Raw genomic sequence first — 72,089 nt, 5'->3', positions numbered from 1 at the left:
TCACATTTTTCAGACCAAGAGTTTTGCAAAGTTGACTACATGGCATGCGGAAAATCGATCCACTAATGGTGTACAACGTACACCAGCTGACTCAAAAGCATGGCATCACATTGACGAGACTTTCCCTGACTTTGTAAAGGAGACAAGGAATCTACGATTCGGTCTTGCCATGGATGGGGTAAATCCTTTTGGTTTACGTTCCACCTCCTATAGTGTATGGCCCGTGGTCCTTGTTAACTACAATATACCGCCATGGCTTTCCACCAAGAAAGGACACCTTTTGCTCAACTTGCTTGTGCTTGGACAATACAAAGTCAAGAATATGGATCTCTACCTCTCTCCACTGATTGATGAGCTAAAGGAGTTGTGGGAGGGAATTGTAGTGGAGGACATGAGCAAGCATATTGGTAGGTGATCCGCAACTATAAGGGCAATTCTTATGTGGACCATGCATGACTTTCCAAGTTATGGAGAATGCTCTGGTAAAGCGTGTTTTCTTATTTTTCTAGTTTTCTTTGAGCGATGTTGGTGTTATGACATGCCTCATTGTACATGTGTTCCTATTGGAGGATGTTATTTGCAAGTATGGATGTATTGGAAAAGTTTGTGCAGATAGAGATGAGTTGGATGTTCATAGGGCTAGGGAGTTTTTCTCTTGCCTCTTGGCATTAAACTTTCTTTGAATTTAGCATATAATCCATAAGGCAGCAAAAAGAGTGAAAGAGGCCATCCATCGATTGTGAAAGCCTTGGCCAAAGCATGCGGTGGACGGGTTTGGGAGTGGTCTAGGTTGTTGCCTTATGCCTTATGGGCTGATCACACTACTCAAAGTGTGACTATAGGATATATGCAACTTGAGTTGATGTATGGGCAGAAGCCAATCATGCCTACAGAGACTTGCACACTTACTTGGAGTGCTTTACCATGGCAGCAAGAAGAGATGACAAGAGAAAATATTTTGGCTCTTCGTTTTCGTTAGTTGGAGAGAAGACCAGAAGATTTTGTGAGAGCAATTCAAAAGCTTAAAGAGGCTAGAAATCCCAACAAAGACCACTTTGATACTAGACATAGATTGAGGCCTAAAGAGATTAAGGAACGGGATTGGGTGTTGGTCTATGATAGCAGTTTAGACAACCAGTATGGTGCTATCCGCAAGGTTTCTAGGTAATGGTTTGGGCTCTATTAGTGCAACATGTCCATGACAATGCTACATATTCCTTAGTAGAGCTTCATGGTACGGCCTTGCGGATTTCGATTGCAGGGAAGAGAATCAAACTATTCACACTACAAGGATATGGAGGTATAGCGACGGCAGTTTCCGATGCAAAATAATGGCGTCACTATTTGCGTTGCTATTAGCATCGCATTTGCGATGCTAACTATGACGCAAATAGCGACGGTACGTAGACGGAAAAAACGCGGGCCAAAATCCGAGCGCGTTATTTTGCGTGCATACACAAAAGAGAGAGCAAAAGGGAGAGCAAATATCTTGCATTTGAGAGGGAGAGGAAGAGAAAGAGAGAAAGAGGGAGACGGAAAGCTTCTCACCACCGCCACCGCCGTTCGGGAAGAAGAGGAGGAAGTGTACGGAGGGCAAAGAGGAGTTGTCATTGCGAAGATGATCCGCCAAACCCTTCTTTGAGCCTTTATGGTGAGTGCATTGTTCCTTCTTGCTTTGTTTTTATGTTTTCTCTTTCTCTTTTACTTGTTTTTGTTAAAATTCATGTGTATTGAGAGAGGGAGAGGAAATGAGAGAGGGAGAGGGAGGGAGAGGAAATGAGAGAGGGAGGGAGAGGAAGAGGGAGAGGGAGATGGAGGGAGAGGAAGAGAGGGAAACATTAAACATAATATGGAAAGAGAGAAAGAGAGGGAGAGGGAGAGGGAGAGGGAGGGAGAGGGAGAGGGAGAGGGAAGAGAGGGAAACATTAAACATAATATGGAAAGAGAGAAAGAGAGGGAGAGGGTGAGGGAGGGAGAAGAAATGAGAGAGAGAGAGGAAGAGAGAAAAGGAAATGAGAGAGGGAGAGGAGAGAGAAAAATAGAGAAAAAACATTAAACATAATAAAAAAAGAGAGAAAGAGAGGGAGAGGGAAAGGGAGTGAGAGAGAGAAGGAGAGAGAGGTTGTTGTTTTCTTGTTTGTTGTTGTTGTAGTAGTACTAGTAGTTTTTTTTCTTTTCTTGTTTATTGTTGTTTAGTTTTCTTGTTTTTTGTTTGGTTTTCTTCTTTTCTTGTTTATTGTAGTAGTAGTAGTAGTAGTAGTAGTAGTAGTAGTAGTAGTAGTTGTTGTTGTTGTTGTTTTTTCTTCTTTTCTTGTTTATTGCAGTGGTAGCGGTAGTGGTAGTGGTAGTGGTAGTGGTAGTGGTAGTGGTAGTGGTAGTGGTAGTGGTAGTGGTAGTGGTAGTCGTGGTCGTGGTCGTGGTTATTGTAGTAGTAATAGTAGTAGTAGTAGTAGTTTTTGTTGTTGTTGTTATTTTTTCTTCTTTTCTTGTTTATTATAGTGGTAGTGGTAGTGGTGATGGTAGTGGTAGTGGTAGTGGTAGTGGTAATCATGGTCGTGGTCATGGTCGTGGTCGTGGTTGTAGTCGTATTCGTCGTCGTCGTCATCGTCATAGTCATGGTCGTGGTCATGGTCGTCGTGGTCATAGTCGTAGTCGTGGTCGTAGTCGTGGTCATGGTCATGGTTGTAGTTGTAGTCGTGGTCGTGGTCGTGATTGTAGTAGTACTAGTGGTTTTCTTGTTTGTTGTTGTTGTTGTTGTTGTAGTAGTAATGGTTTTTTTTATTTTCTTATTTATTGTTGTCTAATTTTCTTATTTTTTGTTATTATTGTAGTAGTGGTAGTAATAATAGCTTTTTTTCTTAGTAGTAGTAGTAGTAGTAGTAGTAGTAGTAGTAGTAGTAGTAGTAGTAGTAGAGAGAGAGAGAGGAGAGAGATGTTTTGTTAGAGAAAATGAGAGAGGGGGAGGAAGAGAAAAAGGAAGAAGAAACAAGAGAGATGGAATAAACATATAGCATAATAAAGAAAGAGAAAAAGAGAGAGAGATGGAATGAGAGGAGATAATGAATGGATGAAAAACAAAGAGAGAGTGGTGGCGAGGTCCAATGAGGTTCAGTGTAACACCACAAGATGGAAAACACTCCGACATACATTAATTTGTGGGTGGGTGGGTTGAGACTTTATAGACGTTAATTTTTACTGAGTTATAAGAGAAGAAATCCCTTCTCAAATAATTTAAGAAAGAAAAAAAGAATGATAACAAGAAAAATTTGTTTGTCATAACGTAGACAAAATGGAAAACGATGAAGATCTTTATGTTCAAGATCGCAAGGCGTATCTTAATCAGTGTGTCTCCTCATCATCATATCTGGCTCTAGACAGCATATCTGCCACTAGATTATCCTTCCCTGCTATGTGTTTAAATTCTAGATTTAATGACTTAATGTATGCGATCCATCTCAGCATAGCTATATCCGGAGTAGAGCAACTCATAATCATACCTATGAATGGCAAGCAATCTGCCTCTACCACAACTAGGGCTCCAATAAAGTACTCCTTGTCACATTTGAGAGTCGTAACAATTCCTAGTAATTCCCTCTTGATTTGCGGATACCTCCTCTATCTCTCGTTTAGGACTTTCTCCCCAAACCGAATAGCATACCTATTTCAATCTGCATCATCTTGACCCACAGCCCAACCTATGCCAATTGGACTAGTGTCAACTGTCAATACAATAGGCCTTCCGCAATTATAATTCGCTTTCCTGAGAGTAGGAGCAATCTGCAATAACTTCTTCAATTTCCGCATGGCTCATCCGAAAAAAAATTCTACCCCTTTTGAAGTAGCTGATATAAACAATCTGCTATGTGTGCGAAATGGGATATCCAAATCATGTAAAACACACACGCTCCAATAAATCTTCGTACCTCTGAAGTGGTAGAACAATACTCCGTAATCTTGCCTATAGCATCCACCTTCTCAGGTGAAGGTTTCCTGCCATAATACCCACACATATGTCCAACAATGACAACCTTATTTACTCCAAAAATAGATTTTTGCCATGTGATAGTGTCAAGTTCACTTCTTCTAACCTGGCCAAAATCTTATCACAAGCTGCAATATGATCAGCCACAAAGTATCTACATCCCTTCTCATTCAGACTCTCATTCTTCTCTTCTTCTGCACACCCCTTAATGGGCACATCATCCAAGAAAGGCATGGTAAGCTGAGGTATGTACTCACGAAGGACCTTATGCATGGCATTCATCATATGCGCAACAGAATTAGCGGCACCTTGAGGTAAGGTACACATCCTGACAAGCCTAATAGGAGTTCTCATACTGGTTATGTCCCTACTTTCCAAAGCTAGCTGAAACTAATCATATCCCGAATACAAGTCACCTAAAGAATAGATGGCATGTCCAGCAAATGCTTCTGCAAACTCATCCAGAACTGGACCTATACCAACATTCCTGATAGTAACTCTGTTTACTGGCTGCATGTCCTGTATAAATTGGATAGTACCATTCTTCTTTGGAACCGTAAACCACCTATTCGAGTATGGTGCAGATGATGGCTCTAGGATTCCCATCCTGATTTTCTCATTCAATAAGTCAACTAGCTTTGGCAAGTGTGCCCTAGGCACTGGAATGGGTCGGAGGTTCCATGGAATATGAGAAATAGTAAAGATCACCATAGGGGCAACAATATCCAGATTCACACATCCAATCTCATGCGAGAAAAAAACAAACCCCCTTCCATGTCGCTCAAGCATATCCTGAAAGCACTGCTTCTCTGAGGGTAGCAAGAAATCACCATTCCCTATTTTTAATTCAGCAAGAGTTCTTGCTGAAAATTTATGGCCTATATGCTCTAGATTTCTCAAAATTGGCTGGTTGGTAGCCCTCTCTATTTGCTGATCACTGTCAGGTGGAAGCGGTCCAGCTACTGGCTTCACCTTCTTATCCACAGTCTTGTATTTCGTATCAACCCTGGCTTCATTATGATCCTCTCCACTACTCAAATCTTGCTGTAAATCAGCAATTCTTCCCTCGGCTGAATATCCTCATCCCTTTGCCCTATGGACTGCATGGGAACAGCCCTAAACTCTGGATGCTAAAATATTTCAGCAGTAAACTCTGTTGGCTGAAAGTTTTCAGCCCTCTGTGTCTCTCTGGCTGATCATAACTAGTCGAAATCTCTGTTTGCTGAATTTCTTCAGCACTCAACACTTTTTGTTGAGTCACCTCAGCCTCTGGCTCTATCTGTGACACAAAATCTGAAATTTCATGAAGCATGTCCAGGGACTGTATTGATACATTACTTCAAAACTCTGCATATCAGTTTTCAGTATATTTTCCATCTCTGTCACATCATATCTTCACAAGCCATACTATCATATGTCCCATCCATATGCTCATCATCCTCTAAAATACCTAGATTTTTCAAATCTTTCTCCTTCCTGCATATGTACTGTCTGGCAGCTCTAGGCAACTTAAAAATCTTCTGATAACTCATCGAATTGTTTGCTGAAATTCCAAAAAAATTGGATGAGAAAACACTGCTGCTAGAAGCTGAGAACTCCAATCTCCTCTGCTCTGTACCACCGTCGTCTCACGAAATAGCGGTACCTAATGAATACCCGAATCCCTCACAGTGGGCAAAGGTGCATCTCGAAGAGTATCCCTGTTTCTAGCATGGTTTACACACATAGTCATAAACTAGACTGCTCTCATACCATCTTTACTGCGAATCCCTGCATAAGCAGATCCATCATCCATTACTTTTGTCTCCATGTGCATCTCTGTGATGAATGGTTGTCCAAGGATTATGGGGTAAGAGCATGAATCCTGCACAAAGAAATGGAAATCCTCCTCTACATCTCCAATAGAAATCCTGACACTGGGACAGGCAGCATACAAATCACCTGCAGTATTGTTGGTGGCTCTCATACGCCACCCATGCTCTGCTTCCATAGGCCATCTATTACTTTCATAAACTCCACGAACTATGAGATTAATCTCTGAACCATGATCCACCAAAGCAACATAAGGCACTTGTTTCTCTCCAATTTTTACCACTGTTTGTGTAGTTTCCCTAGCCCATTGACTCCACGAAAAGTGACTGCACAGTTCTATGGTTGCCCTAGCCCAACGACTCCGCAAAAAGTGACTGCGCGGTACCAAAATAGGTTCATCAGTTTCAGCATAATGCATAGCCTGAACTCTCTTCTCTGTCTACGGAAAAATAGAAGTATTCTCAACCATAACCTCATCCTCATCCTCATTCAACTCCCCAATCAAAACTCCCTGTGTATCAGTAGTAGGCAATGTATGTCTTTTCCTCTTTAGGACTTCTTGGAACTGATCTTAAAACTCTCTTTTCGAGATACCCAAAACCTCAGAAATAGTAAAAGTCACCTCACTGCCAAGTATCTTATCATTAAACATTTTCTTCATGTCCATAGATGTCTCAATATCGGACATCAATCTAAACCCTAGCTACTTTCTCTGTCTAGGTTCTTGCATCTTTTCTTTCTTTTGAGCATCCTCCATTTGTTGTTCTGGCCCTTGTCTCAAAGATAGCCCTGCAGTAGATGGAGTAACAAACTCACCCCCTCTAGTCTTTTTAGCTGCATTTGGATTCTCTTCATCCCTCTTACGCTTCTCCTCAACAAGTACATCTGCTTCCTGAGACTTAGCCAAGTAGGCATAAATAGTGTACCTATCAACAGGCGAATCCCAACCTGTCTCAGATCTGATGCTAGAACCTGCACTAGTCAAAACAGTCTGCTGAATTTTCCCCTTGTTTGCCGTCTCCAAAGCATATGTACGGTCCACAATACCTTGGACTTAGCTTCTTGCATTCACCTAGAGATAGAGAACTCTTTCTCGGCCGTACACGAATGAAGACCATGTCTCCTTCTCCGAAGACCCTCTCTTGGCGTTTCAAATCTGCATATGCCTTTTGTCTATCTTTGGCTGCTTGTATGTCTTGTCTTATTGACCTTATTTGGTCATCCATGTCCTCCAACATTTGTCTTGAAGCTTCCACCCTTAGGGTAGGATCAGAAAAATTTAGGGGACTTCGACAATCATGACCATACAATGCCTGGAAAGGCGTCATTTGAATGCTCTGCTGGTAAGAAGCATTGTAAGCAAATTCTACTAACGACAAGTATTGAATCCACCTCTTCGGCTCCCGACAGCAGTATGCCCTAAGCATATCCTCAATAATTTGATTCACTCGCTCTGTTTGTCCATCCGTTTGGGGATGGTAGGCAGTGCTAAAACAGAGTTGAGTTCCAATAGCTTCAAAGATAGCTCTCCAGAAGTGTGAAGTGAAGAGAGAATCTCGATCGCTAATGATCCTTCTAGGTAACCCATGTAGCTTGAATATTTCTTTGATAAACAATCTTGCAATGTCGGAGGCTTTATAGTTTGTCTTTACTGCAATCAGGTGTGCAACCTTAGTAAGCATGTCAACTACAACCATAATGGAGTTGTATCCTCCTTGGACTTGGGGTAAGCCCACCACGAAATCCATACTGATGAATTCCCATTTCATTTGGGGAATGTCAAGTGGTTGCAATTTTCCTGGCATCAAGACATGTTCAGCCTTGATACGTTGGCAAGACAAACATTCAGTGACATATTTGAGGACGTCACCTTTGAGCCTCTCCCAATGATAGCTCTTCCTAACTGCATTAAGAGTTTTTGCATAGCCAGGATGTCCTGCGAAAGGGGAATCATGAGCTTCCCATAATATCTTTTGCTTAAGTGACTGGCTTGTTGGTATACATAACCTTGTTCTGTAATAAACAAGTCCATTATCAGTGGAAAATTCCCGATACTTAGCTTGTGACTTCAGATTTTGCTCTTTGGTAGCTATTTCTTTTATCATGGTTTGGTAGGCCAAATCATGGCATGCCTCCTCTCTAGCTAGTTCGAGTATAGGGTTGCTTGGCATAGATACCTTTGTAGCCAGAGATCTGGCCGTTGATGGATTCTGCAAGATTAGGGAAGTTAGGAATGCCTTGCGACTGAGTGCATCGGCAACTACATTCTCTTTCCCTGGTCGATACTTGATTTCAAAATCATACTCCTCCAATACTTCGATCCATCGACGTTGCCTCATGTTGAGCTCGTTCTGGGTAAAAATCCATTTGAGACTCTTATGATCTGTTACTAGAGTAAACTTGTTACCCAACAGGTAGTGTCTCCAAAGCTTTAGAGCATGGATGACAGCTAATAACTCCAGATCATGAGTGGCATAATTCTTTTCATGACTTTTCAATTTCCTTGAAGAATATGCTACTGGATGACCTTCCTGCATAAGAACACACCCCAAGGCAAGAATGCTGGCATCAGTTACAACCTCGAACTCCTTATTGAGGTCGGGAAGTTTCAGAATAGATGCCGATACCAAACATTGCTTCAATTGGTCGAAGCTATTTTGCTCGGGAGTTGACCATGTAATGGAAGTCTGCTTCTTTAGTAAGTCAGTAAGAGGTGCTGCAATCAAAGCATAGTTTTTGATAAAGACCCTATACCATCCTGTCAAGCCAAGAAAACTGCGTATTTCTTTGACGGATACTGGTATTGGCCATTCAAGCACATCTCTGACTTTGGCTGGGTCTACTGATATTCCTTCTGATGATACTATGAATCCTAGATATTCAATCTGACGTTTGAAAAATGCACACTTCTTCATTTTTGCATACAGCTTATGAGACCTCATTGTCTCCAAAACAATCCGTAGTTGAGGTTTATGATCTTCTTCGAACGTCTTAGCAGTCCAACGGAAAGGATGTCTAGAAAACTCCGCCCGGCACTCCCATGGAATGTTACGGGTTTTGCAATCTAGGTCTTCCCGTGTCTGCCCCGTAGCGGAAGTCTTCTGGCCGTTCCCACTTAGGATCGACCTGAATTTGGGGTTTTCCTGTTTGGAATAGTCTAGAGTGTCATCAAAGAAGACGAGCACGAAATTTATCAAGATATGGTCTAAAAATATCCTTCATTAACCTATTGAATGTGGCAGGTGCATTTGTAAGCCCGAATGACATAACCAAGAATTCAAAGTGCCCATATCTTGTATTGAAGGCCGTTTTTGGAATATCTTCATCCTTGATCCTGATTTGATAGTAACCTGACCTGAGATCAATTTTTGGAGAAGATCTTTGCACCCTGAAGGCGATCAAGAAGCTCATCTATTCTAGGAATAGGATACTTGTTCTTGACTGTTGATTGATTCAACCCTCTGTAATCAATACATAGCCGAAGTGTTCCATCTTTCTTTTTCTGGAACAGTACTGGTGCTTCCCATGGTGAACTGCTAGGACGGATATAGCCCTAATCTAGTAGTTGCTTGAGTTGTTCCTTCAACTCAATTGCTTCCGGTATAGACATTCTATAGGGTCCCTTCGCAATTGGCGCAGCTCCTATTACTAGCTTGATCTCATGATCTACTTCTCTTTGAAGTGGACGTTTTGTTGACTGGCCAAAGACCAAGCCACTTTTACCCAGGTTAACAAGCCAACTCCTAAGAGTTGTTGCACCAAACAAGTGATTATTTCACTAATTGTTTTAATTTGACTCGACTTAGCCTTCCTTAATATCTACAACGTTGTTTGTAGTAGTCCAACTGCAAAGATTCTAAACTTCAGTAAATTATACTGGGCACTAAATTGCTAAACCTAAGATAACTATGGTTTCTCCTCATCTCTCAGAGGCAGCTCCTCATAATGTACTCCTGCCATGCTAGTGGCGGTTTATCCAGGGAATGTTTTTAATGTTTGACTTTGGAAAGGTTGTTTCAAGAATATAGATCTCTTAGATCTATTTATATATCTCCATTTAAAATTCCTTTTTATGTTTCTCCTCCTGATTAAAATTAATTCTTTTTATTTGTTTAATTTTAAACAAACATTCACATCAAATTTTCTGACATACCATAAACCCCTAAATTTTAATCTCCCTTGGTATACATTTCCCACTCCGTATATAAATTTCGTCGTTGCTTATTAGTTTTTAAATACTTAATTCATTTTGCGAATATAACGTTCTTTCCTTCTTTTCTATTATCAAACCTCAATCAGAATAAAACAAGTTCTTCCATACTCTTATGGTTCACATACAACGTTCATTTTAAATCCCGTATATCCCCTTAGCTTCCTTTAAATTATCCTAGTAGCCCTCCACTCCATATATTTAAGAAGTTGATTGTAAAATGAATAACATGTAAAAATTTAATATAGATGCTGAGGCTTTTCCTCATGCCATCCAATCATCAAATTGTTTGATTTTATTTTGGTTTTAATTTAAACTAAATTTTATAATTGCAACCTAACATTATAAATTATTATAAAGTGTTGTCAAACTTTTTATTTGTAATTTCCCATGTTTCATAAATGTTCACACCGCATATAATTTCTCCTTTCAAAACCAAAACACTATATCTTCATTACGAGCATTTCTTAAGTAAAATATTATTAAATCATTATTTCTTTTCTTTAACCCTTACAACAAAAAATGCACTAACCAATCAAATATTTTGTTTCCAATATTTCACTAAGAACCCATAGTTTATATCAATAAATAACACATTTTACATAAAGGAAAACTATGCTTTTTCCTTAAATATAACTCTTTTCTAATTTTTAAATATAACAAAACATCTTTAAAAATCTTGATAGAAATTCAGTAAATTCCCTGACTCATAAGCTTTATAGGAAAAATATCAGAACTTATAAATTTTCAATCATTACTTTTATAATATTTTATTTATGATCATTTTGAGTCATTTTTTAGTGTTTTCGACTGTTTTTGATTTTTAATAAATAAAAACCAATTCAGATAAATGCAAACAACCATGTACCATGAAAAAACAGGTTTAAAGACATATTTTAAAAATATTAAACTAAAGAAATTATCATGCCATATCATTTATTTTAGATAAACCAGTTAGACACTTACTTGGAAAACCCGTGAGTCGTGATTGCGTCTTAGGAGTCCGCGTCCTCTTGCAGTCGAGCCAAGGAGAGTCTTGTGTCCCGCCAGTCGTTGCAATCGTCAGCTCGTCAATTTTTCTCTCCCTCTCCGACTCTCGCACGACTTTTGCTCTTTGACAATAGGAATGTCCCTTTTTGTTTCTTAAGTTTTAAGTTAACTCTTAATTAAGAGTTAATTGAAACTTTAGCTATGGTTTTCAATTGAAGAAGGCGTCGACTTATGAGGGAGATGGAGACTAATTCAATATCTCCATGATCTGTCCACCAAATCCTATGCGAGGCCAAGCGATTTGACGAGCATCAACTCCTCTACCAGCCTATAATCTCAGTTTACCCAAGTACATTGAGGCTCTAGATTGATGATTAGAGAAATATCACGGCGATGGAGGAGAAGAGAAAGTGGTATCATTTTGGACATGGAATGAGTGGAATTGTCTTCTTTCTGCTATCGTGACTTCATTTCTACCCAATTATCAATCAAATGATCAAAAATTTGGTACCCTCCATCTCTTTCTCTCCTTTTTTTCTTTTTCTTCTCTCTATCTCTTTTATTTTATATTTTCTCTCAGCAATATGGATGGTTAAGATGTCATCTGCTTTGGTTCGGTGAGCTTTATGTTGGCAAAAACCAAACAATGAAAATCTCCAAATATTATATTGTGAGATTTAGCGGCGACTTGCTGCTAACGTCGGGCACGAGGAGGTCTGTACGGTGAGCCATTGCCCCACTGCAGATGGTCTTCAGCGGCTGTCGAGTCTCAACGACTACTTGGCGCCGGGGGCGGGACGGGGGTTTCCCAAGTTGTTCCAACGGCCTGCTTTGGCTTCTGCCTCCACTCCAATGCGCGCGCACCTTTTGCAGTGCGCCTGTCGTCAGTCTGTTGTGTGTGGGACTGCTTGCACGCACCATCTGGCACAGGCAGCGCAAAACCCGATCGCAGTGAGGACTGCATGATGACGCAGTGAACCCCGTTTCACATCTCACGTTACCCTAGCAATCTAGGATCTCCTCCCAAGCGAGGCCACGTCAAGCTCTGCATTCCCCGCTCCATCCTGCGTTGGTAGTCTTCTCCTCTTCCCTTAATCAACCGGTGCCTCCTTCAAGAATCCCATGCCCCCTCCTTTCTCCACGACATGAATTGCAACGGCTTCCCTCTTCCATCGTATTCATTTTGTTTTTTTTTTTCTTTTCTTCCTTCCTCTCAATCCTAATATCCTCTAACCTTAGAGTAGTCCCCACTATCAAGCATGTAAAGATTTAAGACACTTCTTCTTTCATGCTCTCACCCCAAATTATGCACTTCTCTCTTCAAAACGTGTATATTTTGCACAGATCCTTGAAGAATAGAGTGTTCTCTCTTCAGCTCAGTCAATTTTATTTTTTAATAGACGCAACTCATTGAGCCGACACCTATATTGAACTTGCCCTTTGCTAAGTGTCGACTGCTGAATCTTAATTTTTTTTTTCATACAGAAGTGATAGTTCTTCATTTCTTCTTATGAGTTGCTCTGTTTTTAAAATTAAGCGTTTCTGCAGAGTTTGAATCTTCAAAATCATCTCATAAGCTGTTGGATCAGTTCCTTCAAGCTGACGCCAACAATGAACATTCAAAGGGTTTTCTAGTTCCTCAGACAAGGCTTTCACCTTCGTTCGTTCTTGAAGTAGCTCTCGCCCCAATGGGCCTTGTACCTCTAAGTGATAGTTACCAAATCCATCTATGTAAGTGACTAGTTTGTTGCTTGAATTCTTCATCCCCCCTACCACCCTGTACATCATGATGTTTAATTTCTTTTGGATATACTTGTGACAAGGTGTAATCCATGGTAGTAATGTATATTTTTTTTTTTTGAAATAATAATAAGGATCGTTGAAATATGAAGAGACTACCACATGTGTTGTATAAGAATATTAGTTGATGGGGACCACAATACTTAGTAATCAATCGTAGATAGAGCATAATCATCAAGTCATTTCCAAGTAGAAATCTGCCCTACCCCTAACCACTGCATATCTTGGATTGATATTGCAAAATTTCCTTTGGCACCCTTTAAGATGTCACAAGGATAAATTCACCTATGACATAGTGTATCCTTATAACCTTTAACACCAAGAGTACATCCTAGGTGGTACATCCGATCTTCCTTTTGCGAGTAAGTCCCTTTGGATCACATCATCCTTGCCAAGAGTCATCCTCTTGAATCTAATATTCAACACCTCCCCAAAGAAATCTTTCATCAATGATTTAATGATCACCCCTTGATCATCACTACAGTATTACTGCAGACAATAATCACAATCATAATGCTATGTATTTTTTTATAAGTAATTTAATCCTTAGGAGGTAGGAGGTAGCATAACTAATGAAATCCTCCATATTGAGATTAATACTAAAAATATCCTATCAACTTGGCAAGACCTTGTCAAGTCTAAAATTCCCCCGAAGACCCCTAATTTATAACAAGGTCTTATCTCCTCTAAGTGATAATAATCCCTACGGTACAATTTTAAGTAGTCATAGCTAAGATTCACTAAGTAAACCTATCAAATTTTGTCTAAAACTCCACCTTCCCTCCCGTATAAGAACTTTCCCATAGATTCATCTCCTAGCTAGACTGCAAGGACACGGCCTCCAAAGACAGCAACAACGAACACCGCATCTGCATTGAATTCATGTAAAAATTTAGTAATAAGGTGTCAATTGTATACAGTTTTGCCAAAAAATTGTTGCAATAAATGGCATGTTTTTAGGTGTTGTCATTCCTCCCCCACTGAAATGCGAAGCGTCCTCGCGAGCACAGCTACATCACGAACATTCAGCATCACGAACATTGCTACGCAACTTTGAAAGAAAAATATACTCTCCTCCACTTAATTGCGAAGCGTCCTCGCGAGCACAGCTACAAGATCTGCAAAACCGCACACGGACAACTAGTAGACACTGAAAAAATAGAAAAAATACTTATTTGTGTCATATTAAAATGCAAACAATATAAATGTTTCAATGAAAAGATGTAAAAACTTGTGCAAACTAACATTCTCCCTTACTCGCTCTCCCCACTGAAATGCATAACAGAGCTTCATCCATTGCATAGAATATACCAACTAGGAAACTGTCTAGAGCCGCTAAACAACAATAATCCCTCTAGGCAATAAATTGCCACACTACTATCCTACTAAAAATATTGCTTCTGAAATAGCATCACTGATAAGGTCGTTACTTAACAAAGAACCCAAACAAGGTAAACTAATACTACAACACTAAATAGGACTCCTAAGGTTTAGCTGCTAACCATTCATGTTCTATTAGAACAACCAGCCAATGGTTCGTAACTTCTAATTGTCCAAGGCTCTTCTTTTAAGTTTATGTTTTAATGGTTTTTTTTTTTTTAGTGTGATGTCAAAAGAGTATATACATTGATTCTCTTTCCCAAAAGGTCCCACCCCAAAGAGATACAAGGCATCGGACGCAGGGCACCCGTCAAGGAAATCCCTACAGCCTACCAGGACCTCAGAGGCGATGGTTATCTTCTTTTGGTTGTTTTTTTTTCTTCTTTCAAACCCTGTAGTCTCAGGGTGTTTTTTTTTTTTTAAATTCTTTCTTTCTTTCTTTAAAAAGAATAAATATATAAACTCTTCCAAACTTTTAATACTTGGATTTTAAGGATTGTTTTGTTGTTGTTGTTTTTTTTTTAAAAGGATCAACTAAGAGCTAAGAATACATCACTTAATTGAACGATCAAACATTTCAGCTCAACAACTTTGCTCGAGGAATCTAATCTAGCGCATAATACTAGTCACTCTGTCTAAGCAAATGATAAGCAAAGAATACTCGCCAGCTCAGCATCTTTCTTCCACACTACTCCTAGTCAAAATTTCATGGAGAGAACCTTGTTATTCGGCTATCCCACATATCGCTAGAAAAGCGACCAAAAGATAAGGGAAAACTCTATAGGATTCCTAATCGGACACCCATACAATGAAATTCACTATGTTATGCACACATGTCACCCCTTTTTTAATCACTCCCTAATGCTAAGTCCCATCCCATGTGAGTGGACTTCATATAGACAGAATTGTGTATATATCATTCATATTTGTTTAAAATATTTATTTATAATTCCTCTGTAATTTACTTAAGTGTTTTTTCCTTTAACATCTCTAATTCCATTCCATCAATTTTTTATATTCATGTATCTTTCAAAATGAATATGAAATAAAAAGTTTAGGTATGAAACAACCTTGTATGTTCGTGGATATTGCAACTCCAAGAATCAATCAGAAACATACAACAGTGTAACGCAAAATCATAGTCAAATCTGCACATGAAACATACACTAGCCAGTACAATGTTAAAGGGTTAGATAAATAATAAAACTTTTCTCTGTACCAAAGAATTGTCAAATACTCATGTCACAATCGCGATCAACTAGACTGTCATAACGCTCCCACTGCTTAGTTGTTTAAGAAGCAATATATTTCTCCACTTAATAACCATTCTTACATATAGAACTGTCCTTCTTACTAACTTAAATATCCCAAACTCCAGCACTGAAAGGAATATCCTGACCGTGCGTGCAACTAACTACCTAACTACGTGGAAAATAAAACTAAAGTGCATGAAAACCTACAGGATATCAATAACTCAAAGCATTGTATGTTTTTTTTTTAAACGATATATATTTTTGTTTGTTTGGTTGTTTTCAAAATGTAGAATAAAAGAAAAACATAAAAGACTAAGAAAACAAAATATCTAGACTAAAATCTTCAAAGTCTCTGAGATCTTCTAGTGAAAACAATAATCCTAATCCAAAATCATCAACTCCATCTAAGTCAAATCTATTAACTAAACTATCATCTATAGGATGCTTAAGAATAGCCTCTAGCGTAGACACGTCAGAAGTCACAGATCCGCTATCAGATGCATCGCTAAGAACCTCCATCACCTCATGGAGCGAAGCCGAAGCTGCATCATCATAGTAGGGCATAGGGGCCACTGGTAAAGCATCTAAGGAATGCCCCTCAGTCGCATCCATGTACCAACAAATATAATCCCAACATGGGCAGGGAACACTAGTCTGCAAATCATGGTAAGATGGAGTAAGGCGGTAGACAGTGGAACGATATCTCGCAAATTCTGCTTGCTCTCTACCTACCCTAGACTGACCAGCGCCGCGCTCAGGAGAAAAAACACTATTATAATCATGACGCTGGTAGGTATAACCAATCATTTCCTGCATGGCAGTGGTACCATAGCGTCGAAAGTATGTGCGACACTGCCAACACAAGAACTGAGCACGCACAAATAAATGCCGCTGACAAGACCTACAACCAAAAGGTGGATGATACTGTAAACAAAAAATAATCACAAAGGAAGAACCACAACAGGCCTCCCCTCTCGGTGCATATAAAAACCTGTCATGCGTCTGAAAACGCGGAATATCGTAAGGTCCAGCATGAACAGGATCAGTACTATCGGCATCAATACGAGGGTAAAGCGCATCCATCCACAAAAAGGCCATACCTGCATCCCATTTTAAAAAAAACCCCCCCAAGAAAGAAAAAACATCCAAGGGTGGATTAGACAAAATATTATTGTAACTACTAACCTAACTAAACCTAGCTAGCCTAAGTCACAAAATGTTTAAGGCGCAGGCCATTAAACCTAAATATCTCATTTTCAGCATTAATATCCTGCACATCAAGAGAACCATTATCATAAACATTAATCACCTTAAAAGGTCCCAACCAACGAATTTTAAGCTTCCCAGGAAATTTATAATAACGACTGTCATAAAGTAAAACTAAATCGCCTTCTTTAAACTCCCGTACTTTAATATTCTGATCGTGCCATGCTTTACGACGTTTTTGCATTGCTTCTAGACTTTGTAGAGCTAATAATCTTTCCTCATCCAACTTTACCAATTGTAAAATCCGTTGTTTCAAAGATTCAACCTCACCTAGTCGTAATGATAGAGCTACTCGTAAAGTGGGCAACTCTTGCTCAATAGGGAATATAGCATTAGTGCCATAAACTAAATTGAAGGGTGTATTTTGCACTGTCACCTTATAAGTAGTTCTGTAGGCCCATAACGCTTCATATAAACGTTCATCCCAATCTCGCCTGTGGGAAGCAACCGTTTTAGTTAAAATCCCACATATAATGCGATTGGTTACTTCAACCTGACCGTTAGCTCTGGGATAATAAGGTGTTGATTTGCGATGTTTAATTTTATAGATTTCCATTAACTCGCTAATAAGACCATTCAAGAAATGGGAACCTCGGTCACTTACTAATTCCAGTGGGCAACCAAAACGCGTAATAATATTCTCATACATAAACTTAGCCACATCAATGGCTTTATCCGTTTTAAGCGCTTTCGCTTCCACCCACTTCGTAATATAGTCAGTACAGACTAAGATATAACGATTCAATCGATATTTAGTAGGCGGATCAATTGGGCCCACAAAATCAATTCCCCATTTCTCAAAAGGTGCTAATGCTAATATAGGTGTCAAAGGCGTAGCAAAACTCTTAGAAGGACGACCAGTCCTTTGACATACATCGCACTTGCGACAATAATAATAAGTATCTTTAAATAGAGTAGGCCACCAATAACCAGCTAATAGAACTTTTCTTGCAGTCAATTCACCGGCAAAATGGCCACCACACGGCTCATCATGCAATGCCTTAAGAACCACTGATACTTCATCTTCCCTTACACAACGTCGATAGATACCTTCGCGTGGAAAAAATTTATAAAGGTAACCCCCTAATAATCCATAGGAGCGTGATTGCATTAATATTTGACGTTTCCTGCGCTTATCGGCACCAGGTGGATATCGAGCAGTACTAAGAAAATTCGCAATATCAGCATACCATGGAACTTGTGTCTCCACAGTAAAAAGTGATGCATCCGGCAAATCATCTTCCACACCTTCCTCCTTGTCTGATGTTAATAATCGTGATAGATGATCTGCTAGCACATGAGCCCTACCAGGACGAGTAACTATTTGAAAATCAAACTCTTGGAATAACAACATCCAACGAATCACACGTCCTGAAAGTTCTGCTTTATTAAGCAAATACTTTAACGCCTCATGATCAACATATATAGTAAACTTGTTCCCTAATAAATAATGACGAAATTTCTCCACCGCAAATACCATTGATAGGCATTCTTTCTCAGTGGTGGTATAATTCCTTTCTGCATCACTTAAATTTCGACTCGCATAATAAATTGGATGATCCACCTTATTATCATCTGCTTGGCACAAAACAGCTCCTACAGCATACATAGATGCATCAGCATGAATATGGAATTCTTTTGTCCAATCTGGGGGTACGAGTACTGGTCCTTCAATTAACTTATGTTTAAGAAATTCAAATGCTTTCTGGCAAACACCATCCCAAATAAAAGGAGTATCCTTTCGTAGTAGATTTGTCAAAGGTGATGCCACCTTTGCAAAATCGGAAATAAATCTCCGATAATAATTTAGATGTCCTAAAAATCCACGCAATTGCTTAAGATTTGTTGGAGGTGGAAGGGCAGAAATCTTAATAATTTTAGCTGGATCCATTGCAATACCTTCTTTAGAAACGATATGCCCCAATAAGGTTCCTTTTGGTACTCCAAAAACACATTTATCAGGATTCAAGGATATACCTACTTCATCACTACGTTCAAATACTTGCGTTAGTAACTCAGGCATTTCTTTTGCCGTACCATAGACACAAAAGTCATCTAAGAAAACTTCCATCCATTGACGTAGAAAATCTTGATAAGCTGCAATCATAACTCTCTGAAATGTTGCGGGTGCATTGCACAAACCAAAAGGCATTACTCTATAAGCAAATGTACCCCATTCAGTAGTAAATGTAGTTTTAGATTGATCTTCAGGATGAATTAGTACTTGGTTATAACCACTAAATCCATCCATGAAAGAATACAGCTCATGACCAGCAACCTTATCAAGTACCTGATCAGTAAATGGCAAAGGAAAATGATCTTTACGTGTTTTGCTATTCAGCTTTCTATAATCGACACAAATGCGAATCTTCTTACTATTCTTCTTGGGTACTACAACAATAGGAGATACCCATTCACTGTATGCAACAGGATAAATAAATCCAGCATCTAAAAGCTTAGTAATTTCAGCTTTCACTAACTCTGCATACACAGGGTTTGTTCGTCGTTGACGTTGACATACAGGTTTTGTGCCTGGTTCTAGATCAATGAAATGCTGACATAATTCAGCTTTGATACCCTTAAGGTCCCTATATGACCAAGCAAAAGCGTCAACATGCACTCGTAAGACTTCTTCGAATCTTTCACGGTGTGGCGATTCCAATTGGTCTCCTAAATTTAAATATTTTCCTTCCGCCATTTTAAGCTTAACTACTTCAACTTCAGGCTCTTCAATAAATAGAGAGTCTATTCTTCGTGGCTTAATTGTGGGCACATCTTCGGATATCTGCATCAATACATTTCCAAGCAGATTATTCTTAGTACTTGATTCTGGTGCTTCTTCTCCCACATTCACAGAATTTACTAAGGGTAAAGCCCTATAAGGAATAATAGCCAGGTTATCTTGCGTAGCACCATCAACTTCTACTCCATAAACATTTACTAACTCAGGAAATGATTTTTCAGTATATCTCTTCCCGTATTTATCTAAATCGCCATTATTGACATTTACATTTTTACGAGATTTCATGGTAAATGAGGTTCTTACAGAGTCAATTACGCTAGGTATCTGCTCTGAAGTACATGGATATTGAGCATGTAACCTACGGCGATATCGACGTAAAATTTCGTTATTCTTTTCTAGACATTCCTGATCATCTAAACTCCAAAACCATTGATTATCTTTAAGCTTGAGAATTAATGAATGTAGATTCTCATCCTCCTCGCCCTGAATTCGACAGCCCAAATAATGTATAACTTGTTTCAGTTCCACAAAATTTCTAGGTACTGCAGGTTCAAACCATCTAAGTTGTGGCTCTTGCCCATCCCCATAAATAGTAAAATCCATTACTCTCTCTTTTGGATGAGGCAACACCACCGCTTGCATATTGTGCAATCTAACCTTAGTAGGTTCAGATTGGACTCGTTGATAATCAATTATGGGTCCCCTAGAACAACGATAAATCTTCTGCGCAATTCCGGTCGAACGCCTAAAAGAATGACACAACCAGGGAACATTTGTAGGGTTTTTCTCTTGAGTCTCTGGTTCAAAAATATTCTTAGATTTATTTTTTTCCAAAAACCTATCAATGTCTTCATGTTCTTCCCAATAATTTGTATCCATAGATAACACTTGGTCCATCTGTAACTCACCCCTACTGAATTTAGATTTCTCTTCTTCTAAATAAAATTCTAAAAGCGAGATTTCATCTAGATATCGCCTTTCTCTAAACTGAAACTCTGCCTTTTCCTTTTGCAACTCAGTAATCTTCTTCATTGCTTCATTTACAGCAGTCAACGTTGCCTCACGCTCCACTTCCAATGCCTCTTCCAATTCTCTAATAATCCTAGCGTAATTACCATGATGTTCACAAGAAGTCTGTGAGAACCTGTTAAAAGCCGAAGCTGAATCATCCTCATCCTCACGAGATAGTGGTCTTTGTAAGGGTTTGCACCTATGCCTACTTCTCCTTTCTCTTTCCTTCGCTTTTAGATGGTAGTAATAAATCCTTTTAGCTCTATCTGGCAATTGTCCAAATCCAAAGGGTAAAGCATTTTCCCCATAAGTAAGAGCTTCTAAAATCCTACTCTCAAGCATGCTATTATGATTATCAGTAACACCATCTTCTCCCATACCTTCTGAAGAGGTTATTGAAATGTCAGCCACATCAGATATCATTAACTCAGGCATTTCTTCCTCCTCTAATTCATCCATAGAAATCACTTTCGACCTGTTGTAAGCAAAAAATACATCTTCTTGATCATTTCCTTCTTGATCCGTAGATAATTGAAAACATGTTTCAAGCGAATCATCAGGATACTCTGCTTCCTCTGCTAAAAGCATTAAGCAGTCGAGGGTTGTATCTTCGGATGTAGATAACCACTGAGTAATATCGCTATCCGAATCATTGTCAGATGAAAACGCTACAGCATACTCACCAATACCCATCTGTTCTACCTTGTGAGGCTGATGTACTATATTGACCTCTACTTTCTCTGCTCCTGTTGGGTGTGGTGTCTTAAATAACCAGGCATAAGGCCCTTCATGATCAGTCCTCTCCATTTCTGAATCATAAAACTCACTGTTGGATTTCTCATCCATTTCACTAACTGCTTCATCTCCTGAATCTTTCAAAAATCCTTTTGAAATAACTTGTATCTTAACCCTATCATCTCTAGGACCAATCACAATTGAACCTTTATACCAGTCCTGAATGCATCTTGCTTGGTATAACCAAGGTCTTCCCAACAGAACAGAATATGATGAAATATTTGTTTGCGAACGAACGATCAAATAGTTCACATGAAATTCTAATCCGGCTACTACAGATTTCACATTCCGCAGTAACCCCAAAGGAGTTACTTTCCTTTGATCAGCCACACGTAAAACAATATGAGTAGGTTCTAGATCCTTCAACCCTAATTCTTGCATAGCTTGTTCTGTCATCAAATTAACTGCTGAGCCACCATCTAACTGCACTTCATGTAGCAAGTGGCCATTAATAGTAGTATCGATAACTGGAGCTCCTGGGTCCACAAATAAATCTACTATTTTTACATCCTTAGTTGTTTTTCCTTTGGAAGAATTTTCACGGATCTTAGAAGCGTTTATTTCAATCCTCTTCCTTCGACGCCGAACTAATTTATGGTAAAGTTGTTTCCGACAAACAGGCGCTATTTCTAGCAATTGCCGAAGGTTAATAGTCAATGATATTTCTTCTAATGCAGCCCAAAGATCATAGGTCTTATTTACGGATTCTACATAATCTTTACTCCCTTCCTTAAGAGGAACCAATCTTTCGGGAAAAGGAGCTACTCCCACTTGAATCTTAGGATTTACTAAAGGCACAGGTAATAATGGATGGTCAGAGGAATGCTGCGGAGAATCCGATTCGGGTAGTTCTATATTAGGATCTATGTCCCTAGACTTATCCTTCACTGCTTCGTTTAATTGTGAACTCTCTTCCTCTAAACCTTGCTCCTTCTGTTGTTGCTTTTGTGCCCGAGTAATAACACCAATCATAGGGTCAGCCCTAAAGGTCACCTTACGAGGTATAAATTTTGACTTAACTCCAATATCTTTCCTTATTGTGTCTACTTCAACTAAATTTGCAGCAGACGTTGAAGGTTCGTTAGAGGTTTGTTTCCCTTTGTCAGACATTTTATTATCCTCTCGCTTAGGACAATTCTCTTCATAGTGTCCTTCACCACTGCACCTCCTGCAAAGAGGAGTATAGTCTTGATTTTTACGCGCATTTGGACAATATGTGGCTATGTGACCTTCTTGTTGGCATCGATAACAAATTACTGGTCCCCTAAGTCTTTGTTGACCACCTTGTCCCATTGAATTACGAAAATTTCCATTATTTCTTCTAAAAGGAGAATTTCTCCCTCGATTGCCATCACTGTTGTAATTGTTTCGAGGCACTGGGGGTCTACCCTGGGTGGGCAATCCTCGTGGCCTAAAAGGTTGATTGGGTGGTCCAATCTCATAAGTCCTATTATTACGATCCATGTAATTGTAATTCGTTTGCATTGAACGAGCTTGTTGTTGCTCTTGACCTAATTTATGCCAACAATTTGTATCTAAATGACCAGTCTTGTGGCAAAAAGAGCAAAACGGTGGATGATCGGGCATTAACCTTGAAGGCGTCGGACACTCTGTAGCCACATGGCCGTAACCATGACACTTACCACACCAGATATTAGATCGAGGTGGGTTTGAAGTCGAATTTCCCGACGATTGTTGAGCGCTAGATCCTTGTGTCGTTATCGAATAAATTTCCTTCAAAGGCGCTTGTACGGCAGTCATAATTTCCTCCTTTAATTTTCCTAGAGATTTCGCAATAATATCTGCTACTTTTGCTTCATCCAGAGGAGATTGAGATTGCGGCATAGAAGGCATTCCTGTCTGCATCATATAGGCTGGAATTGAAGTGTACGGATTTAAAGGTACACTCGACATGTTTGAGCTTGCGGTTACCGAGGGATTTAAAGGAACGGTCACATAAGACACGTTCTTAGGTACCCCACCTGAAGTGCTTGGGTATTCTGTCCGAGATTCTTTGAATAGATCTCTCCGTCGTTGTTGACTAAGCTGCACTTCTTCCCACCATCTAGCATGTGTTTTAGCATCTGCCAACGTAGCTGGTCGTTGTAAACTAACATGCTGATGAACTTCAGGATTAAGTCCATCAATAAACTTACGTTTTTGCGTGGGATCGTCAGGAGCAGGATTCATCTTACGAATGATTGTCTCCATGCGCTCAATATAATGTTCAACACTTTCAGTTGCTCCTTGGGACAGATAATCCAATTGAAGAGCCAATCTATCTTGAAAACCTTGTCGTCTAAATTTTTCTAGAAAAGCTCTTGATAAGGCATCATAGGTCCCTTTATGTTGAGCATCTAAATTCCCATACCATTTTGCTGCTTCATCTTTTAATGTTGCAGGGAAGATATGAAGCTTTTGGTCGTCATCTATTATCTCATTGGCGACGCAAGTCACCTCAAATCTTTGCGAATGGGCATCGGGATCTTCGTCCCATAATCCCCCGAATTGCGTGAAATCAGCTAATCTAACTGGGTTGCGAGCCATTGTTTCTCTAAATAGTAGCCCTAACCCTAAATCGTTGATAGTATCAAACCACGGAGGTTCCTGAGGTTCCTTAAATAATTGACGCAATCCGAAGTTTGACTCTAAATCCCAGTCAAAGAACAGTTCAATACTACCGACTGTAGCATTAGCTTCACTCTCCCTAATTTCCCTATTTTTCCTACCTCTTTCCCCAGTGACACTGCTAGTACTGGAGGCAACTTGATCCCATTGATATGAAGCTGCTTCACTTTCTTTCAATGGTGTTCTACCAGTTGACAAGTTAGGCTGAAGAGGTTCTACCGTTGAGTTAGACACAGCGTCTACTCCCAAATTCAGCAATGCGTTGACCCTCTCTAGCCTTTCTAATAGCCAAGCCTCTTGTCGCACTGCTCGTTCTCTAACTCGCTGATCCCTAGCTTCGTTTTGCTGCTTCCGTCTCTCTTCTGAATTCATCCACGAGTACTAAACTAGCTTTTATTGTCATACTCCAAAATTACGCTCGTTCTATTTGAAGCTATAAAATTAAGTTATCGCTTGTATGCGCACTTAGAAGGTTCAAAATAGTCGGCAGCTCTGGGTCTATCTCCCCAAAAGGTAACTTTTCTTCTTGCTCGGGGATTAAACCTAGAATTTCAACAACCTCTCTCACGTCTTTCGTGTCGAAAGAAATTCTTAAACCTCTGGATACACGTATCCAAGGCAACACATCATCCCACACTACTCTTCTAAACGTCCGATAAGCTGTGCGGTGATACCAATCAAAGTGGTACGATACACTGATTGTATTTATCTCTACCGCGTCTATTAACCCAAAATGTGTCGCTAGTAGAACTATGGTTTGCGCACTGTCGTTATAACCCCAGCTCCAAGAGGATAATTGTTCAACGTCCACAGTTAATTGTGGCCCAAAATATGTGCCTCCCTCTACTAACTCTGTATCTCTCGCCCTATCTAGCACTTTTCTTTGACACTCCTGGGGCAAATTAGGAAAATAGTCCCTTAGAAAAGAGACTGCGTATTCACTCATAAATAACACTTAGGATCTAAAATACCCTCGGAAGATTTATCACTCGTTCAAGCGCACTTGGCTCCCGGCAGACGCACCAAAAAATGACTGGCCAAAGACCAAGCCACTTTTACCCAGGTTAACAAGCCAACTCCTAAGAGTTGTTGCACCAAACAAGTGATTATTTCACTAATTGTTTTAATTTGACTCGACTTAGCCTTCCTTAATATCTACAACGTTGTTTGTAGTAGTCCAACTGCAAAGATTCTAAACTTCAGTAAATTATACTGGGCACTAAATTGCTAAACCTAAGATAACTATGGTTTCTCCTCATCTCTCAGAGGCAGCTCCTCATAATGTACTCCTGCCATGCTAGTGGCGGTTTATCCAGGGAATGTTTTTAATGTTTGACTTTGGAAAGGTTGTTTCAAGAATATAGATCTCTTAGATCTATTTATATATCTCCATTTAAAATTCCTTTTTATGTTTCTCCTCCTGATTAAAATTAATTCTTTTTATTTGTTTAATTTTAAACAAACATTCACATCAAATTTTCTGACATACCATAAACCCCTAAATTTTAATCTCCCTTGGTATACATTTCCCACTCCGTATATAAATTTCGTCGTTGCTTATTAGTTTTTAAATACTTAATTCATTTTGCGAATATAACGTTCTTTCCTTCTTTTCTATTATCAAACCTCAATCAGAATAAAACAAGTTCTTCCATACTCTTATGGTTCACATACAACGTTCATTTTAAATCCCGTATATCCCCTTAGCTTCCTTTAAATTATCCTAGTAGCCCTCCACTCCATATATTTAAGAAGTTGATTGTAAAATGAATAACATGTAAAAATTTAATATAGATGCTGAGGCTTTTCCTCATGCCATCCAATCATCAAATTGTTTGATTTTATTTTGGTTTTAATTTAAACTAAATTTTATAATTGCAACCTAACATTATAAATTATTATAAAGTGTTGTCAAACTTTTTATTTGTAATTTCCCATGTTTCATAAATGTTCACACCGCATATAATTTCTCCTTTCAAAACCAAAACACTATATCTTCATTACGAGCATTTCTTAAGTAAAATATTATTAAATCATTATTTCTTTTCTTTAACCCTTACAACAAAAAATGCACTAACCAATCAAATATTTTGTTTCCAATATTTCACTAAGAACCCATAGTTTATATCAATAAATAACACATTTTACATAAAGGAAAACTATGCTTTTTCCTTAAATATAACTCTTTTCTAATTTTTAAATATAACAAAACATCTTTAAAAATCTTGATAGAAATTCAGTAAATTCCCTGACTCATAAGCTTTATAGGAAAAATATCAGAACTTATAAATTTTCAATCATTACTTTTATAATATTTTATTTATGATCATTTTGAGTCATTTTTTAGTGTTTTCGACTGTTTTTGATTTTTAATAAATAAAAACCAATTCAGATAAATGCAAACAACCATGTACCATGAAAAAACAGGTTTAAAGACATATTTTAAAAATATTAAACTAAAGAAATTATCATGCCATATCATTTATTTTAGATAAACCAGTTAGACACTTACTTGGAAAACCCGTGAGTCGTGATTGCGTCTTAGGAGTCCGCGTCCTCTTGCAGTCGAGCCAAGGAGAGTCTTGTGTCCCGCCAGTCGTTGCAATCGTCAGCTCGTCAATTTTTCTCTCCCTCTCCGACTCTCGCACGACTTTTGCTCTTTGACAATAGGAATGTCCCTTTTTGTTTCTTAAGTTTTAAGTTAACTCTTAATTAAGAGTTAATTGAAACTTTAGCTATGGTTTTCAATTGAAGAAGGCGTCGACTTATGAGGGAGATGGAGACTAATTCAATATCTCCATGATCTGTCCACCAAATCCTATGCGAGGCCAAGCGATTTGACGAGCATCAACTCCTCTACCAGCCTATAATCTCAGTTTACCCAAGTACATTGAGGCTCTAGATTGATGATTAGAGAAATATCACGGCGATGGAGGAGAAGAGAAAGTGGTATCATTTTGGACATGGAATGAGTGGAATTGTCTTCTTTCTGCTATCGTGACTTCATTTCTACCCAATTATCAATCAAATGATCAAAAATTTGGTACCCTCCATCTCTTTCTCTCCTTTTTTTCTTTTTCTTCTCTCTATCTCTTTTATTTTATATTTTCTCTCAGCAATATGGATGGTTAAGATGTCATCTGCTTTGGTTCGGTGAGCTTTATGTTGGCAAAAACCAAACAATGAAAATCTCCAAATATTATATTGTGAGATTTAGCGGCGACTTGCTGCTAACGTCGGGCACGAGGAGGTCTGTACGGTGAGCCATTGCCCCACTGCAGATGGTCTTCAGCGGCTGTCGAGTCTCAACGACTACTTGGCACCGGGGGCGGGACGGGGGTTTCCCAAGTTGTTCCAACGGCCTGCTTTGGCTTCTGCCTCCACTCCAATGCGCGCGCACCTTTTGCAGTGCGCCTGTCGTCAGTCTGTTGTGTGTGGGACTGCTTGCACGCACCATCTGGCACAGGCAGCGCAAAACCCGATCGCAGTGAGGACTGCATGATGACGCAGTGAACCCCGTTTCACATCTCACGTTACCCTAGCAATCTAGGATCTCCTCCCAAGCGAGGCCACGTCAAGCTCTGCATTCCCCGCTCCATCCTGCGTTGGTAGTCTTCTCCTCTTCCCTTAATCAACCGGTGCCTCCTTCAAGAATCCCATGCCCCCTCCTTTCTCCACGACATGAATTGCAACGGCTTCCCTCTTCCATCGTATTCATTTTGTTTTTTTTTTCTTTTCTTCCTTCCTCTCAATCCTAATATCCTCTAACCTTAGAGTAGTCCCCACTATCAAGCATGTAAAGATTTAAGACACTTCTTCTTTCATGCTCTCACCCCAAATTATGCACTTCTCTCTTCAAAACGTGTATATTTTGCACAGATCCTTGAAGAATAGAGTGTTCTCTCTTCAGCTCAGTCAATTTTATTTTTTAATAGACGCAACTCATTGAGCCGACACCTATATTGAACTTGCCCTTTGCTAAGTGTCGACTGCTGAATCTTAATTTTTTTTTTCATACAGAAGTGATAGTTCTTCATTTCTTCTTATGAGTTGCTCTGTTTTTAAAATTAAGCGTTTCTGCAGAGTTTGAATCTTCAAAATCATCTCATAAGCTGTTGGATCAGTTCCTTCAAGCTGACGCCAACAATGAACATTCAAAGGGTTTTCTAGTTCCTCAGACAAGGCTTTCACCTTCGTTCGTTCTTGAAGTAGCTCTCACCCCAATGGGCCTTGTACCTCTAAGTGATAGTTACCAAATCCATCTATGTAAGTGACTAGTTTGTTGCTTGAATTCTTCATCCCCCCTACCACCCTGTACATCATGATGTTTAATTTCTTTTGGATATACTTGTGACAAGGTGTAATCCATGGTAGTAATGTATATTTTTTTTTTTTTGAAATAATAATAAGGATCGTTGAAATATGAAGAGACTACCACATGTGTTGTATAAGAATATTAGTTGATGGGGACCACAATACTTAGTAATCAATCGTAGATAGAGCATAATCATCAAGTCATTTCCAAGTAGAAATCTGCCCTACCCCTAACCACTGCATATCTTGGATTGATATTGCAAAATTTCCTTTGGCACCCTTTAAGATGTCACAAGGATAAATTCACCTATGACATAGTGTATCCTTATAACCTTTAACACCAAGAGTACATCCTAGGTGGTACATCCGATCTTCCTTTTGCGAGTAAGTCCCTTTGGATCACATCATCCTTGCCAAGAGTCATCCTCTTGAATCTAATATTCAACACCTCCCCAAAGAAATCTTTCATCAATGATTTAATGATCACCCCTTGATCATCACTACAGTATTACTGCAGACAATAATCACAATCATAATGCTATGTATTTTTTTATAAGTAATTTAATCCTTAGGAGGTAGGAGGTAGCATAACTAATGAAATCCTCCATATTGAGATTAATACTAAAAATATCCTATCAACTTGGCAAGACCTTGTCAAGTCTAAAATTCCCCCGAAGACCCCTAATTTATAACAAGGTCTTATCTCCTCTAAGTGATAATAATCCCTACGGTACAATTTTAAGTAGTCATAGCTAAGATTCACTAAGTAAACCTATCAAATTTTGTCTAAAACTCCACCTTCCCTCCCGTATAAGAACTTTCCCATAGATTCATCTCCTAGCTAGACTGCAAGGACACGGCCTCCAAAGACAGCAACAACGAACACCGCATCTGCATTGAATTCATGTAAAAATTTAGTAATAAGGTGTCAATTGTATACAGTTTTGCCAAAAAATTGTTGCAATAAATGGCATGTTTTTAGGTGTTGTCATTTGTTAACTCTTCAGGAACTACGTCCACGTATTCCTTCAGCCACGTGACCAAATCACTTTACTTCTTTATCAATATTCATAGTCAAGACAATCGGAAGAAAAAGTTTTATTCCATTCATATCAACATAGCCCTTTTGAGGTACAATTATTTCTTGGGGCGATGGAACAAGTTAATACATTAATTCGAAGAGAATAAGATATTATTGCATTCAGCTACAGGAACTGAGTAGTAGTACGGATTGGGGTCATCGATTTTCAGGAATCGATAGTTCATTGGAAGATTAGGGTATCTTTTCCTTTGATATCCATTCTTCTCATGACGTCCCAAAACCTTGATTCGGTCGGCAAGGATTCTTTGAATCACTTCCCCGTACACATACTTATTCTGGTTAACCCTTCGACCTCCAACCTGTAGGGTCGCGTTTGCGTGAGCCTCAACAAAGATGAACAGCTTCACGATCTTCAAATCCTCCATCCACTTGATTCTCTTCAAGTTAATTTGAAGGTACGCAGGTTGATAGGCAGTTATGTAATAGATCCCTGTAACACCCATCCATCTCCATTCCACGTACACAGGTGATGGATTGTAAATGCGGTCTAGGATATTCATCATCCCAACCCTTTGTCGATAATCCGTGGAATGCATCGCGGTCATAAACATGACTTGGAACACTAAGAACTTGTTCCATGCTTCGTAATTCTGCAAGACAGCATTGAAGTAAGGAAATGTTTGGGACAGTAGCATTTTCTTTACTTCGTAAAATTTTCTAAAAACAAATCCTTTGTTGGTTTGCTCTGATACCAACTGTAACGTGTCCACTAGAATCCTCTAGGACACGTCTTGGCAGTCCATCGGAAGGCTGTCTAGAGAACTCCGCCCGGCACTCCCATGGAATGTTACGGGTTTTGTAATCTAGGTCTTTCCGCGTCTGCCACGTAGCGGAAGTGTCCTGGCCGTTTCCCACTTAGGATCGACCGAAATTAAGGTTTTCTAGTTTGGTCATTAGCTAGCAGCAACTAGCGTCAGACCCGAGCGAACTACTTTACGCAGAAACGCCAGGTCCGAAGCGGATTCACGCTGCACTTGGTTCAAGGAGAATGGGAAACGAGAGGGATGCAAGGCTCGACCTCTCTGCCATAAGGCATAGTCCCATTCCGTTTCCCTAAAACAGCGTGAATTGGGTAATAGTTAATTCTAAGTCATCGTTCTCGTTACTTGTTTTGGAGATGATGATCATCCAGCTGCTCTTCCAGATCTTTGAGAAAAGTTCCCGGCTAACCGGGACCACCCATCCATAGGACGGACCCATGGTCCATCCTCCGCACTTTCCTCGGTTTGATTTAGTTATGTAATTACCTAACACATTAATTTGACATATAACAAACAGCTTCCTTGATTAACCCGTTAAGCACTGGTTCCTTCACATAATCTTATCACGTGACATAGAAAGACAGTATCAAACAATTCCTTTATTATCATTTCATCATTTATCTTTGAAATACAAGGAGTTCCGCCCGTAGGCTTGTTCATAATCCGCCCGAAGGCTATCCAGTAATCCACCAGGGATCACTAATCCAAGCTTCTGCCCGTAGACTAATATGCGGGCCTCGAGATCCAATCCCGAGTCACGTTAGCCTCTTGTGCAGGGCCCGGAAGGCGAGGGATTTATGGCTTGAGCCCCCTCTGGCACCCAAGCGTCCTCCTGCTCCAAGTAGAACTCAACGGAGAGACCTCTCACGGTAGGTTCGGTCCACGTTCCCGGCGCGGTTAACAACCCCCTTGGTTAGGGTCAGGCAGGCAGTCGGGGGTAACTGAAGCTGCCTCTCCCTTCAGGCCTTCAACTTGAAGTATTTAGATATCTTTTCATCCTTTAGTTCATTGGGCAAACAATGCAAACAGTGCTTTCTAAACTGTTACAAGCACAATCAATTCCAATGGTCGTTTAGCTGGCAAACTGTTAAGGAGTGACTCCTTTTCTCCGAATGCAACCCGCATTCGGTCTGGAATCAATTGCAACTTGGCAAGATTCCTATCATTCTTGGGTTAGGGTCATACCCTACCAATACTTTAGGTTTTGTTATGGTAGATTCCAGCGACCATGTCGCTTCAATCTATTGATTGGTCAATTGCTTCCAGGCAAATACCTAACTTTCCTTTTCCTTAGCAACTATTTCCCAGGAAAGGTGATGTAACAGGATGATTACTCATCCTTTTGTAGGTTAACTTAGCGCAATAACTTGCCAACATCATTTCCAAGAAATGACAAAACTCTCTTGTGGACAAATCTCGAGTCTATGCGATGTTGCAACTTTTTGTACATGTGTTGTATCTATTCCACGGGATCATTTCACCCATTGAATGGCGTATTCAGGTTACGGAATTAACTTCAGGCGAGTAGCAGGGTTTAGGGTGTCTTCTTACCCAACCCATTCCTAATTATATTGGTCCACGGTCCTAGGAATTTCCAACCCAGTCGGAGTTTCATCATTTGAACGAATGATCCTTAGGATAAAACCTTAGATCATTTTATGCATGAGCATCCAATTGATTCGACATCTCGTGAATGTGTGTAAGATCTTTGGGTTTGCGGGTTTTGACTTGGCAACCAGTGTAAAACTAGGTCGAATTCTTATTGCACTAAACCCTAGTTAATGCCTGATAACCTGGACACTAACTTTCCTAGGTCCTACTAGGACTTACATCAAATAGTCATGCCTACAACCTTATTGTCTATACTTAGAATCTTATGCTTTGACTCCTAAATGCGGCTCCTAATGAATGACATTTTTGCATGATGACTATGCAATACGCAACGTTCTCCTAGCTACAATGAAGTTCATACAAAACTACAGCTAGTGATAATTTATTCCATTCTACATGCCACTTGCAAGCCCATAAGATCATTTCTGTACTCTCTTCTATTTCTTTTCGGATAATATCTTATGGGTGTTAACTTTTCCTCATGAAATCATTACGAGGAGGATGTTGCCTAACATGGGGCACATACTTATTCCTACCATGTCTAAGAAGAAAAAATGCACTTATAAATTCCATTTCTTTGCCTAAGTAATATATGTTTAGACTCATTACTTTGATAATGTACCAAAATAGCATCATGCAGCTAGTCTCCTAAGGCGGGCAACCCGTTTCGAATTCATGACATACTTCAACCTTGCCTAACGTTTCAAGAGATACTTTATCAAATGTCTTTTTACCACTGCCACATGCATTAAAAATAAGCGTAAAATGCATTCTTCCCTATGGAACTAAGCGCACCTAATCATTTCATTAAGCGAAAATAAACTTGAAAGAACCTGGACTTGTGGGCTCGGGGAGATATCCACTTGTATGCTCGGAGATGAACCTCCCGCAGTCGCACCTTGTGATCTTTTTGGGGCCATCGTAGATGTAGAGGATTTGGGCTCCGGGTTTTGTCCTTACTCCTTTATGGCTCTCAAAATTTCCTCCGAGTCTTGGCAAGTAGTCTCAAAATATGTTTACTTCTCCCTTATGTAGGAATACCCCTTTGTAGGGTATGGATTTTTAAGATCCCGGAAAGCTCGTGGAAACGGCTTATGGGAGGTCTTTATGAGCTTCACCCTCCCCTCTTCAAGGGTCCGGGGGTATGAATAGACCTTTGGGGGATGTAGTGGGAAGGGGGGTTAAGGAAGCCCCCCCTTAGAAGCTTCTTAAGAAGCTTCTAAGAAGCTTCCAAGCTTCTGCAGCACGTCGGGGGGGGAAAAAGGGGTCGTGATCCAGGCGGCGGCGGACAGTGTCAGCAAGGCGGCCGTGGCGGCGGCTATGGCGGACTGGCGACTGCAGCACGGCGGCGACCTCCACCTCGACCAGCACAGCGACCTCCACCTCCCACGCTTTCCTTCTCTCTGCACCGCCCTCTCTCCTCCCACGACTCCCTGGGGAGGGGGTTTTTTATAGGCCTTGGGGGGGTGGGGAAGAGGGCCTCCACACACGTGGAGGACTCCCCCTCATGCAATCTGATCTACTCCCCCTTGGCCATTCCTCCCCACACTCCCTCTCCTCCAGCCATGCATCGGCTGGGGGAAGGGATAATAATAAAAAAATTTGCCTAAAAATCTCCAAATTGCCCCTTCAAAAAGGGTGTTCCCTCGCGGCTTTTACGTTCTTCAACCTCGGCCTCTTATTTACAATGTGGAGGCCTCATTTTTGAGCGTGCACGGTATGGATTATGCTCCCAATAATACGATGTAGGGGATAACCTTGCACAGGGTTTACACGGCGTGCGGGAAGTCAATATTTACGGTACGCAGTGTGCGGAAATATTACACTGTTTCAGTCAACCAGATCTTGCCATCTTGTCCCCAAAATACCAAATTCTTCCTCCTTGCATCTTGAAAAGATTCGCAATCCCTACAATGCTGATGGTCCATACTATCACACCAAATACATCTTTGATCTCTCCTAGGTGCACTAGGAGCACTAGAAGAAATAGTAGGTGCGGTCGAAGCAAACTGCTCTTTCAATTTTCCCACCAATTCTGCTTTAACTCACTCCAGTGTCAAATCCATTATGCCTTTGATTATGTCATCAAGAGAGGAAGGAACCGCCGGAGCGGATGATTTTGGAGCAGAAGGAGCCAGCATCGGTCTTGGAATAGGAGGAACAGGAGGATTAGAAACAGTAGGCACATGCATAGGGCAAGAAACTGGCTGAGGAGGAGAAGAAATAACGGGGGTAGAAGCAGTCATAGAAGCAGAAGACGGTGTCACTATCATAGATCCATTCTGTAAGCGGGTCTTCCATATCCGTCTCTTAGTCAAAGTCGAGACCGCATCCTGGGCATCTTGCCAATCTGTTTTAAGACCCATAGACTTCATGCAATCCTCAAGAAGCTCTCCTAATTCTTCCTGAAGAGCAAGATCTGTAGCTTGCAAGAAAAGCTTAACTTTCTCAACATCCAATGCTCTTTATTCAATGGCATCAAGTTGACTATACCTCTCTTCAAATTCTCGTATCAATTCTGAAGCAGCTAGACCTTTGTTTGGCATGTAGACCCACTCTCAGAATGACCGCCGTGTAGCCATCCCAAAGTCCTCAAGAAAATACTCCTCTTTCAGGGCCTTCTTAAAATCTTGCCAATGTGAATTTTGAAGAAAAAGATCAGTCACTTTTATCCTCAAGACGGGTGTGACAAGGCAAAGAAAACATTTACTTATAAGTCCTGTTGGTACTCCAAAAAATCCCATCTTAATCTCATACGTCTTTAAATAAGCCGATACATTATGGCCATCAAATAGCTTCTTTTCATTCTCAACTGCTTCAATCGCCTTAGTCGCACTATGATTGCATTCTCTTGCTCCGAATATAGTTGCCTTTGCTGAAACAACTGTTGTTGATGTAACTAATGCTGCTGCTGCATATACAATTGTGTCTGCTGATTTTGAAGCTGCATATACATAGACATATTCTGCAAAAAAATGCTTTAAATCATTCGTAGAAATTCGATGATACACTTGATTCATTATCTAATGATTTCTAAAGATTATAGACACGAACAGACCTATCACTTGATGTTGCTAATCGAGTAACTGGAGTATTAATTGTAGGAACTGCCAGCTGTTTTAGTGATAACCACCCCTTTTGTCTTGACCTCTTGCTATTGTTGCCTGGACTTTCACAGACAATGATGTCACCTGTGACCCTAAAGTTTTCAGGTATGCAGGATTCAAGACCTCGGCCAATCTCTGAAAGTTTTTCTTTTCGAGCAGCAGCTTCACTCAGCTTTGTTTTCACATAAGCTTTTGGAGTTCCTGGCTTCTGATTTTTGAAAGAGCAGTAATGATAGAGATATATGATGTTTGTTGCAAAGTTATTTCCCTTGTGAGAGCTTTTTCTTGGGTTAGCTTTCCTAACTAGGACAGAGCAGTTGATTCCCAGCAATCTTTGTCGTTGGTCCATGGAAGCTGCAGCGGTGTCAGCAAGTCCTGCCTCCAACAATTCGTCTCGAGAAGCAGAGTAGCTATTTGTGGATACTTATTTCTTCACTTCCTTTTTCACATTGTTTAAATCTGACTTGTACTCTCTGAGCTTCGCAAAAAGGGCAGACTTTTGGTTTGGCTCAGACTTTTGGCTTTCAAGTCCATCCTCCTGCGGATCAGAGATTCTGCTTCCTCCAATCCTGCATTCAACTCTGTAAGTTTTTGTTTCTTTTGTTCTCTAGTAAGAGCCACTAAGGAGGCACACTTTCTCGAAAGATTAGTGGAGAGCTAGGAGTACTGTCTCTCGTAGCCATCGAAGATCTCACTCATTGTTAGAGGCTTTTTTCTTTGCTGCTGGACCTTCTGAGATTGAGTCTAAGGAGACCGAATGGAGAGGAATCAGCGATCCTTTGATGCCTTGAACACACAACACAATTGAAGACAGTAATGAAGGCAAAACAACAGAAGACTTACTCAATTAATGAGTAAGATAGATGAGTACAAGGAGTAGCCATTAGTCCAGCTAATACAATACACCAGTACGATGTGAAGAGATACAACTGACTATGCCTCTCAATAATCCAGCTAATACAGAGAAGATTACAACAGGCGACAAGGCATCGCCATTGCTGAGCTTACACACAACGAAAACACACGCACACCCACCCCAGGGTTCGCCTTCCCCTCTTGATCTTGTTCTTGGACTCTATCTTCCCCACATTTTCCCCTCTGTTGCTTTTTCTTCCCCAGGCGGGTAAAGCTCCTCTCTCTGACCAGAAAAGCGGCCCCTCCCACGCTAATGTTGCAGTGCATACAAGAACCTTTATTATCCCAGATCCAAAGCTAAAAATTTCACCCAACTCATGATTTCTTGATTTCGCAACTTCTTTCTTATAGATCCCATACTGAGCATGATCTTCTACAGTAAAATACCCAATCTCTCCATTCCTCTGTGCCATTTCAACCAGTATGCGAGCAACCTTGCTAGTATCCTTTTGGGAGTGCACAAAGACCATTGCTTGTTTCTCACGCTTGATTGAATCCAAAATCGTATTGTAGCACACTTCGTTCATCAGAGTGTTATGAGCCAAAAAAAAATTTCAGTTATGCCAATGTACTATTGAGTAAGTGGCACAGGTCTGTAGCTACTATCAAAGAAGAAAATCCCTTTGCCTTCAACAACATCTCCCAATAGCATATTGCAATTGTTTACCCATCACATAGATCTGCACATATCTCCAATTGTACAGCCAAACCAAATTCTCAACCTCATTCGAAGATGACTGGATTTCTCAAACCATGTGTCCAGCTTAAGTAAACTGGCTATAATATGCTGCAAACCCATGTCAGAAGAGGTTTAGAAACCGTGATTAACTCAGCTCGTATCATACATTTAGCACTTGATTTTGAAAAGCATCCCAACTTGATAAAAATGCCAAGGGAGTAAAATGCGGAGATCCATTTCTTCTTTTCACCCGGGAATTGGAAGCCAAGAAAAGCCATAGAAGACATCGCATGCCCACCATTGTTAAAGGAGGATCTATCAGGTGCAACAGCAGCTGAAAGGAAAGGCAGCAAAAGACCCCTCTCTCCACTATACTGTCCACGTAGAACAAAAATGCAAACACAACGACTAAGTATGTACAACGCAACAAATGTCACACACACAACTTTTTGGTGGATTCCACACCTCGGATGCGTAGCAGTACGACAACGTGATACTTAAATAATGACCAATCTGCAAATACTCTCCTATACACAAAGTTACATCAAAGCTTTCCAAAGGAGACATATGACAAATATGATTAGCATGCATGGCTGAAAGATCAGTCCCATCATCAGTATTATCAATGTAAGAAAAATCCAAATCATCATACCTCGCTCATGAAACCATATTAGCCCTATTGGGTTGTCTTTACCTGCTATGTGCCTAAACTCAAGATTCATGGATTTTATGTATTCAATCAACCTAAGCATGGCAATATCTAGAGTAGAACAACTCGTGATCATACATAAAAGAGGCAAACAATCAGTCTTGACCACCGCAACAGCTCCAATGAAGTACATTCTTGAGAGCCATGACAACTCCCAAGAGCTCTCTCTTAACCTATGAATAGCTCCGTTGTCGCTCATTGAGGACTTTTACCCCAAATCTAATAGCATACCTATTCCCATCTGCATCGTCTTGGCCAACAACCCATCCAATGCTAATAGGACTAGTATCAACAATAAGAATAATAGATCTCTCACACTCATAATCTGCCTTTCGAAGAGTCGGATAAAAACCCACAATAATTTCTTTTGTTTTTCCATGGCTTTAGTATGTTTTATCTCCCAAGAAAAGCATTGCCCTTGCCTCAAGACCTAGTAGAGATCATATGCACTATGAGCAAAATGTGGAATCCAAATAAGATAAAACACACAAGCTCCAAAAACTTGCGAACCTCCGAAGTAGAAGAGCAAGTCTCCACAATCTTCTCTATGGCATCAACCTTCATAGGAGAAGGCTTCCTACCATAATATCCACACATATGGCCAACAATCAAAACTGCTCTGGCTTCAAAAATAGACCTTAACCTTGACAAGGCCAAATTCACTTCTTCCAGTCTACAAAGAATCCTCTTAATATCTCTAATATGTGAAGCCAGAGAGAATCTGCATCCATGGTCATCTAAAGAATCTTTTTTTTCTTCTTCCAAACAACCCTTGATAGGTAAGTCATCAATGAAAGGCATAGTAACCTCAGGAATAAAATCTCCGAGAGCCTTGTTCATTCCATTCATCATATGCGCAACCAAATTAGTATCTCCTTGCAAAAGCATACACATTCAGACAAGGCCTAAGGGTGTCTTCATCGTAGTCAAATATCTGCTCTCAAGGGCAAGCTAGAACTGATTATATCTTGAATAAAGATTGCTAAGAGAATAGATAGCACACACAGCAAAAAACCATGTGTTGAAATATGGAGTTGAAGATGGCTCTAGAATCCCCATATCCTGATTCACTCATTCAAAAGCTCTACCAATTTGTCCAAGTGAGCCCTCGGCATAGGAATAGGCCATAGATTCCAAGGGACATATGGAATGGTATAAATAACCATAGGTGTCACAACCCTAGGATCAACGCATCCAATCTCATGTGAAGAGAAAGAAAAAGCTTTTTCATGTCTGCATAACATCTCTTCAAAACATCTTACCTCTTCAAGAAGCACAAAATCTTCGGTCCCAATCTTCATCTCTTTCAATGTCTTAACTGAAAACTTATATCCGATACTTGCATGATCTCATCAATGAGGTTGCATAGCAACTCTCCTAAACACCTCATCATTGTCCAAAGATAGGGATCTTGCAACTGGTCTAACCTTCTGTCAAGATTGTGGGAGAGAAGGAAGGAGTCTCACTTGCAGCTTTCTTGCTTGCACAATGGGGGAATACACACAAGGGTGGAGGCTGAAAACAGTTTTCCTCTTCTTAGTTGTGTAAGCCAAATGAACTCTCATACAAAGAAATAGAAGAACCCTATATATGGGTCTCAAAACCAAACTCAACTAACTAAGGTGGCATACTAACTGAGCCACGAACTAGAGTAGATAAGGATAGCTGTCATCTAGCTATTATTCATGGGCGGTGTACCAACCGCGTCTGCAACTGACAAGTCGGTGACATAAGTACTCAACGGTCACCCTGGCGTATCACGAGTGGAGCTCGATATCTCAACACTCCCCCTCGAGCTCAATCCCAATTCCTGCACACCAAGCAGGTCTCTGAACTTGCGCAGCTTCTCTGCGCCCAATGCCTTCGTGAATATGTCAGCTACCTGATCCTCTGTGCTGACATAAACTAGATCAATAAGACCTAGTAAAACCCTCTCTCGCACATAGTGATAATGCACCTCAATGTGCTTTGTTCTAGCATGATAGACTGGGTTATTTGCCAAGTGTATACTACTCATGTTGTCACAATAAATGACAACTGGCCCATCTGTAGGCTCATGCATATCATAAAGTAGCTTATGCAACCAAGCTACCTCACATGCAGCCATTGCTGCACCCCTGTACTCGGCCTCTGTGCTCGACAAGGCAACTGTAGGCTGTTTCTTGCTGCTCCAAGTGACTGCAGCACTCCCAAAAGAGAATACATATCCACTGGTAGATCGTCTATCAGAAATGCTACCAGCCCAATCAGCATCAGTGTATCCATGCAACTGTATCTGAACCCCAGTCTCATAAAATAGTCCATACTGCAATGTGGACTTCACATACCTGAGTATGCGGCTAGCCGCATCCAAATGCGATTTCCTTGGAGCCTGCATAAACTAACTTACCAATCCAACAGCATAGCTCAAATCTGGCCTGGTAATAGTCATATAAATCAAACTTCCTACTATGCGTCTGTACATAGTAGGGTCTTCCAGAAGCTCACCTGCATCTGCGCTCAGCTTCACATTCTGCTCCAAAGGAACTGAAATAGGCTTACAGCCTGTCATCCCATATTTGGACAACATGTCCAATCCATACTGCCTCTGCAAGAGCTGTATCCCACTTGGTGATCTAATCACCTCAATGCCCAAGAAATAACGCAGCTCTCCCAAATCCTTCATCTCAAACTTCTGCTTCAATAGCATTTTCACATGAAGGATATCTTCATCACTGTCACCTGTCATAATCAAATCATCAACATAAATGACAAGTAGCATAATACCTTTCTCTGTTTTTCTCACATAAAGTGAGAAATCTGCCTTGGAAATCTGAAAGCCAATAGTGACAAGATACTATCCTATCTTGTCAGACCATGCTCTAGGTGCTTGCTTCAAGCCATACAAAGCTTTCTTCAACCTGCAAACAAACTCAGGATGAACAGCATGCACATAACCTGGTGGCTGCTCCATATAGACCTCTTCTTGCAAATCACCATGCAAGAAGGCATTCTTTACATCCATCTGATGTAAAGACCATCCCTTTGATGCAGCCATAGCAATGACTGCTCTTACGGTTGCCATCCTTGCAACCGGACTGAATGTTTCTTCATAGTCAATGCCATATGTTTGTGCATACCCCTTGACTACTAATCTTGCCTTGTATCTGTTCACAGAACCATCTGCATTGTGCTTCACCTTATAAACCCACTTACAGCCAATTGCATTCTTACCTTTAGGCAAAGGTACCAATTCCCATGTAGCATTTGCTTCCAAGGCATCCATTTCTTCATCCATGGCTTTCTCCCATTTTTCTTTTCCCATGGCTTGCTCAAAAGAAGTGGGTTCTGGTTCATGTATCACCTTGACCATATATGCATAGTGAATGGCTGTAAATCCATCATATTTTAGCCTATCCACAGGATACCTAAATCTGGTAGACCTGCGCAAAGTGGGTTCACTCCCAGGTGCTCTCAAAACATCCCTGGTCTTCCTTACTCCAGGTGTAACAATAGAAGGAATACCCAACTCATCATCAATGCTCTGTTCTAAGCCACTGGATTCACCATCCACATAAAAGTGACCTGCATTCACATCAAACATGGGCTGATCAACCTTCTCTTTTCCTTTTCGTGATACCTGCATACCACTATCTGCATTACTTTGAGAAGATTCTCCTGATCTCAATCTGCCTGTCCATGGCGAAGAATGTGAACCACTGCTAGAGGACGCTCCAGGTCCACTAATATTTTGTGACTGCTGCTGTGAATTCTGTGCATCATTACCATTTTGTGCATCTACATCATCAATCACATTTACTGGTTTATACCAGCTACTCATCTCATCAATAACAACATCTCTGCTCACTGTAAACTTACGAGTAGAAGGGTTATAGCATCTATACCCTTTTTGCTGCAGAGAGTAACCAATAAAGATGCACTTCTCAGCTTTTGGATCCAACTTGGATCTCAACTCATCTGGCACATGTACATAGGCAATGCAACCAAAAATTTTCAAATGAGAAATATCTGGTTTCCTACCAGTATACCTCTCCTCTAGAGTCATTCCATGTATTGCTGCAGTGGGAGTTCTGTTCATTATGTAGACTGCTGTAGCAACTGCTTCAGCCCAATAAAAATCTGGCAGGTCTTTTTCATTGAGCATGGCACGAGACACCTCTCCAATATGTCTGTTTTTTCTTTCTGCAATTCCATTTTGCTGTGGGGTATGACTGCATGAATATTGCTGTTTTATGCCATGCTCCTGCAAGAACCTTGCAAACTCATTTGAGAGGTACTCTCCCCCTCCATCTGACCTTAGGCATTTTATTTGCAGGCCTGTTTCTTTTTCAACCATAGCTTTAAGAGTTTTGAAATGCCCAAAAACTTCACTTTTCTTTTTCATAAAATACACCCAAACTTTTCTGCTATAGTCATCAATAAAACTGACAAAATAATGACAGCCTCCAAGAGATGCAGCTTTAGTAGTCCAAACATCAGAGTGGATTAATTCCAATGGCTTCTTACTCTCTTGAACATGTCTAGGAAATGGTTTCCTTGCCTGTTTTCCAAACTGACAGGCTTCACATACCTTATGCATTTCTGCAACCTTGAATTTAGGCAATCCTGCAACAATATTTTGGGCCTGCATTGATTTAAGTTGCTGTACATTAACATGACCAATGCGTTTATGCCAGATATCAATATCTGCAACTACACCGGTCCCATGTGCAAACATTGCTGCACTCAATTCAGACATGTCTGCATCCAATGTAAACATTCTGCCCTTCTTCTTTCCTTTTGCTATCAAGCGACCTTTATTTTTCATATCCTCAACAAAGCATCCATGAGGATTAAATCTGACCTGCAAGTCCTGCTCAACCATTTGACCAACAGAAACCAGATTCTTGGTGATATTCGGGACATGAAATACATCGGACAGGTATTTCTTTTTCCCATCCTGCATAGACAAGGGAATTTTTCCAATCTGCACAATAGGATGTGCAGTATCATCACCAGTCTCCACAAATCCTGGTTTTTCCATTTTCCTTGCATCCTCCATCCATTCTGCATGACCTGTCATGTGGTTTGATGCACCTGAGTCAACATACCATACATCATTGCTTTCTTCTGCACTTGTCACAGAATTGTTCATGTGCTGCACCATGAACAAATGCTCATTTCTGTCAATGAATACTCCTTCCATGGCCATGAAAACCTGGGTAAGGGAGGCTGCAAGTACTCTTACAGACCTTGAATTTTAGAAAAGAAGCAATGGAAAAACCCTTTTCTTACACACAAAAACCATGAATCACTGCGCACAACATATTTTACGACAAATTACTTCCTCATTCCTTCTCTCAAGAGATCAGACATGAAGCACAAGAGAAGGGAACGAGAGTTGCGCAGAATGAGAGAGAGAATGAGACATGCAAGAAGTAGTAGTTATAGGCATACTCCTACAACCACCTCCTCATGCGACTCCTCAAACCCTCAATCTTTTATTTCATAAAAGAATTTCAAATACAATGTTTTTGTTCTTGTTCTTTACACTAAGGTTCATAGCCATAAATGTATTAGCCCAAGTACAAATGAATTTTGTATGTCCAAAAGATCTTGCAATTGCAATACATTAGACAATACATAACATGGTTTTTGATAAATTTTGCACTAAATAAAGGGTTCATCATTCTCCCACACTGGAGAGGTGAGCTCCTGCGAACCAAGATTGGTGAAGACCCGCAAATCTTCATCACTTTACTTCATCAAAAGGCTTCTTTGACCTTGAGACACTCCCACACTTATTCTTCAAACTCCATGTTAGATAGAACACAAGAAGGATCTCCCATCCGCCTTTGGTCCACAAAAGAACATCTCCCACAACATGGTAAAAATGACTTTGCCACCTTGAAGCTTTGTGCAAGAAAGGCCCCATAAAAAGATTTTGCTATTCAGCACACCCTCACTAATGATTTTTTCAATAAAGATCTCCTCCCATGGCCTTGTGAATCTTAGACATGAGTTTGATTTCAGCTTAGGATTAACTATTATCATGATTACTTTGTGGGATAGAGAAGAGGCTAAGGATTGTGTGAATTGAACTCTAATTTTAGGGTTTTTTTTAAAAAAACCAGGATTGAGAAAATATATATGTCGACTGTTGTGAATCCATCGTTTTGGCTACAGCGCGGGCATTCGACGATTGATGTGGGCATGGAGAAAGCCAATGGATGCATAAATGTGGCATAGTACATCTTCTGTAGTCGATTGTAGGCCACCCCAAAATATACTGCAATCGTATGTTGCGCTCCGATCTTCCTGTCAGAATACCTTCTTTTCATCTATCTGTTCATCTCACTAATCTTTTGATGCTTCTCTTTGTGCTTGCTTTTGGTCAGCGATTTCCTGAGGCTATCCCGACATGGTTCTTATGAGAAAGCCACCTTTGTTTTCATCCTAGTAGGAAATCGATGCTAAGCCGCCCATGCTTAAGCACATAGGTTACGCAGATTTCAGATTTTGATAGCTTTGTTCTTCTCAATTTGCTACTGAAAATCCATGTTCTCTGGTCTTATTAGTCTATTCTTCTAATGAACAGCATCGAATGCCAGCAGACATAGTCGTTCTCTAATTTTGGCTTCTTTCCTAGCATTCCAGATCACCTCCCTCCCGGCAGACGCACCAATGAATACTCCTTCCATGGCCATGAAAACCTGGGTAAGGGAGGCTGCAAGTACTCTTACAGACCTTGAATTTTAGAAAAGAAGCAATGGAAAAACCCTTTTCTTACACACAAAAACCATGAATCACTGCGCACAACATATTTTACGACAAATTACTTCCTCATTCCTTCTCTCAAGAGATCAGACATGAAGCACAAGAGAAGGGAACGAGAGTTGCGCAGAATGAGAGAGAGAATGAGACATGCAAGAAGTAGTAGTTATAGGCATACTCCTACAACCACCTCCTCATGCGACTCCTCAAACCCTCAATCTTTTATTTCATAAAAGAATTTCAAATACAATGTTTTTGTTCTTGTTCTTTACACTAAGGTTCATAGCCATAAATGTATTAGCCCAAGTACAAATGAATTTTGTATGTCCAAAAGATCTTGCAATTGCAATACATTAGACAATACATAACATGGTTTTTGATAAATTTTGCACTAAATAAAGGGTTCATCACTGTCATCACCCTATCTACTAGAAGATGCATAGTTCCCTTGTTGCAGTTTTCCATTCATGATGTCATTCTGCTTTTTATAGCAGTCCTTAGCCATATGACTCATTTTACCACAGTAGTAGCATTCAACATTACTGTTTGCATTTTGACCTCTTTGCCATCCACCACGACCTCTTTGGCTCCCCCTGCCTCTAGAGTTACCATGTCCTCCTCCATAGGACTGGTTTTCTTGAGTTTGCTGCATATTCTGATTTCTACCACGGCCTCCAAAGCGGCCTCCTCTACCTCTGCCTCTACCTCTTCTAGCATTTGAGTAGAAGACAGCTTCTTTTGAAGTTCCTCCTGAAGAAGATGCACCACCATTTCTCTGCTCCTCAGAAATTAGAAGAGCAATCAACTCCTCAAAATCAGGAAATCTTTCACGAACTGAGATGGATGTCCGAAACTGTGCATAATCCTTTCCTAGACCATTCAAGGTCACAGAAACTAAATCATCATCTTCCACTGGCGACCCAATGGAAGCAAGTGCATATGCAATCTTCTTCACCTTCATGTGGTAGTCATTAATGCTCATATTTTCTCTTTGCACATTATGCAACTCTTGCTTGAGCTGCATTTTCCTAGCTTGAGTATTTGTGCTATACATTTTTGACAAAGTATCCCATGCCTCCTTTGGCGTACTTGCATCCTGAATATGCACAATCATAGAGTCTGAAATACTGATAGACAGCCAGTACATAACTTTCCTGGCTCTCTCATGCCATGCTTTAAATGCCAGCATTTGCTGTTGATTGGGAACTTCAGGAAGAACTGGTTCTTCTTCATTTCCTGCAACAAATTCCCAATATCCTTTTCCCATAAGGAAATTCGTCATTCTAAACTTCCATGCTTGGAAGTTGTTCTTGTCAAGCTTTTTAGTGACAATCTGTGAGAGAGAATCAGATGCAATTACAGAATACTGCAAAAAATTCTGTCACTGCAAAAAACATAGCTTCACCCTCACAAGGGCAAATCTGCAAAACTGGCGAAAGTGGTATTTGACCACACAGTCACTTCCTAGTGATGATTTTGCATCAACAGGCAACAAGGATGAATCTGTAACTCCCAATGTCTCTGCACACAAGCATACGATGCAATTTCTACAGTAACTTTTCACCGATCTGTAGAACAGTGGTCGCACAGCATAAAACTGGGCCTTTTCCTGAGTGCGTGCAGAAAACTTCCGCCTCCAAAACAGGCCCCGAAATGGCCTCAAATCAAAAAAACAGGGTCGCCAAGGACTAAAGCCCTATCCCGCAGTATATACTGCCCTCTTGCTTCACCGCGAAGGGCGTCTCAACCTGAGACAATGCACTCTTGCAATTTCCGACTGTGCTACCTGCAGAGATCTGCTCCCAAAACAGAAAATGAAAGCAACACTGCTCCTCTTACCAGAACACCGCGAGCTTGGCTTGCTTTCTTGAGCTCCTTACCACGAACAAGGCTCTGATACCATGGCAAGATTGTGGGAGAGAAGGAAGGAGTCTCACTTGTAGCTTTCTTGCTTGCACAATGGGGGAATACACACAAGGGTGGAGGCTGAAAACAGTTTTCCTCTTCTTAGTTGTGTAAGCCAAATGAACTCTCATACAAAGAAATAGAAGAACCCTATATATGGGTCTCAAAACCAAACTCAACTAACTAAGGTGGCATACTAACTGAGCCACGAACTAGAGTAGATAAGGATAGCTGTCATCTAGCTATTATTCATGGGCGGTGTACCAACCGCGTCTGCAACTGACAAGTCGGTGACATAAGTACTCAACGGTCACCCTGGCGTATCACGAGTGGAGCTCGATATCTCAACACCTTCTTATCAACTATCTTATATTTTTTCTGAACTCTGGCTTCATTGCTAAAACTTGCAAATTTCAACCCTTGTTGAAAATACCCTGGTAAACACAAATTTTGCTGTGTAGTATAAAAAGGAACACCCAAATCTTTTTGCTGAAATATGTCAACAAGGAATACTTTTTGTTGAGAATCCTCAGCACCCAAATACCTTTGAATCATGAAATCAACAATTTTGCAATACATCGCTAGAGAATGGACCTGTAAGACATATGAAAACTCTTCATTGCTAGCATTTAGCAATGCTGAAAGTTCTTCCATGGTATCTGAGCATGAAAGGCCATCATAGAGACCATCTATAAGGTAATCTTCCTACAAAACACTTGCAATCATCAAGTCTTTTTCTTTTCTTTTTACATACTACCTGGGAGCTCTAGGCATATAAAAAATATGCTGAAAATAAAAAGTACTTTCAATGGTGGATACACCATAAACACATGAGGAAAAACTACCGCTACCAAGAGGAAAGAGCTTTCCCTAACTCGTACCACCATCATCTCGCAAGACAATGGTACCTAGCAAAGATCCGGCTCTCCTACTGGTAGAGGGGAATCCCTCAAAGAGTCCTTATTTTGCTGATGGTTGATACAAACGGTCATGAAGTGGAGACACTACAAGAGAAAGGCCCTATAGACACGCACTATACACACGAAATAGCAGGTGCGTTTATAAGTGGGTGTATCAGCGCCTCTATTCATGCTAGTATAAAGAACACATCTATATACTCGCGTTTATAAATGCACCTATAGATGCGAAAATAAACGCACATATTTTTCATTTCTCATAAAGCCCCTAAATATGACCAAACATCTTAACATCTAGTATTTGTTTGAATACATTACCAACTTTACTTCTTTCTGAGTATTACAAATATACATCCAATCATTCAAAAATAATTATATATGCTACAACGAATGATCAATCTCATCTTCAATGAGATCGGCCCTTGCTAGGCTATCTACCTCTAGGTCTATGCTACCAATAGGCAATGAAACAAATAAGTCTATCCCACTGTTAAAGGTATACTAATGCTCAATTTCTTCATCATCATCTGTAACCATATTGTTATCCTCTTCTGTGCTTCCTTGAACATCCTCGCGGGGATCATCTTGCACTGCATCATATATATCATCCATCATGGCATCATCATGTGCATCATCATGTGCATCATCAATGATTGTTGGATTCTCATCAACTATCTCTATGTTGGTAGCATTGCCATATATTGGTTTTAAACGATTAGATATGGGGATGACGTGCCACCATTGGTTATTGTTTACCATTGGGTGATACACAACCTGCATTTAAAAAATAAAAAGTAAGTAACTTAGATATTTATTGTATTTTGAGAATGTATCAAGAAGTAATATATATAAAAATAAATAGCTTCTAATATACCTGCTCGCATTGTTGAGTTTGTACGAATGTGTCATTCTTGCCTTGGTGAAATTTTGTAGAGTCAATCACTACAAAACCACTTGGATGACGTCTAATTGTGCAATGCTCACCCGTTGTTACTACTTCTTTAAAACACTTCACATCTAGCACATATATAAAAAATCGCCTAAATTCAAGCTTCAAAATATCTTGAATCAAGCCACAATAACCTTCCATGGTGCCATTGGTATCCTGGAAGTTTGCAAGGATACCACAATCCTGGAAGCGCACTTTAATGTTCTGGATATGGGACATTACATCCATGTCTAGCAGGAAATGCTTGCCTTTCGCTTACTCTTCTTGCCCTTCTTTCTTTATATAGTGTCACCCATTTACTCATTACTTCGCTATTAAGCACACAAAATACATTTAACTTACGAAGTTTCTCTTTCATTAGCACTTTGCTCCTTCCCTTTCCTTGAGGTATTATAGAGGTCATCCTCAAATCTTCATCATCTTTCCATAGTCGTGGTAAAGAGGAGTCCACTTTAGTAAGATATTCAGAGATTTGTACAAGGGATGATCGCACTAACCAACCCTCAGCCATGCTTCCCTCGGGCTGTGCATTTTGCCTTACAAAATCTTTTAAGGTTTTCATAAAGCGCAAATTGCATGAACTACCCCACAAATTGCGATCTCATCAATCAAATGTACAAGTAAGTGTACTTGAGTAGTCAAAATGGAGCGAGGAAAAGTCTCCTCCACCAAACAAACCACCTGAATGGACAATACTCGAGCCTCTTGCAACGTATTTGGATCGATTTTCTTCAAACTCACAAATCTACCAACATGCAATTGAGAAGGATGATTAGTTTTGTCCATAAATTCAAGCGGGTTTTCTATGTGATGTACGTAATATGTAAACTAAAAAATAAGTATAAAGTATACATACCTCGCGAGCTCACCCATCTTGTAAAAAATATCATGCACATCTTTTGAAACACAATGGGATATGCTAGTAGGAAGGATGAACTGTATGTAAATATTCATACATTGTTAATTAGTCTACATAGTTACTCCACTAATTAATATATTTATGGCTATGAAAATCCTTACCTGAATTTCATACATTGTTAATTAGTCCCATACTAGTAGAAGATGATGGCATAATTACACCTGGATCATAAGGACAAATGTGATTTCATTTGGTATATATGTCATATTCCCTAAATGCATGCATTGATACTTACAACATGGAGGCAAACATTTTGATATTTAAAGACTAGGAAAGTCTTGTTGATCCAAAAACAACCAAAAGCTAGCATCTAATCAGTTTAATTGTTATTCCGCGTCTATCAGCGCATGTAACATGTATTATCTGCACATATACACGTGCAATTACACACGCTTACAGACGCACTACGCCAATATAAAAAAAGTTGTGGCTTTCTTTTCAAACTAGTGCTTTCCTGCGTTTTTTGCGTGTTTTCTGCAGTTCGAGCTCAACATCACTAATCCTGTCTATCTATCACTTCATGAAGACAATGAGGGAAGGAAATAAGAGTAAAAAGAGGACAAGAGGAAGGAAGAGCCAAAGAGTAAAGAACAAGAGCCAAACAACAAGGAAGAGAAGAAGATTCAAGCAACTTACCAAGGGAAGGGAGAAGGAGGACAAGGAGCTTGCAACCTAGCCACCACCCGTCGGAACAAGCAAAGAAGGTGAGTTCTTCTTCTCTCTCTCAATCTTGTTTACTTTCTTTATCTGTTTCTCTCTCTCTCTCTCTCTGTCTCTCTCTCTCTCTCTCTCTCTCTCTTTACATGCTATAGATTGTCATCTATGGAGGTTTTTTTGCACATTTTTTAACCAAGTTTGAAAAAAATGGTCCGACTGTGCGTGTCTGTCAGCGCATCTAGATGACAGTGTAGACGCAGGTATAGACGCTGAAATAGACGCGCTGACAAATGCACACAAAGATGCAAATATAGACGCAACATATAATATGTTTTATCTACACAGGGTAATATGATTTTTCTTGTGTAGATGTGGAATCCTGGATCTTCCAGCACTGATCCTGAGTTGGAATGCATGAACAACACCTTAGCGGAGTTTTCTAGAGGTGTTAGTAGCTTTTTTGGAGGTTTTCCAAACAAGGAGAAATTCGTGGGAGAGATGACCAATTATCTTGGTCGCCCTCCCACTACAGAGGAGGTTTTGAGTGTCATGTCTGGGACACCTATCACATCTTTGCCTAGCACTGCCGCACAAAGACCAAACCTTGGCACACCTCTACTAACAGGTACTCCACGCACCATGCATACACATAGATCAGCTGATGCACATGGATTAGCTAAAGTACATGGATCGGCCAAAGCACGTGCATCTGCAGAAGCACGTGCATCAAGTGAGGTAGAGGGTAGTGCCCGTCGAGGGAGGAGGGAGAGTCGTGCGGGAGGACGAGGAGGTCAAGGGATTTGTGGGGGTTGCCTAGGAGGTGGCTCTCAATCACCCTCACCGAGAAATGAGAGAGGTGAGCCTCCACAAATGTACTACTCTATCACTGATGTTGGTGGTATCTTACATGACTCTGAGGGGAGGGAAATGATAGCCTACTTGAGGAGTGTCGTGCATGCCACATACAAGGATTGCATGATTCCCTTCAAGCACCAAAAAATGTTTTGTGGCAAGAGGTGCTGCGGGCAATACATAGAAGGTACCCTAATCCTAAGAATTCACGATTCTCAAATGATTGGGGACGGTCAAAGGTGAGAGACGCGCTTCATAACAAGAGGTCTCACCTTATGACGCGCGCCAAGGAGTCACTGCGGAGACAAGAGCACGGGCGCCCTGGATATGACCAACAACTCAATTGCCACCGCAGGGAGTGAAAAGAGGCCAAGAAGAGAGTAGCAGAGAAAATGACAAGTCGCCAGCATATAGAGGCGTGACATATCCAGATGGCAACCATGGGATCGTCGCATTATTGATCGGGTGGCAGGGAGTCATGGGAGGCTGAGTTTGTAAGTATTATTTGATTTCTTTTTTTGAATTAAATTTTGTAATTTGTTTCACTTCATTATGTAGTGTGTTCTAATACGTTGTATGTTCAAATTGTTTTGTAGTATCATATCGTTGGTAGGATGCCTACTCCTAGAGAGGTAGGCTACCATCGAGGTCATAATCGGGTGTCCACTTGGCAGCATTTCTACGAGGAGGGACTCATCACGGAGGAGAAATATAATCGTGCCATGAGAATTCCACAACCAGAAGATGTATGTTTTATTTTTTACCTGAAAATTATAGATAGCTCTAATTTATTTTTTGTAATGGTATTTATATACCTTAATCCATTGTGTAGGCGAACCCTGATGCAGTTGAGGATAGCGAAGGGGGGACTAGCAGTAGCGGTGGCAGTTGCGGCAGTGGCACAGGCAGTGGTGGTGGTAGCGATGATGATGCCTCTTTTGAGGAGATGTAGAGGAGCCCCATGCATGCATGCCTCCCCTTGGCTTGTAGTTTACATTTTTGATATGTATTACTTTCAACTAGTGCTTACGACCATGACCATGCTTGAGGTCACAAGCACTAGAACTCATCATGTAAAAGCGTTTCATCTATATATATGAAATTTCGTATTCTACATACATTGTTTTGTTTTTAGTACAAAAATATTTGAATTAATCTTTCTTTGTTTTCCCTAAACATACAATTTGATGTTGATGGGGGAAAAAAAACCAGAGAGCATGTGGCTTGCAAAGCCACATGCTCTCTGGTTTTTTTTTCACATCTCTGTTTTGCGCGTCTAAATGTGCGTCTAAATTCCAAGATCAATGCGCGTCTATTCTCGTCAAAACCTTGCAGAATAAACGCTTTTTTAGATGCGCAGATACACATGTGTATAGATGCACAATATGAATATATCCACTTTTTTTAAATATGATTATATATTTACATAGAGCGTCAATACGCGTGTCCATATGCGCGTCTATATGGGTGTGTAACTCTGACTATAAGCGCGCTTTTAGATGCGAAATTTTAGACGTAGCAGTAGACGCGGTAATAAACGCGGCTGACATTTTTTAGCATAGTTCAAATATTGCGTCTACAAGCATGTCTATGGAGCCTTTTTGTTGTAGTGAGAGCTCTCTTCCCATTGTTGCTTTGGATCCGTGCATAGGCAGACCCATCATCCAAAACTTTAGTCTCCATCCGAGACTTAGCAATAAATGGCTGCTCCAAAATAATAGGATAAGAACAAGAGTTCTGTACAAAGAAATGATAAGACTTACCCACGTCTCCAATAGAAATCTTCAAGTTTGGACAAGCAGCATATTAATCTCCTGCAGTGTTGTTGGCCGCACGCATGTGCCAACCATGATCCACATTAATTGCCCATCTACCACTATCATATAAACCTCGCGCTATGACATTAATCTCAGAACCATGATCCAAAAGAGCAACACAAGGAGTCTCAGTCTCACCAAGCTTGAGGACAGTATTTGTAGTTGCATGAGCCCAGTGACTTCGAGAAAAATGGCTACGAGGCACCAATCTAGACACATCTTGCTCTCATCATACTGTACGGGTTAAAGAAAAGGATGAAGGGACTTCTTGAACATACATAAAGCTCCATCTATAGACTCCTCAATAGTCTCCTCTTGAGAATCAATCTCCTAAATCTACAATACATAGAGAATAGCCTCAGCAATCGCTAAAGGCTCTCAAAAGACTATATCGTATGTTGGCTCTTCAATAATTTTCTGTTTTCTTTTTATGATGATAATAATAACATCATGAAACTCTCTTTTGGTAATCCCCATGACTTCTCCAAGTGTAAATTCAATTTTGCAATAAAGAATTCGATCCTCAAGTACCTTTTTCAAGTCTATGGATGTCTCGATGTCAGATAGCTACTTGAATCCAGGTTGCTTTTTCAGCTTCAAATCCTTTGTCTTTGGGTCCTTATGATCTTCTTGTACTTTTGGCTTCTCTACATCGGCCATACTCTGCTCCGATCCTGAAGAAGAAGGCTAAAGAAGTGGTTCACTCCTCCTAGTTGCCTTCTTCGATCCTTCAGGTTGATCATTATCTCTTTTGCTCTTTTCTTCAACAAGTGCTTCAAATCCTTGAGATTTTGCAATGTAAGTATAGATAGAGAAGACATCTATATGATCATTTCATCCACTCCCTTTTTTAATTGCATCTCCTATGAATGAAAGTTTGGATGATGAAGCTTTACCTTTCTTTTCTACATGTAGTGCATAAGACCATAAAGGAGACCTATCTTTTGGTAACTACTCCAAATTGAAGACCATAGGCAATAGCTTCTCTTGCCACCTCTTGCTTTACATAAGAAGAGCATAAAAGATATTCCTCCAATAATCTCTTCATACCTCCTTTGCCAAAATTTGTTTTAAGCGCTTGCTCCATATCTCGGAAATATATCGTCTTGTCCTTCCATACCACCAACTTCAGCCTTTTCACTAGTCTTGACAATCCTTCCACTCATGGTTTGGACTATCCCACCATATGCAATGGTGAACGCAATCATTTCTAGAAGAATTCATAAGAGTAGAAGAGGTTGGGATAGAAGTTGGAGCTAGATTAAGTGGTTGTTGTTCTCTTCTGGTCATCTTAATTTGAAGATCTTTCAAGTTTTTTGAAATTTCCTCCACCATGTCTTTGATAGTCGGTTTGGCAGATAGTCTGACAACTGCAGGAGAAATAGGCATAGGCTTGGGAGTAGTCATAGACACAAGATGAGAAGTAGGAGAAGAAGTGGAAGGAGCAACATAAGAACTAGGATAATTCTAGGTAGAAGAAGACATTGCTAGTGGTGTTTGCATACCGTTCTATAAGTGAGCCTTCCATCTCTGCCTCTTCATCAATGTGAAAACCGCATCAACAGCATCTTACCAATCCGTCTTCATTCCCATAGGCTAAATACGGCCTTCAAGATCCTCTCCCAACTCCTCTTGAAATGCAGGATCAGCTATCTACAAGAATAACTCCACTTTCTCTGAATTTAGGGCTCTTTGCTCAAGTGCATCTAATTGGTTGTAATGTTCTTCAAACTCGCACAATAACTCGGAAGCAACAATTTCTTTGTTGGGTTGATAGACCCATTCTTTGAATGTCTTTCGTGTAGCAATACCATAATGCTCCAGAAAATATTCATCTTTGAGCGCCTTCTTGAATACATTCTAGTTTGAGTCTTCCACAAGCAAATCATCCACTCTAACCTGCAAAGCCGGTGGTGTGACAAGTCGTAGGAAATAGTTTCTCCAGTTTGTAGGAACTCCAAAGAAGCACATCTCTCTTTCAAAAGTTTTAAGATAAGCTGACACATTCTGGCTATCAAATAATTTACCCTCACTTACGAAAGCCTCAATTGCCTTGGTTGCACCTTGCGTATACTCTTGTTCTTGATGTAGCATTCATTGTTGATCCAATTATTGCTGATGTAGTTGTTGCTGCTGCTACATAGATAACTGCATCTGTTGATTCTGCATCATAATTGCTGAATAAATATTTTGCAATAAAATCTTCATCTCACCGATCAAAAAGGAAGAGGCACTTGATGATGAAGTGGGTGGCGTATTCAAAGAGTCTTCCATCTTGACAATCAGAGCAACGCTTTTCACGTCAGGTTCACCAGATATCAAATTGAATAATACATGTGGGGGGTTCGTGAAGGTGCTCTTCGTAGGGATGCTATGCAAGGTGGGAACAAGATCAAGATTGATACAAGACAATAGATTTGATGACAAAGGAATCGTGTATTGCAGTTCTATTCCAATTACAAATCCAAAGCCCAATCAAGTCAAAGCATAAACATACCCTTTGCAACTCTAATTCCATGTTGTGGTAATACATGAAAAGTCCCAAAACTCTCTTTAATGATAGAAGAAGCTCTCTCAATGTCAACACAAGAGTTCCAGCCCCCCCCCCCCCCCCAAAAAGCCTCTTAAGTTACCCTATCTAGAACTCAGCTATTGCAGCAAATGCTTCTTGAAATCTACCTCCAACACTAGGTTTGTCTTTATGTCAATTTTGCATACATAACCAGAATAGTTCATACATCATGTGCATATTGTGAGCAAAGATTGTCTTCATGGTTTCTGCAATTTTCGACAGCTCTGATAACTTCATGATCTGAATCAGGTCATTCAATTCTAATTCAAACAATGCTTAATATAGGTCATTCAACATCACCATTATACATCCAAGAAAACAATGCTCTCTCCTTTCATGCAGTGTCTTCTCCTCAAGTTGACTACTATTAGCTAAACACATTGATGATATGCCAACCGCATTCACATGATGATGATACCTTTCTTGATGAATTAATTTCATTATTTTCTATTGCCATCGATGTCTTATTTTCTGACTTATTGCAAGACATAGCATATGCATAAATCAAGTTTCTCGTCGTCCTTTTTACCGAATAGATAACCTCCACACATTTGCACCTTCCTGCACTCTTGGATATCTGATTTGCAACCCGAAGTCTTTTGAGACTTGGAAATTTGATAATGCTACAGTCAACGTATGTTTCAGTTATCAGAGTTTATGTGTACAATAATAGGGAGAAAGTGCAAACCGACAACTCTCAGGATTGATGCTTGCAAGGTGACGTCCAAACTTTTCGACCATGGATGCCTCCCTAGAACCACATCACCCACAAGCTCGCTCCACTCAAGTACAATGACTATTGTGATCCACGTGCACTTTCTGTACAATGAGTGGACCGCCTAGTAAGAGAGAAGGTCGAGACAAAGTGATGGAGTGATCATTGTTGGCAGACAATCCGGAGTTTCCATTGGTCGATGCTTTGGAAAAGTTTGTCTTCGACGGCTAACAAGCAACTATGTCCTGATGACTGATCCATGCTACTCTTAGGCACCGAATCAATTTTCTTCCCATCTCCCTCTCTCTTGGGTTGGTGAATCCTCCTTCCTACATAGTAGGCAGGTGGTAGGCATCAAGGTCTTCGTGTCGTCTCCTCCTCATCCTCGTCCTTCTTCACCTCTGTCCTCTCTGTTGGAACAGTGTCCTTGTTCTTCCTCTCTGTCTTGTAGAGCTTCGCCGGTCCATCTTCCAACGATTTGTCATCCCATGTTCATCTTCTGTTGTTGTCTTCTTCCCATTATCATCTTCGGCTGTTTCTTTTGCTACATGTCTTCATTATTCCAAAATTCCCCCCAGAGTTGTACCCTGCTTCATGCTTTATAGGTAATTCTTGCGGTTTCCTTGAAATTTTGGTCTATCGACATCAATACTTATGTGAATCATCCATCACGATCTTCAAAAAGTTATAAGCTTTTTCTTTCGTTATCTTTATTGTAAGCTACCATATGTTTTGTGTAAGCCTGTCTGGTTTAACCATTCTGCCATTCCATTTATAATGCCCTTGATTCACCCTCGATTCACTAGCCACTGATTTGCTTGAGGATCTTCCATTCTATTAACTTATGTAAAACATCTCCAGTTATACATATGTTGTGAAGGGAGGAGCCCAAAAAGCCACAACCAAAAAAAACCTTTCACTTTCATCGGCCACCTTCATCGCTTGACAATAGCTATCTCAAGCCCGAGGAAAAACCTTGCCAAGAAGTTAATGCCAGGATATATAAAGGGTAGAAGAACAATAGTCAAGTCTCCACTATCTCCACAAAGAATGCAAGTGTCGAATGTAGCAATACTCCATGTAAATGTCTATAACATGAGCGGATATACTTTAGCTTTCATGGACTGCTAAACATTGGTCCAATTTTGCTTATGAAGAGTCCTATCATCTACACTGGCAACATCGGAATTACAATCTTTTCATCAAGTCCTCAAGTCTTCTTCATGTGATTCGTTTTTCCATGAATTGTATCCTATCATGAACATGCTTTAGAAAAGAAATTCATGCCCAATCACTCATGCAGTAGTTTGCAAATTAGAGTCCATGATATGCAATCAATCGAGCGATGCTTCCGGGCAAAATTTTTATGAATGCATTCAAAAAATCGTGCCTAGTCTAACTACATGTTCTCATGTGTCATGCAAATGCAAACATAAAATATATACAACGGAAAATAAACTCATAATGACGCTAACTAAAGAGTCCAAAACCTTGGCTCAAAACTCCACCCTCAGGTTTGCAATGCTAGATGCACAGCATCATGACATACGCGCCCTCCAAACCTGCACATCCTCCGGATGGGCCACAGCTACCCATCCTCATCACCACCAAGCTCGACGGTCAATGAAATCTCTTCGTCTTCTATAATAGTATCAGCAATCTCCACATCTTCATCTTCATCATCTCTTGGCTCTCAAGTCCATCATAAATCACATTATCCAATTCCTCGATTGCATGGGCTGCATCATCTCTTCTTTTCAATAGTTTGATTCTCTTCCCTACAATTGCAATCTGCAAGGCTGTACCATCAAGCTCTACTAAGGAATATGTAGCATTGTCATGGATATGCTGCACTAAATAGGGCCCAAACCATCATCTGGAAACCTTGCGGATACCACTATACTGGTTTTCTAGACTACTGTCATAGACCAACACCCAATCCCCTTCCTTAATCTCTTTAGGCCTCAATCTGTGTCTACTATCAAAGTGGTCTTCATTGAGAATTATAGCCTCTTTAAGATTTTGAGATGCTCTCTCAATATCTTCAGGTCTTCTCTCTAACTGACGAATACGAAGAGCCAAAAGATTTTCTCTTGTCATCTCTTTGATGTTCTCGTAGGTTGCCCAAAAAGCTCGATTGCCAGCCCAAAGACTTTCATGAAACTCTTTCATGATTCTCACCTGTGAAGCTCTATCACAAACAACTCTCAATGGCTATTCTCTTCACTTTCGTGGATGCTTCCAAAGTAGCCCACTTTGCAAGAAGAACCCATAAGCTTTTCTTCTAATCTTCCTAAAGTATGCATCAATGCATCCATCCTTTCTAGATATGGTACTCAAGTAACGACCAATCTACAAATACTCTCCTATATACAAAGTTTCATCAAAGCTTTCCAAAGCAGACACATGACAAATATGATCAGCATGCACGGCCCAAAGATCAGCCCCATCATCCACATCATCAATGAAAGAAAAATCCATATTATCATACCTCGCTCGTGAAACCATATCACCTACTACTGGGTTGTCTTTACCTACTGTGTGCCTAAACTCAAGATTCATGGATTTTATGTACCCAATCAACCTAAGCATGGCAATATCTAGAGTAGAACAACTCCTGACCATACATAAAAGAGGCAAACAATCAGTCTCAACTACCACAGCAGCTCCAATGAGGTACTCTTTATCATTCTTGAGAGCCATGACAACTTGCAAGAGCTCTCTCTTAACCTATGAATACCTCCATTGTTGCTTGTTTAGGACTTCTGCCCCAAATCAAATCGCATACTTATTCCTATCTACATCATCTTGCCCAACAACCCATCCAATGCATATGGGACTAGTATCAAGAGTAAGAATAATAGATCTCTCACACTCATAATCTGCCTTTTGAAGAGTTTGAGTAGCTCTCAATAATTTCTTCAGTTTCTGTGTGGCTTTAGTATGTTTTATCTCCCAAGAAAAGCATTGCCCTTTCCTTAAGACCTGGTAGAGATCATCTCCAATATGAGAAAAATGTGGATTCCAAATAATATAAAACAACAAGCTCCAAGAAACATGCAAACCTTCGAAGTAGAAGAGTTCGTCTCCTTAATCTTCTCTATGGCATCAACCTTCGCAGGAGAAGGCTTCCTGCCATAATATCCACACATACGACCAACAATCAAAACTTCTCTCACTCTAAAAATAGACTTTAACCCTGACAAGGTCAAATTTACTTCTTCCAATCTATAAAGAATCCTCTCAACATCTCTAATATGTGAAGCCACAAAGAATCTGCATCCATGGTCATTGAAAGAATCTTCTTTTTCTTATTCCAAACAACCCTTTATAAGTAAGTCATCAATGAAAGGCATAGTAAGCTCAGGAATAAAATCTCATAGAACCTTGTTCATTCCATTCATCATATGGGCAACTGAATTAGTAGCTCCTTGTAGAAGCATACACATTCGAACAAGGACTAAGGGTGTCTTCATCATAGTCAAATCTCTGCTCTCAAGGGCAAGCTGGAACTGATCATATCCGGAAAAAAGATCGCCAAGAGAATAGATAGCATGTCCAGCACAAGCTTGAGCAACCTCATCCAGAATAGGTCCTGCACCAACATTTCAAATAGTGACCTTGTTTACTGGTTGTATGTCTTGTATAAATTTGAGTGTCCCATTTTTCATAGGAACTATGAACCATTTGTTGGATTATGGAGTTGAAGATGGCTCTAGAATCCCCATCCTGATTCAGTCATTCAAAAGATCTACCAATTTGGGCAAGTGAGCCCTCAGTAGAGGAACAGGCCGAAGATTCCAAGGAGCATGTAGAATGGTAAAAATAACCATAGGCGTCATAACCTTGGGGAAATTACTCTATGTATATTGTCTACATCACGTGAGTTCAAGGCCTATTTATAAATATCCTTATATGTAAATTTTTCTTGAATAAAACATAACCATTTTCTATTCAATCTATAAATAACCCCTTTCTACTACACCCTTCTGTATATAAAAAATGCATAACATTTGTACTTTAAAAATACCTTATTTTGAACTCACATTATGTACACATATATTCATGAGTAACTTACCCGAGGTCACAACCCTAGGATCAATGCATCTAATCTCATGTGGATAGAAAGCAAAAGCTTTTTCATGTCTGTATAACATCTCTTCAAAACATCTTACCCCTTTAGCAACCAAAAAATCTTCGATCCCAATCTTCTTCTCTTTCAATGTCTCAACTAAAAACTTATGTCTGCTACCTGTAGGATCTTGTAAAGGAAGTTGCATAGCAACTCTCCTAATCATCTCATCACTATCCAAAGGTAGCAGTCTACAATTGGTCTAACCTTCTTATCAACTATCTTATATTTTCTCTGAACTCTGGCTTCATTGCTACAATCTGCAAATTTCAACCCTTGTTCAAAATACCCTGGTAAACACAAATTTTGTTGTGTATAAAGAGCAACACCCCAATCTTTTTGCTAGAATATGTTCGCAAGGAATACTTTTTGTTGAGAATCCTCAGCACCCAAATTATTTTGAAGCATGACATCAACAATTTTGCAATACATCGCTTGAGAATGGACTTGTAAGACATATGACAACTCTTGATTGTTAGCATTTAGCAATACCGAAAGTTCTTCCATGGTATCTCAGCATGAAAATCCCTCATAGAGACCATCTATCCAGTACTCTTCCTGCAAAACACCTTCAATCATAAATTCTTTTTCTTTTCTTTTTACATAGTGCTTTGCAGCTCTAGGCATATTAGAAATATGCTATAAACACAGAGTATTTTCAGTGGATACACCATAAACACATGAGCAAAAACTGCTCCTGCTAGGAGGCGAGAGCTTTCCCTGACTCGTACTACCATCGTCTCGCAAGACAATGGTCCCTAGCAAAAATCTGGCTCTCCTAGTAGAAGAGGGGAATCCCTCAAGGAATCCTTATTTCGCTGATGGTTGATACAAGCGGTCTTGAACTGGACAGCTCTCTTCCCTCGGATCCGTGCATAGGCAGACCCATCATCCAAAACTTTACTCTCCATCCAAGACTTAGCAATAAATGGCTGCCCCAAAATAATAGGATAAGAACAAGAGTTATATACAAAGAAATGATAAAACGCACCCACGTCTCCAATAGAAATCTTTAGGTTTGGAAAAGCAGCATATAAATCTCATGCAATGTTGATGGGACCTAAAATGGGTCAGCACTGGCTATAGCACTAGCCAGACCTGTGACATGCACAAGACAATCCCATGGCCTCGCGGTCATGAGCGTCTACAGGACACATTGCCCTACCATCGTACGTACATTTTGTGTTTGTATCGTGTTTATAGTTCAACCCTTAACCTTCTTAGACTCCTCAGAGGGAGACCCTACACATTTTGGTGTAATTCACCATGTAGAACACCATAGGAGGTAACCCTTGATTGATTTCCATGGCCCCACTGCGACCCTCTTACACCTTGGGGATTGGCCCCTTGATGCGTCACTAACACATATAACACATACAAAATAGACTTTGCTCTTGGTACCAATATTATATCATTCCATGAATGTACCAATCCTCACTTACTTGTCCCCTTGGATCCACCGTCTAGACTTATAGCTTGGGTGCCTTACTCTCTCTGGCGTGGGTCATTTATAATTCAACCAATTGCTATGCATGCCAGGAATAGATACCATGTGTATGATTCATGTAATAGTGGATGCCTTATTTTTTGCACAAATAGTTATGGTTTGAAATCAGCCTATGTGTCATTTAAAAACAATCCTTTTAATGAATTTCTGCTAATACGCAATACTTCATTGCAAGAATCTAGCACCAAGGCGAATCTCGTGCTCCTAGATCCATTATTTCCAAATAAACCACCTCCTAAATGTTATGCATAAAGAGAACAAATAGACTTTGTATTATTTCAGTGCTTAAACTATTGTATGACATCATCCTTCCTATCACCATTTAAATTTTGCTGCGGTGCATAGGTGTAGAGGTTCTTTTATGTCATTTTTTGTATGTAAAAGCAATAAATATGCACTTTAACACAAAAAAAATAAAGATCAAATTGAGATTTCACCTCATGCTTCAATCCTGTCAGACATTCATATACATAAATCTTATTTTTTCAAATTTTTAACACAAGAAACAAATTTTTTTCCTATTTTTCTATTTTTTCTATTTATTTTTAATAGAAAATAGGTATTTTTTGTTTTTTTCTGATGACTGATCATTTGAACTGAAACCGAGCATTTTTACTTATTTTATCCTATGTCCACTCATTTTTTTCCACTCAAAATCAAAGAAACTATCAAATTTTATCAAAATTAGTGTTTTTCGGATTTTGAAAATTTATAATTGTTGTAAATTAATACGAGTTCTATAGATTAGTGATTGCAATCCTTAAACATAATGCAAGGAACATTCAAAAACAATTTCAACTCATGTGCACGCCATTTAAAAAACAAGCAAAATTATTTCATAAAATAGAGCATATCATCTTTTTGCGTGTTTTGGGTTTTTTGAATATTTAATTGGGACTGTGTATCGACCAACCAGCCATGGATTTTAGCATAGATCTTCAGCCTTCAATCTCCTCAGCCTCTTGGAATAATCTGGTGCCTCTCGGACAAGCATCTATCTCCCAATTCTCTTCTTGATTCTTGCCACATGAAGTGCCTCTATGCAGGAGAGAGAAAGAGGAGAGAGAAAGATTGAATTCTGATCTCCACACCTAGGTAGCCATTCCACGTGCTGTTTAGAGTGATGAGGAGCAAAGATAGAATGTAGAATAGGCACGACATCAGTTTGGGGGTTGTTTGCAAGTGCCATAGTCCCCCCTCTCCATCAAATCTGGCCATGGCGCCTTCATTCAGTCTACGCATGAAAAAAAAACGGTCCCCCCCCATCCCACGATTTTTGAAGGGGGCCAGAAACGGAGCCCCCAAAAGTCACCTCCTTTGGGACTTTTAAAGTCCATTCTCACTTGACCTTTTGGGTCTTGGTCTCTCGTCTGGCCTATCTCCCGCGTCCGACGTCTGAATTGAAGTCTGAAAAATCCTAAGTGTCTGTCTTGAAGTCCTCCACTATCGGGCATCTCTTAAGGTCTCATCTGACATGCAAAAAAAAAAAACTCACCAACTGTTGTGTAGTAGGTCTTTTAAGCACTTTCGGGAATTGTCGCTTAAAATCATATTGTTTGTAACTGCCGCATTCGATGAACTCTATTTTTCACTTGAAATTCGAAATTTTGGCTATTTTTAAGCACTTTTCGGCATAAAAATTTATAAACACTTTCGAGAATTTCCACTTAAAATCGTACTGATTGCAACCGCCACCTTTGACAAAGTCTATTTTTCCCTTGAAATTGAAATTTTTTGGCTATTTTTAAGCATTTCTCGACATAAAAAGTCATCTATCATTGGCGACCATGGGATAGGGCGACTCAGCCTGTCGAATCCCATGAATAGATCTGCACATAAACACAACCACAAAGTACCAAGCTGATACAAAATAGATATACAAGAAAACAGAACATACTTCTCACCCTACCCCCTTGACAAAACCAAGGCATGAGTTCACGAGGAGTAGATCTAGCATAGTCTGGCAGAAAACCCAAGCTAGTTGCTAACCAACTGCTGCAACACAGCCAAGCTAAAAAGAAAAAGCAAAGAGGTCATCCTAAGTGGTTATCTGAACTACCTACCTAACTAAGGACAACTCAACTAGGAGCTCCTACTAGGTAAGTACTCTTGTAGCGCCTGATCAAGAAATAATTTCTTTTAATGCATTACTCTTTTAGCCTCTTATTTTCCATGCTCCGGTGTGTAAAAAGAAGGGAGCTGAGCGTAGTGACCCAAGGAGAATAGGGCCTCAGCCTCAGGTCTTGTCTCGCTACCCAAGAACCTACCAAGCCCTAGCAAGGCAACACTAAATCCTTTTCTAATACTCACTTTTACTTTCACTCCAACCTTCTTGTATTCTTTGTTTTTCAGCTAGATGCCACCCCTCGGAAGACAAGGCATCAGCCCCGGGTCGTCTCATCCCCAGGAACCTACCACGCCTTCGGAAGGCAATAAACAACAGCTCAAGGATTTTTCTTTCTTTCCCTTTCTATTTTTATAGGGGTTAGAAACCCTTTTTACACACCTCCGTATATTCATATATTATCTTTCAGATATTTAGGGTTTTGCTTCTTTTCATCATTATTTTAGTAGGCTTCTCTAATTGCCTCACAACTAACAGGAACTCCTAGAATGGCCACCTAGCAGGTCAACAGAACATGGTCACTAGAATTGCCTTCTAAAAAAGGTCTTTTAATACCTAACAATGCCCTTGTAGGAGGCAATGAGTACTTAGACCTCCCCCAAATATACAGAGCCTAAACCTGGGACTTCATGCCTTAAGTGCCGGTCCCCAACAAACAAAAGAAAGTAACCCTTACATGCACATATATCATTAATTGCTTAAGGGAAAAGAATCGAAAAGGGGACGAAACCACCTAGAATGGCCACAAGAAGCTCCTTCACAGCAAAGACTCCCTCCAATGACTTCATCAACCTATATGATACAATCACTACAACAAAAAACCATTAATTGTACTTGCATTAAACAGACATGGGACGGCCTAAAGAAATAACACATTTCACTGCAAACTAGCTGACCCTCTTGGCCTTAAAAAATCAAACATGATAGGACAAAACTAATTGGCCCTCTTGGCCTAAGGAAATAGATCATTAAAATCTTAAAACAACTGGCCCTCATGGCTTAAGGAAATCAAGAAAACCAGCTCATATAAATCCCTCCTTGGAAGAAGGCAGAGATACAAAAATACGCTCCATTTTCTAAGGGGAAAAGAAGGGCTTTCAACCCTAAACTAAATGCATCAAGTTGTGACCCATACCTCTTACATATATAGCAAGAGGCATATGCATAACATGTCATCTAATCAACCTATGGGTCTAGGATAATAGTGGTAGATGGGTCTCGACCACTCTTCGCATTACCCATATCAACCATCGCCTCCCATATAACGCGTTATCTAATAACATTCCCCACAAGCAACCACATCCTATCTCATTATCAAGAGTGACATCCAGACTACGACCACAATTGAAGAAGAGATCCTCTTCATAAGCAAAATTAGCTAAGGAATCCGCAAAATGATTCCAATAACGTGGAATGAGCTGAAGAGATACACTCTCAAATTCATCAAATAGGGTTATATCAGTGTGATGATACATACGAAGGATAGGATTCCAGACTGTATATGTCCCATTGAGTTGATTTAAGATCAGTTGGGAGTCCCCCTTTACCCCAAATACTGCAGAATACCACCTTTCTTGGAAATATTCAGTCCCATAATCAAGGCTTTTACACTCTGTCATGTTGTTGGTGAATCCTACCTTGAGATAAACAACTAATTTCATTGCAACCCTACGTCGAGGATCTCGAATAACTACTCTAACACTCCCTTTTTTATTAGGGCCTCGGGACGCTCCATTAAAGTATAAGGTATACGTCCATAATGGGTTTACATAGCTAGCCATCAAGAACTCCCCTATTCGTGATTATGATAATTAAAATTCAACATATTGAGAGGGTGAACTGATGACTCCATCCCACCTTCTTCATTAAACTCAATAGGGATGCTTGTCAAAATTTGTAAATAGTGATGGTAGAAAACTTTAATCTCCCATACAAAAGTACCGTCTTCTTGCTCAATCACTTTGTATCTCTTGCTCCACCAGATAAGCTTTCCCTAATGATATCTTTGCTTGAGATATGGGTGCTCCAAATAAGGGATTAACCGCCCCATTAACTAGTTTAAGCTCTCCTACAGATCTCAAATCAACCACAATATAGACTTGCAATGCATTTAGCACATTAGCATATAGAACTAACTTCCCTTTCTTAAAGGTATATTTCTTCGCTTTTATATCATGCAACCACTTCATTCGACTTTTGGCCACCTCCTGGTGCAACAGACTCTGCAATTTAAGTTCATCCAAGTGGGCTATAGTCGTAAACTGCTCAAATAGGGAATCTTCATCACCCAAAGAATAATTGATTTTGAATCTTATGGTCGGCAACTCAATTTTCAAGGGCAAGACACACTCCTCCCCATAAACTAATTTGAATGGGGTATGGCCAGTGGCTTGCTTGGATGTCGTATTATACACCTATACCGCCACATATAATTTTGTATCCCAATCCCGCTTCTTTTCAGAGTATTTTGAATAGGATACCCACAAGCTGCTTATTGGTACTTTCAACTTGTCCATTTTCTTACGGATTATAGGGGTTCGTCTTATTATGCTTAATTTTTCATGCTTCAGTCAAGCTTTTAATCACCTTGTTCAAAAAATGGGTTCTAGGGTCCGATACTATTTCCTTTGGTTGACCAAAACGGTAAATGATATGCTCAAGTAGGAAAATGACAGTCTCTTTTTCATTGTCCTGCCTCATTGCCTGTGCTTCTGACCACTTTGTAAAGTAATCAGTTGCTACTATAATGTATCTTTTCTGAGTAGTAGACGATGGGGTAATAGGTCCCACAAAATTGATGCCCCACTTCTCAAATGGAAGGGTAGCCATAATTGGTGTAAGTGGACGCTTTCTATTCTCTCTATTGTCATATCTTTTCCATGTATCACATCTCTTGACATAGTCAAATGAATCTTGGAATATGAACGACCACCAATACCCAGCTCTTAAAGCCTTCTGTGCCATCAACCGCCCAGCAAAGTGCCCTCCACAAGCGGAGTCATAGCACTCTTCCAATATAAATGGAACCTCGTCAAGCATCACATATCGACAATAGATATCATCAACACCGTGCTGATATAGTGTTCTTGAGATCAAGGAAAATTTCAATGTCTGCTATTTAATTTTCCTCTTCTCCGATTTTGATAAAGTAGCTCCAGTCTCTCCCGTAGAAAGATAGTGCGTCATAGTAGCATACCAGGTGATAATAGACACCATATCAATCTTGAACAAAGTTTCCATGTCACTTCCTTCAGCCGAGATCTCTTTTGGCTCTCCGAAATCCATAAGAAACTCGACAATACCTTGTAGCTTCGACAGCTTGCTCTTAATCTCATAATCAAATTTCTGCAAAGTGATTAACCACTTTGCTAAATGATCAGACAGTAGTAACTTATTCAACAACAATTGAATCCCTTCCACCTTCGTAGAAAAAACCACCTTCTCATAAAGAATGTAGTGCTTGAACTTTTTTGTCGCAAATACCATCTCAAGGCACAACTTCTCCATGTAGGTGTAGTTAATTTTTGATATCCAACTTCCGACTAGCAAAAGCTATCGGATGGTACCACTTCTCCTCCCCAATTTTGGATAAGCAACAGCTAATACTATACATGGTTGCTACTAAAAATATATAGAACATTTTGCCCCTTTTAGGTGCTTTTAAAACATGTGCTTCGGTAAGCTCCTGGTTCACATCGTCAAAAAATACTTTGCAAGCATCATTCCATGCAAATTGATAGTTAAAGGACAATAGGTTCGTCAGTGGGAACATTCTTTCTGCCAAGGCATTGATAAACCTTCGATAATACCCTACCGACGACAGAAAGCTATGCACTTCGTTTGGAGTATATGGCATACTCATGGCCATTATGATCTTGATTTTTTCAGGGTCAGTCATAATCCCTATGGAACTGACCACATGGCCTAACAATAGCCCATAAGGCACTCCAAAGACACACTTTCGCGGATTGAGAACAATGCAAAATTGTCAGCAATGCTCGAAACTTCTACAAAATAATCAACTGCCTTTATCTTGCAGTGGCTGCCCCCAAGTCATCAATTTATACTTTTAACTCCTCTAGGGAGATGTCACCAAAGGTCTTGTTGGTTGTTCTTTGCCACAAACCAAAAGCATTACATAACCCAAATGCCATCACATGGTATGCAAAGGTATCGAAGACAATGATAAATGTTGTTTTTAGCTTATCTTGCTTAGCAATAGACGTTTGGTTATACCCTGCAAAGCAATCTATGAATGAATATATTTCCCTACATGCCAATTGATCCAAAATTTGGTCAATAAATAGCAACGGGTAGCAATCTTTAACAGTCTGTTTATTTAGCTCTCTAAAGTCTACACAAAGACGGATTTGATTATTCTTCTTCTTTCTAATCATAACTGGCGAACACCATTCAATATGTTGAATTGGGAAGATCAAACCCACCTTCCTCAACTTTTGAAGCTCTTCAAATAGCCCGTCCCTTAGTTCAAAAGGCATAGGCCTTACTTTTTGACGTACAAGGCAGGTACCTTCCTTTATAGGAATGGTATGCACAGCCAGACTAGGAGAAATATCCCTAAGTTCATCATAGCTCCAAGCAAAGATGTCAGGAAACTCCTGAATCAGGGACACATAGTCCTCTCTCTCTTTCAAACTGAGCATGGAACCTAATTTGATTGGCTGCGAATCATTAGGCATGCTAAGGTCCACCAACTCAATAACATTCGCATCTCTTATTCAATCTTGAGGCTCTATTAGCTCATTCAAGGTTATCTGATAAATATCCTCTGTAGTGGACCCTTCTTTAGATCCATCACTTGATGACGTCTCACTACCAGATGGATCCTCTATTGTTTCTAGTTCAGTGGAGGATAATGAAGCTCTCTCACTCTGAGGAAACTCAGGGTAAGCATCCACTATTACACGATGGGCACCTCAATCTACAATCACTCGACCAACGGGTATATCGACTTGACAGTCTATCCGTAGAATCCATGGCCTGCCTAGCAAAACTCGATAGCTAGAACATCTTGCAAACCTTATTACCCTAAAGTCTAGATAGTATTCTATGCTTGCAATTGTAACATGGATTTTAGTAATGCAACCTTCTGATTATCTTAGACTATCATCAGCCATCCTAAGAAGTGTGGAGCCATTTTTTTGTATCTCTAGACCTAACCTCTCCATCAAATCTACACTCATGATATTGACGGAGGATCCAGTGTCCACGATAGCGTGCTCCACTAATATTCCATCCACATACGCTGGAACCCTAGGGCAATGCTTTTCAGCATGATGGAACCAGTCTTCTCCCACTCTAACTATGTCCAAAGGTTTTACAATATACCCTATACGCAGGATTTTCTCAAATTCCTTGCGTACTCCTAGAGAAAGTTTAATCAATTGTAGGAGATTTACGCCTCAACATGATACTCCCTCTCCCATTCACATTTGATGTGGGATCACCTTGACTCCCATTGGTCAAGGCCAAATTATTACCACTCCAATTTATCCTTGCTGCATAAGCCGCTTGCAAGCGCGACTCTACTCTTGCTTGGGTAATAGTAATATCAATGTCAGCTAAAGAAACACTACTAAGCTGAACTTGGATATTGAAATCCAATCCATGTAAAAAATATTGCAACTGTGTAGCCGCGCTGAAATGGGAATATAAGCATTAAGTTTGCGAAGAACTTGCTTTAGTTTCTTGGCATAGGCCTAGACATTCTCATTTGGCTCTTGGCGTGTTACATTCAAGACACATAACCAATATTGTCCAGCCTTCTCAGGAGCAAACTCTCTACGGAAAGCCGTAAAGAATTGGGCATTGCTAGTTATGCTTTCAGCTTCTAGACCATGATACCACACTATCCCTCTTCCTTTTCACGTCATGTTGAAGAACCTCATTAGGTGTCCTTCGTCTTGGATCCGATAGTTAAACGTGAGTGTTTGGAACTCCTTAATATGGAGTTCTCCATCTTCTTTTGCTAACCCATGGAAAATAGGCAAAGATGCTCCTAATACTACTAAATCCCGTGTACCTGCTAGAATTGGGATGGTTTGTGCCATGACTACAACCGAATTGATAACAGAAGTTTGTGTAGGTACAACTATACCCCCACTTGAAGTGGGTTGATTAACTGGAAGAACGGAAGTACCAAGACTTCCACTTGCACTCAAAGGGCTACTCGTAACACTTAGATTACTAGAACCACTACCACTTATTCGTAGTGGGCTGCTTCTTTGAGGAGAATATCGCCTTACAATCTCTGACTGCCGTCTAGCCCTCTCAGCATGTTTCTCTTTTTGTATTTCGGCTTGACGATCCTTTTCAGAGGACATAAACCGAATATTTGGTCCCTAAAACCCTAGATTTGAGAACCACCACTTGTTGGTGGCTCTCAACAAACACACCACTAATGGGACCTAAAATGGGCCAGCACTGGCTATAGCACTAGCCAGACCTCTGACATGCACAAGACAATCCCACGGCCTCGCGGTCAGGAGCATCTACACGACACATTGCCCTACCATCGTATGTACATTTTGTGTTTGTATCGTGTTTATAGTTCAACCGTTAACCTTCTTAGACTCCTCAGAGGGAGACCCTACACATTTTGGTGTAATTCACCATGTAGAACACCATAGGAGGCACCCCTTGACTGATTTCCATGGCCCCACTGCGACTCTCTTACACCTTGGGGATTGGCCCCTCGATGTATCGCTAACACATATAACACATACAAAACAGACTCCACTCTTGGTACCAATATTATATCGTTCTAGGAATGTACCAGTCCTCACTTACTTGTTCCCTTGGACCCACTGTCTAGACCTACAGCTTGGGTGCCTTACTCTCTCTAGTGTGGGTCATTTATAATTCAACCAATTTCTATGTATGCAAGGAATAGATACCATGTGTATGATTCATGCAAGAGTGGATGCCTTATTTTCTGGACAAACAGTTAAGGTTTGAAATCAGCCTATGTGTAATCATGCAAAAACAACCCTTTTAATGACTTTTCGCTAATACGCAATGCTTCATTGTAGGAACCTAGCACCAAGGTGAACCTCGAGCTGCTAGATCCATTATTTCCAAATAAACCGCCTCCTAAATATTATGCATAAAGAGAACAATCGGACTTTTATTATTTTAGCGCTTAAACTATTGTATAGCATCATCCTCCCCCTCATTGTTTAAATTTTGCTATGGTGCATAGGTGTAGAGGTTCTTTTATGTCATTTTTTATATGTAAAAGTAATAAATACTTACTTTAATACAAAGGACAAGGTCCAAGTTGAGGCTTAACCTCATGCTTTAGCCCCGTCAGATATTCATATACATATCTCTTATTTTTCCCTTTTTTAAAACACAAGAAACCCTTTTTTTAATTTTTTCCTTTTTATTTTTAATAGAAAATAGATATTTTCTGGTTTTTTCTGATGATTGATCATTTGAACTAAAACTCAACATTTTTTCTTATTTTATCCCATGTTCACTCATTTTTCCCCACTCAAAATTAAACAAACTTTCAATTTCCATCAAAATTAGTATTTTTCGGGTTTTGAAAATTTATAATTGTTGTAAATCAATATAGGTTATGCATAATAGTGATTGCAGTCCTCAAACATAATGCAATGAACATTCAAATAAAATTCCAGCTCATGTGCACACCATTTAGACCATGAACGATCAAAAACAAGTAAAATTCTTTCATAAAATAGAGCATATCCAACTAGCTATTAATTTCAGCATAGATATTCAGCCTTCAGCCTCCTTAGTCTCTTGGAAAAATCTGGTGCCTCCCGAACAAGCATCCATCTCCCAATTCTCTTCTTGATTCTTGCCACATGAAGTGCCTCTATGCAAGAGAGAGAAAGAGGAGAGAGAAATACTGAATTCTGATGTCCACAACTAGGCAGCCATTCCATGCGCGGTCTGGAGAGATAAGGACCAAAGATAGAATATAGACCAGGCACAAGATTAGTTGGGGGGGTTATTTGCAGGTGCCATAGCCCCCCTCTCCATCAAGCATGGCCATGGCGCCTTCATTCAGTCTGCACGTAAAAAAAAATGGCCCCCCCCACCCCACGATTTTCAAAAATTGAGGGGGCCCCAAGGGGAGCCCCCAAAAGTCACCTCCTTTGAGACTTTTAAAGTCCATTCTCACTTGACCTTTTGGATCTTGGCCTCCCATCCGACCTATCTCCTGCATCTGTGTCCAAATTGAAGTCTAAAAAATCTTGGGCATATGTCTTGAAGTCCTCCTTTGCCAGGAATCTCCCAAGGTCTCCTCTAACATGCCAAAAAATTATGAAAATTCACCAACTGTCATGCAGTGAGTCTTTTAAGCACTTTATGACATTGCAACCACGGCCTTCGACGAAGTCTATTTTTCCCCTGAAATTTGGAATTTTTGGCTATTTGTAAGCACTTCTCGGCATCAAAAATCATCTGTCAAGTGTTGTTGGACACACACATGCATCAACCATGATCCACATCAACTGGCCATCTACTAGTATCATATAAACCTCGTAGTATGACATTAATCTTGGAACCATGATCCAAAAGAGAAATACAAGGAGTCTCGGTCTCACCAAGCTTGACGACAATATCTATAGTCACACGAGCCCAATGACTTCAAGAAAAATGGCTATGAGGCACCAATCTAGGTGCGTCCTTGCTCTCATCATTCTGTATAGGCTGAAGAAAAGGATGAAGGGACTTCTTGGACATACATAGAGCTCCATCTGTAGACTTCTCAATAGTTTCCTCTTCAAAATCAATCTCCTCAATCTGCAGCCCATAGAGAATATCCTCGGCAAGAGCTAAAGCCTCTCAATGGATCATATCTTGTGTTGGCTCTTCAATAATTTACCGTTTTCTTTTTAGGATGTCAATAATAACATCATGAAACTCTCTTTTGGCAATTCGCAAGACTTCTCCAAGTGTAAATTCAATTTTGCAATTAAGAAATTGATCCTGAAGTATCTTTTTCAAGTCTGTGGATGTCTCGATGTCAGGTATAGCAGCTTGAATCCAGGTTGCTTTTTCAGCTTTGAACCCTTTGCCTTTGGGGCCTTATGGTCTTCTTGTACTTTTGGCTTCTCTACATCGGCCATACTCTGCTCCGATCCTGAAGAAGAAGGCTAAAGAACTGGTTCACTCCTCCTAGTTGCCCTCTTCAATCCTTTAGGC

The sequence above is a fragment of the Lygodium microphyllum genome, chromosome 1, assembly GCF_053477565.2.
Source record: "Lygodium microphyllum isolate KBCC chromosome 1, Lygodium_microphyllum_v1.1.10, whole genome shotgun sequence".
Lineage (NCBI taxonomy): Eukaryota > Viridiplantae > Streptophyta > Polypodiopsida > Schizaeales > Lygodiaceae > Lygodium > Lygodium microphyllum.
Note: the sequence above shows the minus strand (reverse complement) of the source record.